Source organism: Protopterus annectens, chromosome 16.part0, assembly GCF_019279795.1.
Source record: "Protopterus annectens isolate FY-2018-M chromosome 16.part0, PAN1.0, whole genome shotgun sequence".
NCBI classification, from domain to species: Eukaryota; Metazoa; Chordata; order Ceratodontiformes; family Protopteridae; genus Protopterus; species Protopterus annectens.
Genome location: NC_056750.1, coordinates 562,042,738 through 562,114,826, shown reverse-complemented (window position 1 = coordinate 562,114,826; position 72,089 = coordinate 562,042,738).

The following is a 72,089-nucleotide window of genomic DNA, read 5'->3' as shown; positions in this document are numbered from 1 at the left end:
GGGTTGGTGAGCTAGTACAGGTGGCACTTGCATCCCCCAGGGTAGGTGACCTATTGCAGACACCACTCCCATCTCTCAGGATAAGTGAGCTAGTGCAGGCACCATTCCCATCATCCAGGGAAGGAGAGCTAGTGCAGGCATCACTTCCTTCCCCAGGCTAGGTGAGGTAGTCCAGGTGCCACCCCCATTGCCCAGGCTAGGTGAGGTAGTGCAAGTACCACTCCCATCCCTGAGGGTAGGTGAACTACTGCAGGCACTACTCCTATCCCCTAAGTAGGTGAGCAAATGCAGGTGTCACTCCCATCCTTGAGGGTTGGTGAGCTAGTGCAGGCACCACTTCCATTATCTAGGGTAGGTGAGCTAGTGCAGGCACCATTCCCATCCCCCAGGCTAGGTGAGCTAGTGCATGTGTTATTTCCATCCCTGAGGGTAGGTGAGCTAGTGCAGACACCACTCCCACCCCCCAAGATAGGTGAGCAGGTGCAGGTGCCACTTCCATCCCCAAAGGTAGGTGAGCTTGTGCAGGTGCCACTTCTATCTCCCAGGTTAAGTAAGCTAGTGCAGGCACCTCTCCTGCCCTTTGGCTAGGTCAGCTAGTGCAGGCACCTCTCCCATCTACCAGGGTAGTTGAGCTAGTGCAGGCATCACTCCCATCCCCCAGGGGAGGTAAGCTAGTGCAGGCACCACTCCCATCCCGCAAGCTAGGTGAGGTAGTGCAGGTGTCACTCCCATCCCTGAGGCTAGGTGACCTAGTGCAGGCACCACTCACATCCCCCAGGGAAGGTGAGCTAGTGCAGGCACCACCCCATCCCTCAAGGTAGGTGAGATAGTGTAGGTGCCACTTCTATCCCTCATGGTAGATGAGCTAGTACAGGTGCCACTTGCATCCCCCAGGTTAGGTGAGCAAGTGCAAGCAATATTCCAATCCCCCTTGTAGGGGGAGATATTGGAGGCACCTTTCCCATCTGCCAAGGTAGGCCAGATAATGCAGACACCACTCCCATCCTCCAGGGTAAGTGAGCTAGTGCAGGCACCACTTCTTTCCCCCAGGGTAGATAAGGCAGTGCAGGTGCCACTCCCATACCCTAGGCTAGGTGAGCTAGTGTATGTGCCACTCTCATCCCCCTGGGTAGATGTGCTAGTGCAGGTACCACCTCCAGCCCACAGGGTAGGTAACTAGTGCAGGCAAAATTACCATACTCCAGGCAAGTTAAGCTAGTGCAGGTGTCACTCCAATCAGTGAGGGTAGGTGAGCTAGTGCAGGCACCACTCCAATCCCCAAAGTAGGTGAGCTAGTGCAGACAGCATTGCTATATCCCTGGTTAGGAGCTAGTGGAGGTGTAACTACCCATCCCTGATGGTAGGTGTAACTACCCATCCCTGATGGTAGGTGAGCTATTGCAGCCTCCACTCCCATCCATAGGGTAGGTGAGCTAGTGATGATGTCACTCCCATCCTGGAGGGTTTGTGAGCTAGTGCAGATACCATTCTCATCCCTCAAGGTAGGTGAACTAGTGCAGGTGGCAATTCCATCCCCCAAGGTAGGTGAGCTATTGCAGGTCCCACTTCCATCTCTCAGATTAAATGAGCTATTGTAGGCACCTCTCTCATCTACCACATCTACCAGGGTAGGTGAGGTAGTGGATGCACCACTCTGAACCCCCAGGGTAGGTGAGCTAGTGCAGGTGCCACTTGCATCCCCAGGATAGGTGAGCAAGTGCAGGCCCCACTCCCATCCCCCTGACTAGTTGAGCTATTGCAGGTACTACTCCCATCCCCAGGCTAGGTGAGGGAGTACAGGTGCCACTCCCAACCCACAGGCTAGGTGAGCTAGTGCAGGTACCACTCCCATCCCCCAGGGTAGGTGAGCAAGTGCAGGTGTCACTCCCATCCCTGAGGGTAGGTGAACTAGTGCAGGCACGACTCCCATACCCAGGGTAGGTGTGCTAGTGCAGTGCCACTTCCACCGCTGAGGTTAGGTGAGGTAGTGCAAGTGCCACTCCCACCCCCCTTGGTAGTTGAGCTAGTGCAGGTGACACTTCCATCCCCCAGGTTAAGTGAGCAAGGGCAGGCACCACTCTCATCCCCCAGGGTAGGAAAGCCCCCATCCCCCAGGGTAGGTGAGCTAGTGCAGGCACAACTCCCATCCCCCACTCTAGGTGAGCAAGTGCAGGTGTCACTCTCATCCCCCAGGGTAGATAAGCTAGTGCAGGCACCACTCCCATCCTCCAGGCTAGGTGAGCTAGTGCAGGTGCCACTTGCATCCCCAGGATAGGTGAGCAAGTGCAGGCACCACTCCCACCCCCCTGGCTAGTTGAGCTATTGCAGGCAGCTTGCCCATCCACGAGGGTAGGTGAGCTAATACTGGCAACACTCCCATCCTCCAGGGTAGGTGAGCTAGTGCAGGCACCACTCCTGTCCCCCAGGGTAGGCAAGTTAGTGCAGGCACCACTCCCATCCTTCAGGCTAGGTGAGCTTGTGCATGTACCACTTGCATCCCCCAGGATAGGTAAGTAAGTGCAGGCACCACACCCATACCCCTAGTTAGGGGAGCTAGTGCAGACACCTCTCCCATCTACCAGGGTAGGTGAACTAGTACAGGAACAATTCCCATCCACCAGGGTAGGTGACCTACTGCAGGCACCACTCCCATCCCCCAGGCTAGGTGAACTAGTGCAGGTGCCACTTGCATCCCCCAGGGTAGGTGAGCTAGTGCAGGCACCATTCCCATCCTCCGTGCAAGATCAGATAGTGCAGATGCCACTCCCATACCCCAGGTTAAGTGGGCTAGTACAGGCACCAATCCCATCCCCCAGGATAAGTGAGCTAGTGCAGACACCACTCCCATCATCCAGGGAAGGAGAGCTAGTGCAGGCACCACTTCCTTAACTCAGGCTAGGTGAAGTAGTCCAGGTGCCACTTCCATTCCCCAGGCTAGGTGAGCTAGTGCAGGTAGCACTCCCATCCCTGAGAGTAGGTGAACTAGTGCAGGCACCACTCCCATCCCTTAGGTAGGTGAACAAATGCAGGTGTCACTCCCATCCTTGAGGGTAGGTGAGCTAGTGCAGGCACCACTCCCATTACCTAGGGTAGGTGAGCTAGTGCAGGCACCATTCCCATCCCCCAGGCTAGGTGAGCTAGTGCATGTGTCATTCCCATCCCTGAGGGTAGGTGAGCTAGTGCAGACACCATTCCAATCCCCCAAGGTAGGCGAGCTAGTGCAGGTGCTACTTCCATCCCCCAGGGTAGGTGAGCTTGTGCAGGTGCCTTTTCTGTCCCCCAGGTTAAGTGAGCTAGTGCAGGCACCTCTCCCATCCCCTTCTCTAGGTCAGCTAGTGTGGGCACCTCTCCCATCCACCAGGGTAGGTAAGCTAGTGCAGGCATCACTCCCTACATCCCCCAGGGTAGGTGAACTATTGCAGGCACCACTTAAATCCCCCAAGCTAGGTGAGATAGTGCAGGTGTCACTCCCATCCCTGAGGGTAGGCAACCTAGTTCAGGCACCACTCGCATCCCCCAGGGTAGATGAGCTAGTGTAGGTACCACTCCCATCCACCAAGGTAAGTGAGCTAGTGTAGGCACCACTCCAATCTTCCAGGATAATTGAGCTAGTGCAGGTGTCACAGCCATCCCTGATGTTAGGTGAGCTAGTGCAGGCACCACTCCATTCCCCAAGGTAGGTGAGCTAGTGCAGACAGCATTGCTACATCCCTGTCTAGGTGAGCTAGTAGATGTGTAACTACCCATCCCTGAGGGTAGGTGAGCTATTGCAGCCTCCACTCCCATCCCTGGAGTAGGTGAGCTAGTGCAGGTGTTACTCCCATCCCTGAGGGTTGGTGAGCTAGTGCAGATACCACTCCCATCTCTCAAGGTAGGTGAACTAATGCAGGTGGCACTTCCATGCCTCAAGGTAGGTGAGCTATTGCAGATACTACTTCCATCTCTCAGATTAAGTGAGCTATTGTAGGTACCCCTCTCATCTACCACATCTACCAGAGTAGGTGAGGTAGTGGAGGCACCACTCTGAACCCCCAGGGTAGGTGAGCTAGTGCAGGTTCCACTTGAATCTCCCAGGATAGATGAGTAAGTGCAGGGCCCACTCCCATCCCCTCCTGGCTAGGGGAGCTAGTGCCGGCACCTCCCCATCTGCCAGGGTAGGTGAGATAATGCAGGCACCACTCCCATCTCTCAGGGTAGATAAGCTATTGCAGGCACTAATCCCATCCCCCAGGATAAGTGAGCCAGGGCAGGCACAACTACTATCCTCCGTGGTAGGTGAGCTAGTGCTGCCACCACTTCCTTCCCTCAGGCTGGGAGAGAGTGCAGGCACCACTCCCATTCCCTTGACTAGGAGCTAGTGCTTGTGCCGCTTCCATCCCCCAGGGTAGGTGAGCTAGTGCAGGCACCACTTCCTTCCCCGAGGCTAGGTGAGATAGTACAGGTGCCACTCCAATCATTGAGGGTAGGTGAGCTAGTGCAGGCACCACTTCTATCCTGCGGGAGTTGTTGAGCTAGTGCAGGTGTCATTGCCATCCCTGAGGGTAGGTGAGCTAGTACAAGCACCACTCCAATCCCCAAAGTAGGTGAGCTAGTGCAGACAGTGTTGCTATATCCCTGGTTAGGTGAGTTAGTGGAGGTGTAACTACCCATCCCTGAGGGTAGGTGAACTATTGCAGCCTCCACTCCCATCCAACAGGGTATGTGAGCTAGTGCCGATTTCACACCATCCCGGAGGGTTGGTGAGCTAGTGCAGACACCACTCCTATCCCTCAAGGTAGGTGAACTAGTGCAGGTGGCACTTCCATCCTCCAAGGTAGGTGAGCTACTGCAGGTACCACTTTCATCTCTCAGATTAAATGAGCTATTGTAGGCACCTCTCTCATCTACCACATCTACCAGGGTAGGTGAGGTAGTGGAGGCACCACTCTGAACCCCCAGGGTAGGCGAGCTAGTGCAGGTTCCACTTGAATCCCTCAGGTTTGGTGAGCAAGTGCAGGGCCCACTCCCATCCCCCTGGCTAGGGGAGCTACTGCAGGCACCTCCCCATCTGCCAGGATAGGTAAGCTAATGCAGGCACCACTCCTATCCCCCAGGGTAGGTGAGCTAGTGCAGGCACCTGTCCCATCTCCCAGGGTAGGTAAGCTATTGCAGGCACTAATCCCATCCCGCAGGATAAGTGAGCCAGGGCAGGCAAAACTACTATCCTCCGTGGTAGGTGAGCTAGTGCTGACACCACTTCCTTCCCTCAGGCTAGGAGAGACTGCAGGCACCACTCCCATTCCTTTGACTAGGAGCTAGTGCTTGTGCCACTTCCATCCCCCAGGGTACGTGAGCTAGTGCAGGCACCATTCCAGTCCCCCAGTATAGGTGAGCTAGTGCAGTCACTAATCCCATCCCCCAGGATAAGTGAGCTATTGCAAGTACCATTCAGATCCTCCAGGGTATGTGAGCTAGTGCAGACACCACTTCTTTCCCCGAGGCTAGGTGAGACAGTGCAGGTGCCACTCCCAATCCTCAGGCTACATGAGCTAGTGCATGTGCCACTCCAATCTCCCAGGGTAGGTGAGCTAATGCAGGCACCACTCCCATCCCCAGGGTAGGTGAGCTAGTGCAGGAACTATTCCCATCCCATAGGCTAGGTCAGCTAGTGCAGTTGTCACTCCCACACCCCAGGTTAAGTGAGCTAATGCAGTCACCAATCCCATCCTTCAGGATAAGTGAGCTAGTGCAGGCACTACTCCCATCCTCCAGGGTAGGTGAGCTAGTGCAGGCACCACTTCCTCCCCTGAGGCTAGGTGAGGCAGTGCAGGTTCCACTCCCATTCCCTAGGCTAGGTGAGCTAGTGCATGTGCCACTCCCATCCCCCTGGGTAGGTGAGTTGGTGAAGGTACCACTCCCATCCCTGAGGGTAAGTAAGCTAGTGCAGGCACCACTCCCATCCTCCAGGGTAGGTGAGCTAGTGCAGGCACCACTTCCTCCCCTGAGGCTAGGTGAGGCAGTGCACGTGCCACTCCCATTCCCTAGGCTAGGTGAGCTAGTGCATGTGCCACTCCCATCCCCCTGGGTAGGTGAGTTGGTGAAGGTACCACTCCCATCCCTGAGGGTAAGTAAGCTAGTGCAGACACCACTCCCATCCTTCAGTGTAGGTGAGCAAGTCCAGGTGTCACTCCCATTCCTGAGGGTAGGTGAGCTAATGCAGGCACCACTCCCATCACCTAGGGTAGGTGATCTAGCACAGGCACCATTCCCATCTCCCAAGGTAGGTGAGCTAATGCAGGTGCCACTTCCATCCCCCAAGGTGGGTGAGCTAGTGCAGATGCCTCTCTCATCCACCAGGTTATGTGAGCTAGTGCAGGCACCACTCCCATCCTCTGGGGTAGGTGAGCTAGTGCAGGCACCACTCCCATCCCCAGGCCAGGTGAGGTAGTGCAGGTGTCACTCCCATCCCCCAGGTTAGGTGAGCTAGTGCAGGTGCCACTCCGTCCCCCATTGTAGGTGAGCCAGTGCAGGTACCACTCCCATCCCCCAAGGCAGGTGAGGTATGGCAGGTACCACTTCCATCCTCCAAAGTAAGTGAGCTAGTGCAGGTGCCACTTGCATTCCCCAGGTTAGGTGAACAAGTGCAGGCACAACTCCCATCTCACTGGCTAGGTGAGCTAGTGCTGGCACCTCTCCCATCCACCAAGATAGGTGAGCTAGTGCAGGCACCAGTTCCATTACCCAGGATAATTGAGCTAGTGCAGACACCACACTCATCCTCCAGGGTAGCTGAGCTAGTGCAGACACCACTTCCTTCCCCCAGGCTAGGTGAGGAAGTGCAGGGGCCACTTTCATTCCCCAGGATAGATGAGCTACTGCATGTGCCACTCCCAGACCCCAGGGTAGGGGAGCTAGTACAGGTACCCCTCCCATTCCCCAGGGTTGGTAAGCTAGTGCAGGCACCATTCCCATCCTCCAGACTAGGTGAGCTAGTGCAGGTGTCACTCCGATCCCTGAGGGTAGGTAAGGCAGTGCAGGCACCACTTCCATCCCCTGGGGTAGGTGCAGAAGTGGAGGTGTCATTGCCATCTCTGAGTGTAGGTGAGTCCCTATAGGCACCAAACCCATCCCCCAGGGTAGATGAGTTAGTGCAGATAGCATTGCCATCCCGCAGGCTAGGTGAGTTAGTGGAGGTGTCACTCCCATCCCTGACGATAGTTGAGCTATTGCAACCTCCACTCCCATCCGCCAGGATCAGTGAGCTAGTGCAGGTGTCACTTCCATCCCTGAGGGTAGGAGAGCTAGTGCAGGTACCACGCCCATCCCACAAGGTAGGTGAGCTAGTGCAGGTGGCACTTCTAACCCCCAAGGTAGATGAGCTATTGCAGGTGCCACTTCCATCCCCCAGGTTAAGTGAGATAGTAGAGGTACCACTCCCATCCCCAGGCTAGGTGAGCTAGTGCAGACACCACTCCCATCCCCCAAACTTGGTGAGCTAGTGCAGGTGTCATTCCCATCCCTGAGTGTAGGTGAACTAGAGCAGGTGCCACTCATATCCCTCTGGGTAGGTAAGATATTGCAGGTGCCACTTCCATCCCCAGGTTAAGGAAAGTAGTGCAGGCACCACTCCCATCTCCCAGGCTAGGTGAGCTAGTGCAGGTGTCATCCCCATCCTTAAAGGTAGTTGACCTAGTGCAGGCACTACTCCTGACCCCCAGGGTAGGTGACATAGTGCAGGTACCATGCCCATCTCAAAGGGTAGGTGAGTGAGTGCAGGTGCCACTCCTATCTCCAGGGTAGGTGAGCTAGTGTAGGTACCCCTCCCTTCCCCATGGTAGGTGAGCTACTGCAGGTGCCACTTTCATCCCACAAGTAAGGTGAGCAAGTGTAGGCAGCACTCTGATCCCTCAGGCTAGGTCTGGGAGTTCAGGCATCACTCCTTTTCCCCAGGCTAATTGAGGGAGTGCAGGTGCCATTCCCATCTCCCAAACAAGGTGAGCAAGTGCAGGAGCCACTCCCATCCCTGAGGGTAAGTGAATTAATGCAGGGACCACTCTTATCCCCAGGGTAGATGAGGTAGTGCAGGTACCACTCCCATCCCCCAGGTTAGGAGAGCTGATGCAGGCACGACTCCCATCCCCCAGGGTAGGTGAGATAGGGCAGGCACCACTCCAATCCTCCAGGCTAGGTGAGGCAGTGCTGGCCCTAGTCCCATTCCTCAGGCTAGGTGAGCTATTGCAGGTGCCACTCCCATCCCCCAAGGTAGGTAAGCTAATGCAGGTGCCATTCCCATACCCCAGGGTAGGTGAGCAAGTGCAGGCACTACTCCCATTCCCCACGTAGGTGAGCTAGGGCAGGTACCACTCCCATCCCCCAGTGTAGGTGAGCTCGTGCAGCCACCACTCCCATCCCCGGGCTAGGAGAGGGACTGCAGGTGCCATCCAATCCCCTAGGGTAGGGGAGCTACTGCAGGCACCACTCCCATCGCCCAGGATAGGTGAGGCAGTGTAGACCCCAGTCCCATTCCCAGGCTAGGTGAGATAGTGCAGGCACCACACCCATTCCCCAAGAAAACTGAGCAAGTGCAGGCACCACTCCCATCCCCCAGGGTAGGTGAACTAGTGCAGACATCACTCCCATCCCCAGGTTAGGTGAGGGAGTGCAGGTGCCACTCCCATCCCTGAGGGTAGGCAAGATAGTCCAGGCACCACTCCCATCCCCCAGGGTAGATGAGATTGTGCAGGTACCACTCCTATCCCCCAGGGTAGGTGAGCTAGTGCAGGCACCACTTCCATCCCCGCGGTAGGTGAGTTAGGACAGGCACCACCCCCACCCCCCCGGCTAGGTGAGGTAGTGCAGGCAACATCCCATCCCCAGGGTAAGTGAGCTAGTACAGGCACCACTTCAATCCCACAGGATAGGTGAGATAGTGAAGGCACCAGTCCTATCCCCCAGGGTAGGTAAGCTAATGCAGGCACCACTCCCAGTCCCCAGGAATAGTGAGCAAGTGCAGGCACCACTCCCATCCCCCAGGGTAGGTGAACTAGTGCAGGCACCACTCCCATCCCCAGGCTAGGTGAGGGAGTGCAGGTGTCACTCCCATCCCACAGGCTAGGTGAGCTAGTGAAGGTACCACGCCCATCCCTGAGGGTAGGCAAGCTAGTCCAGGCAACACTCCCATCCGCCAGGGTAGGTGAGGTTGTGTAGGTACCACTCCCACCCCCCAGGGTAGGTAAGCTAGTGCAGGCACCACTTCCATCCCCCAGGGTAGGTGAGCTAGGGCAGACACCACTCTCATCCCCCAGGCTAGGTAAGTTATTGCAGGCAACATCCCATCCCCCAGGGTAGGTGAGCTAGTGTATGTACCATTGCAATCCCCCAGGGCAGGTGGGGCAGTGTAGCCTCCAGTCTCAGTCCCCAGGCAAGGTGAGCTAGAGAAGGTGCTACTCCCATCCCCCTGGGGGTGTGACTTACATCAGGTACCACTCACATCCCCCAGACTAGGTAAGGGACAGTAAGTGTCACTCCCATCCCTGAGGGTAGGTAAGCTAGTGCAGGCAGCACTCCCACCCCTAGGATAGGTTAACTAGTGCAGGTACCACTCCCATCTACCAAAGTAAGTGAGCTAGGGCAGGCACCACTCCCATCCCCCAAGGTAGGTGAGCTAGTGAAGGCACTAATCCCATCCGCCCAGGATAAGTGAGCCAGGGCAGGCACAACTACTATCCTCTGTGGTAGGTGAGCTATGCTGGCACCACTTCCATCCCTCAGGCTAGGAGAGAGAGTGCAGGCACCACTCCCATTCCCTTGACTAGGAGCTAGTGCTTGTGCCACTTCCATCCCCCAGGGTAGGTGAGCTAGTGCAGGCACCACTCCAGTCCCCCAGTGTAGGTGAGCTAGTGCAGTCACTAATCCCATCCCACAGGATAAGTGAGCTAGTGCAGGTACCACTCCCATCCTCCAGGGTAGGTGAGCTAGTGCAGGCACCACTTCCTTCCCCGCAGCTAGGTGAAACAGTGCAGGTGCCACTCCCATTCCTCAGGCTACATGAGCAAGTGCATGTGTCACTCCAATCTCCCAGGGTAGGTGAGCTAATGCAGGCACCACTCCCATCCCCCAGGGTAGGTGAGCTAGTGCAGGAACTATTCCCATCGCACAGGCTAGGTCAGTTAGTGCAGTTGTCACTCCCACACTCCTGGTTAAGTGAGCTAATGCAGTCACCAATCCCATCCTTCAGGATAAGTGAGATAGTGCAGGCACCACTCCCATTCTCCGGGGTAGGTGAGCTAGTGCAGGCACCACTCCCATCCCTGGTGTAGGTAGGCTAGTGCAGACACCACTCCCATCCCCAGGCTAGGTGAGGTAGTGCAGGTGTCACTCCCATCCCCCAGGTTAGGTGAGCTAGTGCAGGTGCCACTGCCATCCCCCATTGTAGGTGAGCCAGTGCAGGTACCACTCCCATCCCCCAAGGCAGGTGAGGTATGGCAGGTACCACTTCCATCCTCCAAAGTAAGTGAGCTAGTGCAGGTGCCACTTGCATTCCCCAAGTTAGGTGAACAAGTGCAGGCACCACTCCCATCTCACTGGCTAGGTGAGCTAGTGCAGGCACCTCTCCCATCCACCAAGGTAGGTGAGCTAGTGCAGGCACTAGTTCCATTCCCCAGGATAATTGTGCTAGTGCAGACACCACACCCATCCTCCAGGGTAGGAGAGCTAGTGCAGACACCAATTCCTTCCCCCAGGCTAGGTGAGGAAGTGCAGGGGGCACTTCCATTCCCCAGGATAGATGAGCTACTGCATGTGCCACTCCCTGACCCCAGGGTAGGAGAGCTAGTACAGGTACCACTCCCATTCCCCAGGGTAGGTGAGCTAGTGCAGGCATGATTCCCATCCTCCAGGCTAGGTGAGCTAGTGCAGGTGTCACTCCAATCCCTGAGGGTAGGTAAGGCAGTGCAGGCACCACTCCCATCCCCTGAGGTAGGTGCACTAGTGGAGGTGAAATTGCCATCCGTGAGTGTAGGTGAGCCACTATAGGAACCAACTCCATCCCCCAGGGTAGGTGAGCTAGTGCAGATAGCATTGCCATCCTGCAAGCTAGGTGAGCTAGTGGAGGTGTCACTCCCAACCCTGAGGGTAGTTGAGCTATTGCAACCTCCACTCCCATCCCCCAGGATCAGTGAGCTAGTGCAGGTGTCACTTCCATCCCTGAGGGTAGGTGAGCTAGTCCAGGTACCATGCCCATCCCACAAGGTAGGTGAGCTAGTGCAGGTGGCACTTCCAACCCCCAAGGTAGATGAGCTATTGTAGGTACCACTTTCATCCTCCAGGTTAAGTGAACTAGTGCAGGCACCTCTCCCATCTGCCAGGGTAGGTGAGCTAGTGGAGGCACCTCTCCCATCTCCAGGCTAGGTGAGCTAGTGCAGGCACCACTCCCATCCCCCAAACTTGGTGAGCTAGTGCAGGTGTCATTCCCACCCCTGAGTGTAGGTGAACTAGAGCAGGTGTCACTCCTATCCCTCTGGGTAGGTAAGATATTGCAAGTGCCACTTCCATCCCCCAGGTTAATAAAAGTAGTGCAGGCACCACTCCCATCCCCCAGGCTAGGTGAGCTAGTGCAGGTGTCATCCCCATCCTTGAAAGTAGTTGACCTAGTGCAGGCAACACTCCTGACCACCAGGGTAGGTGACATAGTGCAGGTACCACGCCCATCTCAAAGGGTAGGTGAGTGAGTGCAGGTGCCACTCCTATCTCCAGGGTAGGTGAGCTAGTGTAGGTACCCCTCCCTTCTCCCAAGGTAGGTGAGCTACTGCAGGTGCCACTTTCATCCCCCAGGTAAGGTGAGCAAGTGTAGACAGCACTATCATCCCTCAGGCTAGGTCTGGGAGTTCAGGTATCACTCCTTTTCCCCAGGCTAGTTGAGGGAGTGCAGGTGCCATTCCCATCTCCCAAGCAAGGTGAGCAAGTGCAGGTGCCACTCCCATCCCTGAGGATATGTGAATTAATGCAGGGACCACTCTCATCCCCACAGGGTAGATGAGGTAGTGCAGGTACCACTCCCATCCCCCAGGGTAGGAGAGCTGATGCAGGCACCACTCCCATCCTCCAGGCTAGGTGAGACAGTGCAGGCCCTAGTTCCATTCCCCATGCTAGGTGAGCTACTGCAGATGCCACTCGCATCCCCCAAGGTAGGTAAGCTAGTGCAGGTGCCATTCCCATACCCCAGGGTAGGTGAGAAAGTGCAGGCACTACTCCCATTCCCCAGGTAGGTGAGCTAGGGCAGGCACCACTCCCAACCTGCAGAATAGGTGAGGCAGTGCAGGCCCCAGTCCCATTCCCCAGGCTAGATGAGCTAGTTTAGGTGCCACTCCCATCCCGCTAGGTAGGTGAGCTAGTGCAGGTACCAGTCCCATCCCCCAGTGTAGGTGAGCTCATGCAGCCACCACTCCCACCCCCGGGCTTGGAGAGGGACTGCAGGTGCCATCCCATCCCTTAGGGAAGGGGAGCTAGTGCAGGCACCACTCCCATCACCCAGGATAGGTGAGGCAATGTAGACCCCAGTCCCATTCCCAGGCTAGGTGAGATAGTGCATGCACCACTTCCATCCTCATGGTAGGTGAGCTAGGGCAGGCACCACCCCCATCCCCCTGGCTAGGTGAGGTAGTGCAGGCAACATCCCATCCCCCAGGGTAGGTGAGCTAGTACAGGCACCACTCCAATCCCCTAGGGTAGGTGAGATAGTGAAGGCACCAGTCCCATCCCCCAGGGTAGGTAAGCTAGTGCAGGCACCACTCCCATTCCCCAGGAAAAGTGAGCAAGTTCAGGCACTACTCCCATCCCCCAGGGTAGGTGAACTAGTGCAGACACCACTCCCATCCCCAGGCTAGGTGAGGGAGTACATGTGTCACTCCCATCCCACAGGCTAGGTGAGCTAGTGCAGGTACCACTCCCATTCCTGACGGTAGGCAAGCTAGTCAAGGCAACACTCCCATCCCCCAGGGTAGGTGAGGTTGTGCAGGTACCACTCCCATCCCCTAGGGTAGGTGAGCTAGTGCAGGCACCACTTCCATCCCCCATGGTAGGTGAGCTAGGACAGACACCACTCCCATTCCCCAGGCTAGGTGAGGTGGTGCAGGCAACATCCCATCCTGCAGGGTAGGTGAGCTAGTGTAGGCACCATTCCAATCCCCCAGGGAAGGTGAGGCAGTGTAGGCCCCAGTCCCAGTCCCCAGGCTAGGTGAGCTAGAGAAGGTGCCACACCCATACCCCTGGGGTGTGACTTACTGCAGGTACCACTCACATCTCCCAGGCTAGATAAGGGACAGCAAGTGTCACTTCCAACCGTGAGGGTAGGTAAGCTGGTGCAGGCAGCACTCCCACCCCCAGCATAGGTTAACTAGTGCAGGTACCACTCCCATCCACCAAAGTAGGTGAGCTTGGGCAGGCACCACTCCCATCCCCCAAGGTAGGTGAGCTAGTGAAGTTACCATTCCCCTCCCCCAGGGTAGGTAAGCTAGTGCAGACACCACTCCCATCCCCAGGAAAAGTGAGCAAGTGCAGGCACCACTTCCATCCCCTCGGGTACATAAGCTAGTGCAGGCACCACTCCCATCCCCAGGCTAGGTGAGGGAGTGCAGGAGTCACTCTCATCTCCCAGGCTAGGGGAGCTAGTGCAGGTGTCAATCCAATCCCTGTGGGTAGGTGTGCTAGTGCAGGCACCACTCTCATCCCATAGGTAGGTGAGCTAGTGCAGGTGTCACTCTCATCCCTGAGGGTAGGTGAGCTACTGCAGGCACCACTCCAATTCCCCCATGGTGGGCGAGTTAGTACAGGTTCTACTCCCATCCCCTAGGGTATGTGAGCTAGTACAGGTGCTCCTTCCATCCCCCAAGGTAAGTGAGCTAGAGCAAGTGCCACTTCCATTCCCCAGGTTAGATGGGCAAGTGCAGGTACCACACCCATCCCCCTTGGCTAGGTGAGCTAGTGCAGGCACCACTCCCATCCTGCAGGCAAGGGGAGGTTGTGCAGGTGTCACTCCCATCCCTGAAGATACGTGTGCTAGTACAGGCACCACTCCCATCCCCCAGGGTAGGTGAGCAAGCACAGGTGTCACTCCCATCACTGAGGGTAGGTGAACTAGTGCAGGTACCCCTCCCATCCCCCATGGTACGTGAGCAAGTGCAGGTCTCACTCCCATCCCTGAGGGTAGTTGAACTAGTGCAGACACCACTCCCACCCTCCAGGGTAAGTGAGCTAGTGCAGGCACTACTTCCTTCCCCGAGGCTGGGTGAGGCAGTACAGCTGCAACTCCCATTCCCAAGGCTAGATGAGCTAGTGCATGTGCCACTCCCATCCTCCTGGGTAGTTGAGTTAGTGAAGGTGCCACACCCATCCCTGAGGGTAGGTGAGCTAGTGCAGACACCACTCCCATCCCCCAGTGTAGGTGAGCAAGTCCAGGTGTCACTCCCATCCCTGAGGGTTGGTGAGCTAATGCAGGCACCACTTCCATCACCTAGGGTAGGTGATCTAGTGCAGGCACCACTCCCATCACCCAAGGTAGGTGAGCTAGTGCAGGTGCCACTTCCATCTCCCAAGGTAGGTGAGCTAGTGCAGGTGCCTTTTCCATCCCCCAGGTTACGTGAGCTAGTGCTGGCACCTCTCCCATCCACCAGGATAAGTGAGTTAGTGCAGGCACCACTCCCATCCACCAGGGTAGGTGAGCAAGTGCAGGTGTCACTCCCATCCCTGAGGGTAGGTGAACTAGTGCAGACACCACTCCCATCCCCATTGATAGGTGAGCAAGTGCAGGTGTCACTCCCATCCCTGAGGGTAGTTGAACTAGTGCAGACACCACTCCCATCCTCCAGGGTAGGTGAGCTAGTGCAAGCACTACTTCCTTCCCCGAGGATGGGTGAGGCAGTACAGTTGCCACTCCCATTCCCCAGGCTAGATGAGCTAGTGCATGTGCCACTCCCATCCCCCTCGGTAGGTGAGTTAGTGAAGGTACCACATCCATCCCTGAGGGTGGATGAGCTAGTGCAGGCACCACTCTCATCCCCCATCATATGTGAGCAAGTCCAGGTGTCACTCCCATCCCTGAGGGTAGGTGAGCTAATGCAGGCAGAACTTCCATCACCTAGGGTAGGTGATCTAGTGCAGGCACCACTCCCATCCTTCAAGGTAGGTGAGCTAGTGCAGGTGCCACTTCCATCTGCCAAGGTAGGTGAGCTAGTGCAGTTGCCTTTTCCATCCCCCAGGTTAAGTGAGCTAGTGCTGGCACCTCTCCCATCCACCAGGGTAAGTGATTTAGTGCAAGCACCACTCCCATCCACCATGGTAGGTGAGCTAGTGCAGGACCAACTCCCATCCCCCAGGGTAGGAAAGATAGTGCCGGCATCACTCCCATCCTAAGGTTACGTGAGGTAGTGCAGGTGTCACTTCCATTCCTGAGGGTAGGTGGCCTAGTGCAGGTACCACTCCAACCTCCCAGGGTAGGAAAGCTAGTGCTGGAACCACTCCCATCCCCCAGGTTAAGTGAGCTAGTGCAGGTGCCACTACTATCCCCAGAGTAGGAGAGCCAGTGCAGGTACCACTCCCATCCATAAGGCAGATGAGGTAGTGCAGGTAGCACTTCCATCCAAAAAGGTAGGTGAGTTAGTGCAGGTGTCACCTGCATTCCCCAATTTAGGTGAGCAAATGCAGGCACAACTCCCATCCCCTGGTTAGGTGAGCAAGTGCAGGCACCTCTCCCATCAGCCAAGGTAGGTGAGCTAGTGCAGCCGCCAGTCCCATTCTCCAGAATAATTAAGCTAGTGGAGGTACCACACCCATCCCCCAGGGTAGGTGAGCTAGTGCAGATAGCATTGTCATCCTGCAGGCTAGGTGAGCTAGTGGAGGTGTCACTCCCATTCCTGAGGGTAGTTGAGCTATTGCAACCTCCACTCACATCCCCCAGGATCAGTGAGCTAGTGCAGGTGTCACTTCCATCCCTGAGGGTAGGTGAGCTAGTGCAGGTACCACGCCCATCCCACAAGGTAGGTGAGCTAGTACAGGTGGCACTTCCAACCCCCCAAGGTAGATGAGCTATTGTAGGTGCCACTTCCATCCCCCGGGTTACGTAAACTAGTGCAGGCCCCTCTCCCATCAGCCAGGGTAGGTGAGCTGGTGAAGACACCACTCCCATCCCTAGGCTAGGTGAGCTAGTGCAGGCACCACTCCCATCCCCCAAACTTGGTGAGCTAGTGCAGGTGTCATTCCCATCCCTGAGTGTAGGTGAACTAGAGCAGGTATCACTCCTATCCATCTGGGTAGGTAAGATATTGCAAGTGCCACTTCCATCCCCCAGGTTAATGAAAGTAGTGCAGGCACCACTCCCATCCCCCTGGCTAGGTGAGCTAGTGCAGGTGTCATCCCCATCCTTGAAAGCAGTTGACCTAGTGCAGGCACCACTCCTGACCACCAGGGTAGGTGACATAGTGCAGGTACCACGCCCATCTCAAAGGTCAGGTGAGCGAGTGCATGTGCCATTCCTATCTCCAGGGTAGGTGAGCTAGTATAGGTACCCCTCCCTTCCCCCAAAGTAGGTGAGCTACTGCAGGTGCCACTTTCATCCCCCAGGTAAGGTGAGCAAATGCAGACAGCACTATGATCCCTCAGGCTAGGTCTGGGAGTTCAGGTATCACTCCTTTTCCCCAGGCTAGTTGAGGGAGAGCAGGTGCCATTCCCATCCCTGAGGATATGTGAATTAATGCAGGGACCACTCTCATCCCCACAGGGTAGATGAGGTAGTGCAGGTACCACTCCCATCCCCCAGAGTAGGAGAGCAGATGCAGGCACTACTCCCATCCTCCAGGCTAGGTGAGGCAGTGCAGGCCCTAGTTCCATTCCCCATGCTAGGTGAGCTACTGCAGGTGCCACTCCCATCCCCCAAGGTAGGTAAGCTAGTGCAGGTGCCATTCCCATACCCCAGGGTAGGTGAGCAAGTGCAGGCACTACTCCCATTCCCCAGGTAGGTGAGCTAGGGCAGGCTCCACTCCCAACCTGCAGAATAGGTGAGGCAGTGCAGGCCCCAGTCCGATTCCCCAGGCTAGATGAGCTAGTTTAGGTGCCACTCCCATCCCGTTAGGTAGGTGAGCTAGTGCAGGTACCAGTCCCACCCCCCAGTGTAGGTGAGCTTGTGCAGCCACCACTCCCATCCCCGGGCTAGGAGAGGGACTGCAGGTGCCATCCCATCCCCTAGGGTAGGGGAGCTAGTGCAGGCACCACTCCCATCACCCAGGATAGGTGAGGCAGTGTAGACCCCAGCCCCATTACCAGGCTAGGTGAGATAGTGCAGGCACCACTTCCATCCCCGCGGTAGGTGAGCTAGGGCAGGCACCACCCCCATCCCCCGGCTAGGTGAGGTAGTGCAGGCAACATCCCATCCCCCAGGGTAGGTGAGCTAGTACAGGCACACCCATCCTCCAGGGTAGATGAGCTAGTGCAGATAGCATTGCCATCCCACAGGCTAGGTGAGGTAGTGGAGGTGTCACTCCCATCCCTGAGGGTAGTTGAGCTATTGCAACCTCCATTCTTATCCCCCATGGTTGGTGAAATAGTGCAGGTGTCACTCCCATCCCTGAGGGTAGGTGAGGTAGTGCAGGTACCATGCTCATCCCACAAGGTAGGTGAGCTAGTGCAGGTGGCACTTCCAACCACCAAGGTAGGTGAGCTATTGCAGGTGCCACTTCCATCCCCCAAGTTAGGTGAGCAAGTGCAGGCACCTCTCCCACCCACCAGGGTAGGTGAGCTAGTGGAGGCACCACTCCCATCCCCAGGATTGGTGAGTTAGTGAGTTAGTGCAGGCACCACTCCCATCCCCCAGGCTAGGTGAGCTAGTGCAGGTCTCATTCCCATCCCAGAGTATAGGTGAGCTAGTGCAGGTGTCACTCATATCCCTCAGGCTAGGTAAGCTATTGCAGATGCCACTTCCATCCCCCAGGTTAAGTGAGCTAGTGCAGGCACCACTCCCATTCTCCAGGGTAGATGAGCAAGTGCAGGCACCACTTCCTTCCCCAAGGCTCGGTGAGGCAGTACATGTACCAATCCCATTCCTCAGGCAAGATGAGCTTGTGCATGTGCCACTGCAATACCCCTGGGTAGGTGGTTAGTGAAGGTACCAGTCTCATCCCTGAGAGTAGGTGAGAAGTGCAGGCACCATGCCTTCCCCCACGGTAGGTGTGCTAGTGCAGGCACCACTCTAATCCTCCAGGGCAGGTGAGGCAGTATAGGCCCCAGTCCCATTCCCCAGGCTAGGTGAGCTAGTGAAGGTGCCACTCCCATCTCACTGGGTATGTGACCTACTGCAGGTACAACTCACATCCTCCAAGCCAGGTGAGGGAGTGCAAGTGTCACTCCCATCCCTCAGGGTAGGTGAGCTAGTGCAGGAACCACTCCCACCCCCAGGAAAAGTGAGCTAGTACAGGCACCACTCCCATCCCCCAGGGTACGTGAGACAGTAAAGGCACCAGTCCCATCCTCCAGGGTAGGGAAGCTAGTGCAGGCACCACTCCCATTTCCCAGGAAAAGTGCACAAGTGCAGCACCACTCCCATCCCCCAGGGTAGGTGAGACAGTGCAGGTACCACTCCCATCCTTGAGAGTAGGCAAGCTAGTCCAGTCACCCCTCCCATCCCCCAGAGTAGGTGAGCTAGTGCATGCACCACTTCCATTCCCCATGGTAGGTGAGCTAGGGCAGGCACCACTCCCATCCCCCCAGCTAGCTGAGGTAGTGCAGGCAACATCCCATCCCCCAAGGTAGGTGAGCTAATTTAGGCACCATTCCAATCCCCCAGGGGAGCTAGAGAAGGTGCCACTCCCATCCCCCTGGGTATGTGACTTACTGCAGGTACCACTCACATCCCCCAGGCTAGGTGAGGGACAGCAAATGTCACTCCCATCCTTGAGGGTAGGTAAGTTGGTGCAGGAAGCACTCCCACCTCTAGGATAGGTTAACTACAGCAGGTACCACTCCAATCCACCAAGGTAGGTTAGATAGTGCAGGCACCACTCCCATCCCCCAGGGTAGGTGAGCTAGTGAAGGCACGAGTCCCATCCCCCAGGGTAGGTAAGCTAGTGCAGGCACCACTCCCATCCCCCAGGCAAAGTGAGCAAGTGCATGCTCCACTCCCATCCCCAGGCTTTGTGAGGGAGTGCAGGCATCACTCTCATCTCCCAGGCTAGAGGAACTGGTGCAGGTGTCAATCCCATCCCTGAAGGTAGGTGTGCTAGGGCAGGCACCTCTCCCATCCCATAGGTAGGTGAGCTAGTGCAGGTGTCACTCCCATCCCTGAGGGTAGGTGAACTACTGCAGGCACCACTCCAATTCTCCCATGGTGAGTGAGCTAGTACAGGTTCCACTTCCATCCCCTAGGGTATGTGAGCTAGTACAGGTGCTACTTCCATCCCCCAAAGTAGATGAACTAGTGCAAGTGCCACTTCCATCCCCAGGTTAGGTGGGCAAGTGCAGGCACCACACCCATCCCCCTGGCTAGGTGAGCTAGTGCAGGCACCACTCCCATCCCCCATGGTAGGTGAGCAAATGCAGGTGTCACTCCCATCCCTGAGGGTAGGTGAACTAGTGCAGACACCACTCCCACCCTCCAGGGTAGGTGAGCTAGTGCAGGCACTACCTCTTTCCCTGAGGCTGGATGAGGCAGTACAGCCACAACTCCCATTCCCCAGAGTAAATGAGCTAGTGCATGTGCAACTCCCATCCTCCTGGGTAGGTGAGTTAATGAAGGTACCACACCCATCCCTTAGGGTAGGTGAGCTAGTGCAGGCACCACTCCCATCCCCCAGCATAGGTGAGCAAGTCCAGGTGTCACTCCTATCCCTGAGGGTAGGTGAGCAAATGCAAGCACCACTTCCATCACCTAGGGTAGGTGATCTAGTGCAGGCACCACTCCCATCCCCCAAGGTAGGTGAGCTACTGCAGATGCCACTTCCATCTCCCAAGGTAGGTGAGCTAGTGCAGGTACCTTTTCCATCCCCCAGGTTAAGTGAGCTAGTGCCGGCACCTCACCCATCCACCAGGATAAGTGAGTTAGTGCAGGCACCACTCCCATCCACCAGGGTAGGTGAGCTAGTGCATTTACCACTCCTATCCACCTAGGTAGGTGAGCTAGTGCAGGCACCTCTCCCATCCCCAGGGTAGGTGAGCAAGTGCAGGTATCACTCCCATCCCTGAGGGTAGGTGAACTAGTGCAGACACTACTCCCATCCCCCATGGTAGGTGAGCAAGTGCAGGTGTCACTCCCATACCTGAGGGTAGGTGAACTAGTGCAGACACCACTCCCATCCTCCAGGGTAGGTGAGCTAATGCAGGCACTACTTCCTTCCCCGAGGCTGGGTGAGGCAGTACAGCTGCCATCCCATCCCTGAGGGTAGGTGAGCTAGTCCAAGTGCCACTCCCATCCCTATGGGTAGGTGAGCTAGTGCAGGTGCCACGCCCATCTCTCAAAGTAGGTGAGCTAGTGCAGGCACCACTCCCATCCTCAGGATAGGTGAGCTAGTGCAGGTGCCACTTCCATCCCCCAAGTTAGGTGAGCAAGTGCAAGCACCTCTCCCATCCATCCAGGGTAGATGAGCATGTGTAGGCACCACTTCCATCCCTAAGTGTAGGTGAGCTAGTGCAGGCACAACTCTCATCCTTGAGGGTAGGTGAGCTTGTGCAGGTACCACTCCTATCCCCCATGCTAGTTGAACTAGTGCAGGCACCAGTCTCATCCCCAGGGTAGGTGAGGTCGTACTGGTGTCACTTCCATTTGCCAGGGTAGGTGTGCAAGTGCACATACCACTCCCATCCCCCTAAGTAGTTGAGCTAGGGCAGGTGCTTCTTCCATCACCTAAGGTAGATGAGCTAGTGCAGGTGCCACTGCCATCTCCCAGGTTAGTTGAGCAAGTGCAGGCTCCACTCCCATTCTTCTGGCTAGGTAAGCTTGTGGTGCACCACTCCCATCCACCAGTGGAGGTGAGGCTGTGGAGGCACCATGCCCATCCCTCAGGGTAGATGAGCTACTGCAGGTGCCACATCCATCCCCAGGATAGGTAAGCTAGTGCAGGCACCACTCCTATCCCCAGGATAATTGAGCTAGTGCCGACACAACTCCCATCCCCCAGGGTAGATGAGGTAGTGGAGGCACCACTCCCATCATGCAGGTTAGGTGAGGGAGTGCAGGTGCCATTCCCACCACCCAGGCTAGGAGAGCTAGCGCAGGTGTCACTCCCATCCCTGAGGGTAGGTGAGCTTGTGCAGGTACCACTCCCATCCCCCAAGGTAGGTGAGCTAGTGCAGGTACCACTCCCATCCCCCATGGTAAGTGAGCCAGTGCTGGCTCCAGTCCCATCTCCAGGGGAGTTGAGCTATTGCAGGTGGCACTCCCATCCCCAGGGTAAGTAAGCTAGTGCAGGTACCACTCCCATCATCCAGTGTAGGTGAGCTAGTCCAGGCATCACTCCCATCCTTCAGGGTAGGTGAGCTAAAGCAGGCATGACTCCAATCCCCCAGGGTAGGTGAGCTAGTGCAGATGCCACTCCCATCTCCAAGGTTAGGTGAGCTAGTGTAGGTACCACTCCTATACCCATAGTAGATGACTTAGTGCAGGAGTCACTGTCATCAATTAGTGCAGGAGTCACTCTCATCGCTGAGGGTAGGTGAACTAGTTCAGGCACCACTCCTATCCCCCAGGGTAGGTGAGCTAGGGCAGGTGCCACTCCTATCCCCTAGGGTAGCTGAGCTAGTGCAGGTGCAACTCTCATCCTTTAGGGTAAGTGAGCTAGTGCAGGTACCACTCCCGTCCTCCATAAAAAGGTGAGGTAGTGCATGTGCCACTTCTATCCCCTAGGAAGGTGAGCTAGGGCAGGTGCCACTTCCATCCCCCATGTTAGGTGAGCTAATGCAGACACCATTCCCATCCCCCTGGCTAGGTGAACTAATGCAGCCACAACTCCCTACCACTAGGGTAGGTGTGCTTGTGCAGGCACAACTCCCATCCCCAGGCTAGGTGAGCTAGTGAAGTGTCACTGCCATCCCTCAAGGAAGGTGAGCTAGTGCAGGCACCACTCCCGTCCTTGAGGCAGGTGATCTAGTGCAGTCAGCACTCCCATCCCTGGGGGTAGGTAGTCCAAGTGCCACTCCCATCCCTCTGTGTAGGTGAGCTAGTGCAGGTACCACTCCCAACCCCATGGTAGGTGAGCTAGTGCAGCTGCCACTTCTATCTCCCAGGTTAGTTGAGCAAGTGCAGGCTCCACTTGCATCCAGTGTAGGTGAGCTAGTGGAGGCACCACCCCATCCCCCAGGGTAGATGAGTGAGTTCACGTGCCACTCCCATCCCCCAGGATAGGTAAGTTTGTGCAGGCACCCCTCTCACCCCAGGATAATTGAGCTAGTGCATGCATAACTCCCATCCCCCAGGGACCACTCACATCCCACAGGTTAGGTGAGTGAGTGCTAGCGCCACTCAAATCCCACAGGCTAGGAGAGCTAGTGCAGGTGTCACTCCCATCCCCCAATGTAGGTGAGCTAGCGCAGGTATCACTCCTATCCCCCAGGGTAAGTGAGGCAGTGCAAGCTACAGTCCCATCCGTAGGGTAGTTGAGCTATTGCAGGTGGCACTCATCCCCCAGGGTAGGTGAGCTAGTGCAGGTACCAGTCCCATCCTCCAGTGTAGATGAGGTAGTGCAGGCACCACTCCCATCCCCCATGGTAGGTGAGCTAGTGCAGGCATGACTCCCATCCCTCAGGGTAGGTATGAAAGTGCAGGTGCCACTCCCATCCCCGAGGGTTGGTGAGCTAGTACAGGTGCTACTCCCATTCCCTAGGGAAGGCAAGCTAGTGCAGGTACCATTCCCATCCCCAAGGGTAGGTGAGCTAGTGAAGGTACCACTCCCATATCCAGGATAGGTGAGTTAGTGCAGGAGTCACTCTCATTGCTGAGGTAGGTGAACTAGAGCAGGCACCACTCCCATCCCCCAGGGTAGGTAAGCTAGTGCAGGTGCCACTCACATCCCCCAGGGCAGGTGAGCTAGTGCAGATGGAACTCCCATCCATTACGGTAAGTGACCTAATGCAGGTACCACTCTCATCCTCCCAAGGTTGGTGAGGTAGTGCAGGTGCCACTTCCATCCCCTGGGTAGGTGAGCTAGTGCATGCGCCATTCCCATCCCCCTGGCAAGGTGAACTACAGCAGCCACAACTCCCTACCACCAGGGTAGGTGTGCTTGTGCAGGCACTACTCCCATCCCCCAGGCTAGGTGAGCTAGTGCACGTTTCACTCCTATCCCTCAGGGTAGGTGAGCTAGTGCAGGCACCACTCCAATCCTTGAGGGCAGGTGAGCTAGTGCAGGCACCACTCTCATTGCTGAGGGTAGGTGAGCTAGTCCAAGTGCCCCTCCCATTGCTGAGGGTAGGTGAGCTAGTCCAGGTGCCACTCCCATCCCCAAGGGTAGGTGAGCTAGTGTAGTTACCACTCCCATACCCAGAGAAGGTGAGTCAGTGCTGGAGTCACTCTCATCGTTTAGTGCAAGAGTCACTCTCATCGCTGAGGGTAGGTGAACTAGTTCAGGCACCACTCCCATCCCCCAGGGTAGATGAGCTAGTGCAGGTGCCAATCCATTTCCCTAGGGTAGCTGAGCTAGAGCAGGTGCAACTCTCATCCTTTAGGGTAAGTGAGCTAGTGCAGGTACCACTCCCATCCTCCAGTGTAGGTGAGCTAGTCCAGGCACTACTCCCATCCTTCAGGGTAGGTGAGCTAGAGCAGACATGACTCCAATCCCCCAGGGTAGGTGAGCTAGTGCAGATGCCACTCCCATCCCCAAGGTTAGGTGAGCTAGTGTAGGTACCACTCCCATACCCATAGTAGGTGACTTAGTGCAGGAATCACTGTCATCACTTAGTGCAGGAGTCACTCTCATCGCTGTGGGTAGGTGAACTAGTTCTGGCACCACTCCCATCCCACAGGGTAGGTGAGCTAGTGCAGGTGCCACTCCCATCCCCTAGGGTAGCTGAGCTAGTGCAGGTGCAACTCTCATCCTTTAGGGTAAGTGAGCTAGTGCAGGTACCACTCCCATCCTCCATAAAAAGGTGAGGTAGTGCAGGTGCCACTTCCATCCCTTTAGGAAGGTGAGCTAGGGCAGGTGCCACTTCCATCCCCCATGTTAGGTGAGCTAATGCAGGCACCATTCCCCATCCCCCTGGCTAGGTGAACTAATGCAGCCACAACTCCCTACCACCAGATTAGGTGTGCTTGTGCAGGCACTACTCCCATCCCCAGGCTAGGTGAGCTAGTGAGGTGTCACTGCCTTCCCTCAGGGAAAGTGAGCTAGTGCAGGCACCACTTCCGTCCTTGAGGGCAGGTGATCTAGTGCAGTCATCACTCCCATCCCTGAGGGTAGGTAGTCCAAGGGCCACTCCCATCCCTCTGTGTAGGTGAGCTAGTGCAGGTACCACTCCCATCCCCCAGGGTAGGTGAGCTAGTGCAGCTGACACTTCTATCTCCCAGGTTAGTTGAGCAAGTACAGGCTCCACTTGCATCCTTCTGGATAGGTGAGCTAGTGGTGCACCACTCCCATCCACCAGTGTAGGTGAGCTAGTGGAGGCACCACCCCATCCCCCAGGGTAGATGAGCGAGTTCAGGTGCCACTCTCATCCCCCAGGATAGGTAAGTTAGTACAGGCACCACTCCCACCCCAGGATAATTGAGCTAGTGCACGCATAACTCCCATCCCCCAGGGTAGGTGAGGTAGTGCAGGTGCCACTCCCATCCCACAGGTTAGGTGAGGGAGTGCAGGTGCCATTCCCATCCCACAGGCTAGGAGAGCTAGTGCAGGTGTCACTCCCATCTCTGAAGGTAGGTGAGCTAGTGCAGGTACCACTCCCATCCCCCAATGTAGGTGAGCTAGCAAAGGTATCACTCCTATCCTCCAGGGTAAGTGAGGCAGTGGTGGCTACAGTCCCATCCCTAGGGTAGTTGAGCTATTGCAGGTGGCACTCTTATCCTCCAGGGTAGGTGAGCTAGTGCAGGTACCACTCCCATCCTCCTGTGTAGATGAGGTAGTGCAGGCACCACTCCTATCCCCCATGGTAGGTGAGCTAGTGCAGGCATGACTCCCATCCATCAGCGTAGGTGAGAAAGTGCAGGTGCCACTCCCATCCCCGAGGGTTGGTGAGCTAGTACAGGTGCTACTCCCATTTCCTAGGGAAGGCAAGCTAGTGCAGGTACCATTCCCATCCCCAAGGGTAGGTGAGCTAGTGAAGGTACCACTCCCATACCCAGGGTAGGTGAGTTAGTGCAGGAGTCACTCTCATTGATGAGGGTATGTGAACTGGAGCAGGCACCACTCCCATCCCCCAGGGTAGGTAAGCTAGTGCAGGTGCCACTCACATTCCCCAGAGCAGGTGAGCTAGTGCAGGTGGAACTCCCATCCTTCATGGTAAGTGACCTAGTGCAGGTACCACTCCCATCCTCCCAAGGTAGGTGAGGTAGTGCAGGTGCCACTTCCCTCCCCTAGGTAGGTGAGGTAGTGCAGGCACCACACCCATCCCCCTGGCAAGGTGAACTAGAGCAGCCACAACTCCCTTCCACCAGGGTAGGTCTGCTTGTGCAGGCACTACTCCCATCCCCCAGGCTAGGTGAGCTAGTGCAAGTGACACTCCTATCCCTCAGGGTAGGTGAGCTAGTGCAGGCACCACTCCCATCCTTGAGGGTAGGTGAGCTAGTGCAGACACCACTCTCATCGCTGAGGGTAGGTGAGCTAGTCCAAGTGCCCTCCCATTGCTGAGGGTAGGTGAGCTAGTCCAGGTGCCACTCCCATCCCTAAGGGTAGGTGAGCTAGTGTAGTTACCACTCCCATACCCAGAGTAGGTGAGTTAGTGTTGGAGTCACTCTCATTGTTTAGTGCAGAAGTCACTCTCATCGCTGAGGGTAGGTGAACTAGTTCAGGCACCACTCCCATCCCCCAGGGCAGGTGAGCTAGTGCAGGTGCCACTCACATCTCCCAGGGTAGCTGAGCTAGTGCAGGTGCAACTCCCATCCTTCAGGGTAAGTGAGCTAGTGCAGGTACCACTCCCATCCTCCCAAAACAGGTAAGGTAGTGCAGGTGTCACTTCCATTCCCTAGGAAGGCGAGCTAGGGCAGGTGCCACTTCCATTCCCCGTGTTAGGTGAGCTAGTGCAGGCACCATTCCCATCCCCCTGGCTAGGTGAACTAATGTAGCCACAACTCCTTACCACCAGGGTAGATGTGCTTGTGCAGGCACTACTCCCATCCCCAGGCTAGGTGAGCTAGTGCAGGTGTCACTTCCATCCCTCAGGGGTAGGTGAGCTAGCGCAGGCACCACTCCCTTCCCAAAGGATAGGTGAGTTAGTACAAGTGCAGAAAGCAATTGGTTAGGTGCCATCTCAAGATATTTTGGAGCCTTCCACAACAAACCAGTATAAACATTCATTTGAAGCTATACAGCAAAGGAAGGAACAGGAAACTGTGGAAACTCTGATACAGTCAATGTTGAGGAGTGATAAGCCAGTGAGTTCCCATATGATAGAGCAATGGATGGTACAGGATGAAGTTGAAGAGAATGTGCCACAGGAAGATGCTATAAAATCTTCTATAGAAATGGAAAATAAAGGACGTGCCCTGAGTTTGGAAGAAAATGAGTTAAGAGAAGAGGTGCTTGATTTAATAGACATAGACAGATATATCAAGATCAATGAAAGAAATAGACTGCAGAAGGATAATAAAACCCCAAAAGTCAGAAGTTTGATAAAACAAATAAATGCAGTAATTAGGACTGTTCATAGAGATCCATGTGATGTGACAGAAGTAAACTGAATATATTACTGTGCTGCTTAATTAATAATTGATTAAGTTCTACCACAGGAACACAGGGCAGCGAGGGAAAGGAAGGGGCAAAAGCGAATACCATCATAAATATCGAATGGAGAAATCTATAAAGCAGCTGAGACAAGAAGTGTCATTGTTAGAAGATTATGGAAGAGGAAACAGATCAACAAAAATACTAAGAAAGATAGATGTGATAAAAGCAATGTGCAGTATTAGAACAGACCAGGCTCTATCATATACTATCGTAAATAACAAACTAAAAATTTCAGCACAGGCGGAAAGACTTAGAAGACACAAAGATAAATATAAAGGAAAAGTACAAAATAAGCAATTTATTGATGATCCAAAAACATTTTATAGAAAATTGGAAAATAAAGTAAAAGAAATTGAAAGACCGCCAAAAATAGAAGAAAAAGATACATTTTGGAGAAGTATCTATGAAGATCCTGTGAAACATAACAAAGATGCTAAATGGATAGAAGAAGTAAAAGAAAGAATAAGAGGGTTAAAGGTACAGGATATGAAATGGGATGAAGTAACAGCCAGAGAGATTGAAACAAAGTTAAGAAAAATCTCTAATTGGAAAACTCCAGGCCCAGATGCAGTACCTAACTTTTGGCTGAATGTATTAACTTCATTGCACAAGGATTTAGCCATGAGTAAGAACTATTTATATGCGGACCCTAAACAGACACCGCACTGGTTAACAGCAGGAAAAACAATGCTCTTACTTAAGAGTAAAGCTGCAAGCTACCCTAAAAATTACAGACCAATAACTTGTCTTCCAACGATGTATAAACTTGACACGGGAATTGACGCCGACAGAGTTTATAGTTATTTAGAAGAAAACTCAATTATGGCAGTAGAACAAAAGGGCAATAAAAGAAAGTCATGTGGAAGAAAGGATCATTTGTTGTTAAAGTTATAATGGAGAACTGTAAGAAGGGGAAGAATCTATGTATGGCATGGATTGACTATAAAAAAGCATTTGATAGTATCCCACATTCATGGACAAAAGAGTGCTTAAAAAATGTATATGATACACTCTACACTGATTGACTACATTACAGTAACCATGAAACAATGGGAGACCACTTTGCAATTAAGCCATGATAAAGGGCAGATTATTATCCCCAGGGATAAAAATTAAAAGGGTGATATTCCAGAGTGACTCTGTCACCGTTGCTATTCTGCCTTGCCATTAATCCATTAAGCTGTTTACTTAACAGCTTAAGCCATGGCTACAATTTGGCTTCTAGAAAACAACAAAGTCTAACAACTTCTCATCTTCTCTTTGTTGATGATTTAAAACTGTATAGCTCATCAGATGAGGAACTGAAAGCACAGCTGTAGGTTGTCAAAATTTAATGATATTGGAATGTCATTTGGGCTTGATAAATGTGCAAAAGCAACCTTTAAAAAAGGAATAATGCAGCACCAGGAAAACATCAGTTTGGGACAAGAACATGATATAAAAGAACTTGAGCAAGAGAGAGTGTATAAATACTTGGGAACTGATGAAGGATCAGCAATAAAACATGAACAAATGTGAGTAAAACTCAGTAAGGAGTACTTTAGAAGAATTAAATTAATTCAGAAAACAGCAGTGACATCTAGGAACAAGATCGAAGCTATAAATCAATTTGCTCTTCCTGTCCTAATTTATATTTTTGGAGTGATTGGCTGGCCCTAAAAAGTGTTGGATAAATTGGATATTAAAACAAGAAGGATGCTTCATGCTCACCAAATGATTTATAAAAATCAGTGTATACCAAGATTATGTATTCCCCATTCCGAAGGAGGGATGGGCCTCCTTGAAATTGATTACATGTATAGATCTGCAATCGTGGGACTCCACACATATCTACTGACCTCACAAGATCCAAATGTAGTGAAAGTTTTGAAACATAAGGAGAATAAATCTAAGATGACGTATCTGCTTAATTTAGCAGAAGCATGTTGGCATCAAGCAGGAATGGAAATCAAACCAGAAGTGGATAAAAAACAGGCAGCAACTGAATGTGCCAAAAAAACAAACGAAAGAATATAAGGTGAAGGACCAGATGAGAAGGCAAGAAATATGGAAAAAATATAAATATAGTTGCAAGTATAGAAAACTTCTGGAAGAGCCTCATGTTGATCAAGAACAAATGCAGGAATGGTTAAGGAGAGGCAAATTTAAACCAAGAAATGAAAGGTTAATATTGGCAGCCAAGACAGTGGGTTAAGTACACACTGGTTTACAAAGTCCATTGAACATGTGGGAGAAATAAATAAATGTAGGTTTTGTGGAACTGAACTGGAAACAGTCACACACCTTGTTGCTGGTTGTGACACATTAATGGCAGAAGGACTGTATACTGAAAGGCATAATAATGTGGTGAGACTGTTACACTGGAGATTGTGCAAACATTATGGTACTGAAGTGGCTGGAAAACACTGGAAACATGAGCCACAAAGCATCATAGAAAATGATGAGGCCTACATCACATGGGATCACCCATTATCAACAGTTCAAAAGATAGATGCTAGAAAACCAGATATAGTGGTCCAAGAAAAGAGGACAAAAGTAACGCTGATCATTGAAATCACCACACACAGTGATTACAGTGTCATGCCTACAGAGAGGTACAAAGTCATAAAATACCAGGATCTGCAGGCAGAAATGAGAGCCATGTGGAAGAAAGATACCCAGACAGTTCCAATAGTAGTAGGAGCAATGGGTCTTATAAAAAAGAATTTACAATCATATTTAGGTATGTTACCAATCCATGTAACCCCATACGAATTGCAGAAGGAGTCATTACTGGGTAGATTACTGCAAAGAACACTTTTGGCTGACATCAAAGAGTGAAACACTACTAATTTCATGAACTTTAAGCATACTCTGACTTAGGAATAGGGTCCATTCCCGTCATGGTATTAGAAACCCAAAATACTTGGAGAAATTAAAAAGAAGCAATTCTTAACTTTAGCGGCAAGCCACTAGCAACATACAACGCTATAATAATTTTCGTTCCTCTTCTAAGATGTACTGAAATTGCAGTTAAATCAGCCAACTCTGCATGATGTAAAGCTAAATAAACTTCTCTGTGAGGAATGCTTTCTGGTTTGAGGTTAAAAAGTTAGCAGGACATTCTAACCAGACTATTCAGAGCATAAATTCAAAAATCTTTATATTCAACTAAAACTATTTTACTACCTCACTACAGAATGCACACCCCTACACACCCTAATCTGATAATGTTTTAAAATGCCAGCCTCCTGAACTTACCTTTTCTCTACAAGTTCCAGTTTAAGCAGTATATGACAGTTCTGCTCAGGCACTCATTATTAAAATCCAAGGCTCAACACCTTCAGTTATTTGTAACCAAAGGGTATAACAGACACAACCTTATATATTGTAAAAATACTTACCTACATAAGCAACTTTTTCAATATGCTGGGGAATCAAGACACTTGAATACAAGGTTGAAATTATTCACCTACCCAAAGGGGCCAAACCACCAAAGTCCATTCTACACTTAACCTAAACCCACGAGTTAAAGTTGTTGAAAAACTAATATGGAAACAAATACTTGCCTTTATCAAAGTTATCTCATTAATAATACACAATATTTATTCAAACCAGGTGCCAGTACTTCCAATGCAGCTTTCCAGACCGTGGATACCATATTTCTAAATACTGACTAGATCATCCTTCAGATGTTATTTATGTTTACTAGAAGAGAGTATTGAGTCAGACTGACCATATTGTTTTTATTACTTACCTCTTCAAAGTCAACTGGTTCAAAAACTACCTTTCAAAGAAAGCTATTTGTGTACATTTTCATGAGTCACTCCATGTGAATTAACAACCTTACAGTTTTGAATGCTCCAGGGCACTTTTGGCTGACATCAAAGAGTGAAACACTACTAATTTCATGAACTTTAATCATACTCTGACTTAGGAATGGGGTCCATTCCCGTCATGGTATTAGAAACCCAAATGACTTGGAGAAATTACAAAGAAGCAATTCTTAACTTTAGTGGCAAGCCACTAGCAACATACAATGCTAGTGGGTTTAGGTTAAGTGTAGAATGGACTTTGGTGGTTTGGCCCCTTTGGGTAGGTGAATAATTTCAACCTTGTGTTCAAGTGTCTTGATTCCCCGGCATGTTGATAAAGTTGCTTATGTAGGTAAGTATTTTCTATTTTCCTTTTTTATTATCTTCTAATTACCCTCGCTGTCTCAACGCTCTGCAGTACTCTTCATGATCTCCTTGCCTTGCTGCCAACCATAGCTGTTTTTAACAAATGTATCCACTGCTTTGGCAAACATCTCCTTCAAGCTAATGCCTTGAAAACCCAAACAACTGGTTTATGGTACATTTGGAAACTATGCAAACAATATCCAGAAAGAGAAGCTGGATTACCCAAGAGCCAGCCACAAATACCAAAATAAAAACAAAAGAAGGCTGAAGGATCCGAGGCTTATATTTTCAAATCCTTTAATAAATTTGCACAAAATTCATACAGTGCAAATGTGTTTGTAATTCGCATGATGATGCATGAAGTGAAAACATGTTTACTCTGTATGGATTTTGTGGTCATTTTTTAAAGAATTTGAAAATATATGCCTTGGATCTTTCAGCCTGCTTTTGTTTTTATTTTACAGTCCAAGGTCTTCTCCTCTGGTTTCCCAGTCAATGTAATTAACCCATCAGGTTTGAATTTTTCACTTCATAAGATCACATTTAACTTGCAATTTATTTCAGTCTGCACATTGTTGGGATTGGTAAAATAGTTAAGACAGCTCATACTCTCATTTAAACTAAGACTTTTAAACCCACAAACTTGTAGAGCTATAGCTAGAAATGTATTTATTCAAATTTCACAGTATATTCTACCTGCCATCATTCTTTTCAAGCCTTAAAATTCCAGGGTTCTCTAAAGGCCATCCATAGGTTTATTAACCTAGCTAGATGCATTACCTATTAATGTGAGAGCTACATTCCTCTTTGCCATATCCATTTGCAAATCCCTTTACCTTGATTTCTATCCCCATTAGTTAACAAACTAGTTATTGGTACCTAGTACCACTCCTGCAAATCAACATGTTAAAGGATCACTTACCTCACACAAATGTCTTTTTATTTTTCCTACTTCTGAAAGGAACTTGTCACGAAATATGAAGTTTCCTTTGCTCAGAAATTAGAAATTAGAAGTCACCAAACCCTCCTGACTTTCAGAGCTGTGCAGTAAACTACCTGTAATAAAACAGTTAATGATCTGGCAGTTCAGCAAGGAGCAGAGCTACAGCAAAGCTAGGGTAGGGGGAGGGGGTATAGCATGGCTGCCCTGAGTACAAGCTTTTAGGGAGAACAAGTGGTACTATAAAAGAGATTCTGATCAGTTCCTGCAAGCAGTGTCTGCAATCATTTAAAAAGCAGCAATTATGATAAAGGCTGCATAAAGATTGTGCAGTTCACAGCATGTGAGAGTTGCCAATTTGTCCTTTATTAGCAAGTCTGTAAGCAGTATGATTTCTATCTCTATCTATCTGTCTATCTACATACACATACACACTCACACGTGTGTATGTTGGGGGGTTGTATAGTGCATGGATGGGCTTTGTTACCGCTGGACACTGACCCATGCATTGTATGATTGTGCTGCAATGCCTGTATCATGAACGCAGTTAACAGTTTTTATCTGTGTTGTCAACATCATCATCATCAACCCCCTTTTTTCCCATTTTCTACATGATGCTGGGGTGTCATGTCACTTGCCACCATCTTTCCCTGTTCAATGCCACTCTCCTACCTGCTTCAACACTCATGCCTAACTGTCACAGGTCTTCTTTCACATAATCCATCCACCTCTTTGCTGGATGCCCTCGTTTCCCCTTGCCTTCTTCCATCTGTCCCAAATCTTCTTCACCAGATTGTCTTCTGCTTTCCTGTACATGTCCAAACCACCGTATTATGTTCTCTTTGACCTTTTCTGTAATTGGAGCTACTTTGGCATTTACTGTTATGTCCTCATTTCTTCGTCTGTCCCATAGTATGTAGCCTACCACCCTTTCAGGTACTTCATCTCCGTCAGCTCTAGTTTCCTCTACTGCTCTGCCTTTACTGCCCAGATTTCTATACCATACAGTAGAATTGGTCACACCACTGTTTTGTACATTTTACTTTTTAGTTTATTTGGTATTTTTCTGTCATTGTATCATTTGGCTGCAGCCCCTCTGATTCTAGCTTTGACCTTCTCATTCAGACTTCCCTTCTTTCAACCACCCTTCCCAGATACTTGAAGCTATTAACCTGCTCCACTGTTTTCCCTTCTGTCTCAGTTTTCAGCTTCTTCTGATTTCCCCCATTTGCCGCCATTACAGCTGTCTTATCTATACTCAGTTTCATCCTATATGCCTTCAGTTTTGCATTCCATTCCCCTATCCTTTGCTGAAGTTCTTGCTCAGAGTCTGCCTGTAATGCCACATTGCCTGCATACAGCGGTTTTGTTGACCTGTCCCCTCTGACCAGTTTGCTAATGTAGTCTATCACCAGTATGAACAGCAGTCGGGTCAGAGCTGAATCCTGATGCACACCCACTCCTACTGGAAACCCCTCTGCAAGACTGAACACTGTTCGTACTTGAATCACTGCACTAATTTTACCAATGTTTCTGAGACTTAGACCCACCACAGGACTGCCAAAATCAGCTTTCTTGGGACCTTGTTATATGCTTTCTCCAAGTCTAGCAATGCCCAGTGGACTCTTTCCTGATTTCCAACTTCTTCTCAAGTATCTGTCTCACTGCAAACATCTGAATCTGAACTGCTCATTTCCCATATTGCTCACAGTTGTGAATGCCCCCTTTGTTCTAGAGCACTGGAACTAGTATGCTCATTTTACGAGTCAACTGGAATATGCCTTTCTCAACATACTGCTATGAGTGCCCTCAGGAGCTATTTCTCCTCTATCTCACCCAACATGTTGATCATATCTGCTGTGACCTTATCTGAGCCCGCTGCTTTCACTGACTTCATTTTCCTTAGTGCTGTTTTTACTTCTTCTATGGTGGGTTCCTCCTCTTCTCTCACTGTAGGCTGTGTCTGGGATGGTACAGATTCTGTGGGGTTTCTTCAATCAGACGCTGCTGGAAGTATTCCTTCCATCTGCCTTTGATATCCTGTGGACTGGTGAGCAGGTTGTTGCTGGCACCCATTATGAAGGGTATATGACTGTCTTCTTTATTTTTCTGCCTTTGCCTTGCAACCTGATGGAGTTTCTTTGTGCCATCCACTGAGTCACTTTCCAGAAGTTGGTAGAGTGCTAGTGATGCCTTGTTCTTTGCTATTGCAAATCCTCTCTTAGCCTCTTTGTTAGCCAACCAATATTCTTTCCTAACCTGGTCTGTCTGCTTTATCTCCCACTTTTTCCTGCACTCCTTCTTTCTTTTAATGACTTCCTGGACTTCTGTATTCCACCACCACCAGCTTTCCTTATGTACCTTATTTCTATACCTGGCATGGGTGAATGTCTGTTCTGTAGCCCTTACACATGCTGTTTTGAGGTACTGCCATTCTTCTTTGATTCCACCTATTTCTTCTTCTTGAGGTGCTAAAGCCCTGAGTAATTCTTTGAACTGTTGTGTTTTCTCTACAGTCAAGTTCCAGGTCTTCATCCTGGTCTCTATTGACCTTAGAGCCTTCTCTGACCACTGCTTGCAGCTGACTGTGGCAACTAGTGGTTTATGCTGTGGCTGACTGTTTCACTGGGGATAACCTTACATTCACTGATTCTATCCCAGGGCCCTTTCTTTACTAGGAGGAAGTCTACCTAAGCTGCACATTTGCCACTCTTGTATGTGATATTATGACTGTCTTTGTTTTGGAACCATGTGTTGGCTGCTATCTAGCCAGGCAGACATCTTGAATGACCTCTTCTTCTTTATTCTTGTTGCCCCACCCATGTGGAACCAGGCAGTCCTCATATCCTGTTGTGTCTGTCCTGATATGTGCATTCAGGATACCCATTATCAACACCAATTCATGTTGTCCTGCTTTATCTAGTAGGTCTAGCAACTGCTGCCTGAATGTGTTCTTTTCCTCACTATCACGACCCTGCTGTGTGACATAGGCTGAAATTATAAATACTGGCGTATCATTACACTGGAGTCTGATTGCCATGAGTCTGTCACTAATTCTGATGACACCCTTCACTGTCTTCTGAAGAGTGTTCCTCAACACAATTCGCACACCATTTGTTGTCTTTCATCTCCCTGAGTAGCCAAGTGGCTTTGCTGCACTGCCCTTCCTTCTTGTCTCCTGGATATGTAGGATGGCCTGTCTGCTCCTTACCATCATATCATCCACTTCCAAGCTGCATTGTGTCAGTGAACCTACAGTGAGTGTTAGTTCATGTTTGGCACATTGATTGATTTTATGTCCAGCTTTCACTCAACAGAGCAATCCCAGGAAACCCAAGCTGGGCAAATGGATATTGGTTGGCTAGTAGTTTATTGGCCCAGGGCTACAGGACTTTATGGTGGGCACAAACTGGCCAGTAGGGGTGCATACACCCCCTCCCACCATTAACAAGGGTCCCCGGCATAGATCAGACTAGGCCAGGTCCTACACCCACGTATCACTGGCAAATACCAATGGCCATTTTTTGCATTAGTCAACAAGACCAGATCACCTGCATCCACATTTTTACATCACTGAATGGCTTGCCCTGCTACAACATGCAGTCTGTGATCCATGTTCTCCTATCTTGATGATACTGCACATCACAGTAAATGTCTTTGTGGATTTATAATAAATAGAAATATAGAAACTTTAATAATTAAACCATGCAGTAGATGTTTAGTAATTTGCCTGTCTTGTATGACTTTCTATGATCTTATAACTTCATATAACTGCATGAATAGCACACCTTTAATATTTCTAACTTCATTGTTCTCCAACACAGTAAGAAAGCCAGGTTTGACCATGCATACAACATACTGATAATTGTAAAACTGGTTTCTGTCAACATGTGATATTTTCTTTGGAAGTTTAGTACATGAACCAAATAAAGCAAGTCTGGTTTTCATGTCTTCAGTTCTACCATTTAGAAGCTCTAGAGTGAGAAATGATAGCCTCTAGTGCATTTTATCATTTGAGATAAACTACTTTTTAGATTATATAAGCTATATAATTACCTTAAAAAGCCAGCTCTTAATGTATAACTTTTTGCGCACCATCTCTGCATCCCTGCACCTCATGTTAATTATATCTACCAACTCCAAGATCACACTACAGTCTTGAAAGTTCAAATTCCCCAAGCCTCACTGTCCCACAATCTGACGAAGAAAAAGCTGGTAATTTTCAAAAAGCTAACTTTCATTCAGCTGTACTGGCTTTCCACTTTTTGACTAAAAAAAAATCACTGAAAGGTGGGACACCCATACATGTGTGTGTGTGTGTGTGTGTGTGTGTGTGTGTGTGTGTGTGTGTGTGTGTGTGTGTGTGTGTGTGTGTGTGTGTGTGTGTGTGTGTGTGTGTGTGTGTGTGTGTGTATATATATATATATATATATATATATATATATATATATATATATATATGGGTCTACGTTTCTTGATCGAAATTTCAAAATCTCGAACAAGAAATGTAGAAACCCACTTAAGGTAAAGTGCACAACATCGAAAGTACTCTTTTGCAAAAGCCAATCGGAAAAATAAATACTTTAAACATTTTTTTGCAGGGGGGTAAGCCCCCACTGCACCCCCCATGTGGAGGGATGTGCCTCCCACACCCCCCTACTTAAATATACTAACTCCGAGATTGCACTACAGTGGGGAAAAGGATATATTTCCTTATCCCCACTTTAATGTGCTTCTGTGACACGGCTTTGCGAAAGTGCACTTTCAATGTAGTGCACTTTTGCTTAAGTGGGTTTGATCTTCTGTTTGTCGAAAAAGTATGTGTTCAACAAACAGAAGTAGACCTATATATATATATATATATATATATATATATATATATATATATATATATATATATATATATATGTATATATATATAGATATACATATATATATATATATATATATATACACATATGCACGCACACACACACACACACACACACACACACACACACATGAATTTATGCAATTTGCTTGAATATTCATTTAATTGAAAACAAACAGTGTATACAACTGACTGAAACTCATTTGACTGAATCACAATCGATAGAAAACATTCTACAAAACCAGTAGCGTAGCTAGGGTGTGGCAAGACAGGCAACAGCCCTAGGCACAAAATGTTGGGAAGCTATGAACCAGTCTCGATCCTTCTGTAATTAGGGTTACCACCTGTCCCACTTTGCGAGGGACAGTCCCTCTTTGGGCAGTTGTGTCCTGCAAAAAAATTGAAAAAATGGCAAATGTCCTGAGATTTTAGGACAAAATTATTTCCTATATTTCATGCAATGGTTGCAGAAAACAGTTATTCTGTATCTGAAACACCTAAATGTTATAAGAAAGAGAATAAACAACTAAAATGCTACAATAATAAGCTTTTATTTAGGCAACAAAGTGAAGTTATGTCCTTTGTACTGCCCGTGGGTATGTTTCACCCTGCAAAATCTGATGTTTGTACCAGAAATGTCCCACTTTGGGCATTTGAAATGGTGGCAACCCTATCTGTAATGCAATATCGACTTTTAAAAGCTGGTGTTGCATTTGTGGTCAAACCTTACTACACCATGGTCTAAACTGTAGCAACTGCATACTACATTGTAGCATGTAGTTTGCTATAGTTTAAATGATAAAAACATCTCTTTTCTTTTTTTTTAAACTGAAACCTGAATTCTGTAGTGTTCCCTGCAGGCAGGATATAAATTGCAGCAACTGTTTGCTACACTTGTAAGAAGGATTTTTTTTAATTAAAACATGAGTGCCATAGCACTTTGTGCAGACAGGGTATATGCTACAATTCATGCCCTGCCTGAATGAAGTGCTACAGCACTCAGGTTTTAGTTAAAGAAAACAGAGTTTTTTTTTTTTTTACACTCTTAAACTGTAACAAACAGCTTGCTACAATGTGGCCACATATGGAACACATATCGGAATAAATTCTTCAGAAGAGGGTCAGGGCAGGGCACAAAAAATGGGATCTGAATGACTGGGCACAACAGGGGCATATTAAGTATCTGGCTACCTGGCTTTTTGCCCTGTAATGGAAGAGCTCAGGATCAGCACAAGAAGCTGTAGTAATTGGTTGTTTGGGACCATTCCTAGCTCTTTTGTAGTTCACTGCTTAAAATCCGCCTTTGCACGGCTTTGAGCGGTCGTGCGCATAGCGCAGCGCCGGTTAAACAAGGTTAAACTTTTTCTGGCTCTGCCAAGTGTGCTCTTCAATTTTTCCCTTAGAACTGTTCTACTTGCAATCTAAACAGCCTATACTCTATCTGAAAAGCTCAGCACTTGCTCCTAAAGCATTTTTATACAGGTAAAGCACTCTTAAACAAAAGAAAGTACTTCATTCACCTAAATTCTGTTGAGTACACATCTCCCTATAGGTCCTTTCTGACTCACTTACACAGCAATCTTTTTCACTATTTCTAGCATGTCGAAGGATCAGTTGCTGGCGTCCTCTCCTGTTCAGCTGGTGAATCTGGGAATCTTGAGGCAATGTTACAATTGCCTCATGTACACAGACAACCCTCTCCTCCTCCCAACAAATACAAATATATGTGAGAGATGCAACTATATAGCCAAACTGGAGGCTGAGCTCTCTCAATTCAGTACTGGCAAGACCAGTCAGGAGGAGAAGGTAACCACGCACACCACAAACCCAGTCTCACATAGAACTATAACAACAGCAAACCAAACACATAAACACACAAAAACATACTCAGAGGCGCTGATTAAAAATCTACCAAAACAACAGAGGCCTCCAAAGCAGACACCCAAGCAACCACCACCTCAAGACATAGCACATGCAACACATAGTTCACAAAGTCAGTGTGCTAAACAGTCACAGCCCTTAAGGCCAAACAACATGCCAGACACACTTGTAATAGGTGACTCCATAGTCAGACACACTGACGTGCCGCTCACCAGACTGAACAAGGAAAAGGTCACAGTAAGCTGCCTGTCGGGAGCTAGAATCCGCCACATAACACAAGCACTCAGGTCACTCCACAGCAAGTACAAATATGACTCAGTCATTGTACATGCCGGTGTGAACGACCTGAGACGTACCTCCCTGGACTACATGAAAAGAGACATAGAGGAGCTCTCTGATTATGTAGCCCAGGCCGGTATGACCCTGACCCTGAGCAGCATCTTACCCTCACAAAGAATGATGCCACAGTACAAAGACAAAATGATCAGTTTTAACAATTGGCTTAATTACTGGTGTCATTCTAAGGGGATCCAATGTCTGTCTTCTTGGGATGACATGCTTGACAAGCCACGCTGCTTTGCAAGAGATGGCTTACACCTGTCACCCCTGGGCTTCCGGATATTGGCCAAGGCTCTTGCCACCCCCCATAGTGCCTTTTTTAGGCAAGGCTCAAATGACAAACCTACCTCCCTAGAAAACACAAGTGGAAAAAAACTAAGGGTAATGCTGCTCAATGCCAGAAGTCTAAACCTCAAGATGCACGCCCTCGAAGCCCTCCTCAGTATGGAGAACATCGATGTCTGTGCGGTGACTGAAACCTGGTTCAAGGCTCCTGAGAGCACTCCAGCACTATCAGGTTTTACCTCATATCATGCTTTCCGGCCCCAAAACTTGGACCAAACCACAAAAGGAGGGGGAGTATCCATTTTCATCAAAGATACCCACACCTCCAGGTTAGTGGCAATGCACAAAGCATCGGAGACTATCCAGGTGCAACTAACCATAGGCAAAACTGCCTTACAGTTTGTAGCATGCTACAGACCACCCTCTCAAACTCAGGAACCCCACACAGCCTTCCTGAAGACACTGGAGAGTATGAATGTCTCTCCAAATACCATCATTTTGGGAGACTTCAACTACCCAAACATAGACTGGGAACATTACTCAAGCCCCAACACCCTAGCCCAAAGGTTCCTAGAATTCATAAACTCAAATGCAATGGAACAACTAGTCACCATTCCCACAAGAGGAGACAATATACTAGACCTGATCATCACAAACATGGGGACAAAATGCTCCACACCGGAAGTATATCCCTCTTTGGTAAGATCAGACCATAAATTAATCTCACTGGAAATCCACATCCCACCCCCACCCCCTGCACAAAAGACCACAGTGAAGAACTTCTCAAAAGCAAACTTCACACTTCTTAAGACTGAAGTGGTATCCTTCAAGGCCCCTGGGCCAGTGGAAACCACAACCCACACTGCTGAATTCTTTGCAAATGCCTTCTATGGGCACCTTCAAGAATGCATGGATCTTGCAATCCCAAATAAAAGCAAGACCCATCCCCCCAAAGACAGGCGCCCAGTCTGGTGGACCCCAGCCATAAACAAACTTTACAACAGGAGGAGGAAGCTACTACATGACAGAGCAAAATCCCTAAAAGGGAAGGCGTCCCTGATCAGTACTAGCAAAAAACTACGATCACTCATAAAATCATCCAAGGCCAACTTTGAGAGAAAAATCACAAAAGACACAAAAGACAATCACAAGGCCTTCTTTAGCTATGTTAGAAACCTGGGTAGAAACTCCCAGATATGCTCAGAGTTAGTCCAAAATGACACAAAATACACCGAACCCACTGACATTGCCAACATTCTGGCAGACAGGTTCAGTGCAAATTTCTCCTCCCCCCCCAAAAGGAGAAATAACTATCCCAGCAGAGTGTAGCCTCCCTAACATCTCAGATGCCCAGGTGAGAGCAGCCCTCTCTAAAGCTAAAAACACAGCATCAATGGGACCGGATGGTGTCCCGGGCTGTGTGCTACATGAACTCCAAGAGAAATAAACCCACACATAAGGCTGCTGTTTAATCTTAGCCTTACTACAGGATACGTACCCAAAGAGTGGCGTACGGCAACAGTGGTCCCACTTCACAAAGGCGGTGCTTCTACGGACCCTGGAAATTACCGCCCCATAAGCTTGACGAGCCTGGTCTGCAAAGCTATGGAGAGGATCATTATGGAACTCATAAACAAAGACATTGGGGACCTACAGACATTGGATCCTACCCAATTTGGCTTTGTCAAGGGCAGATCCTGCCTTTTGAACTTGGTCGACTTTTTGAAACAGTCACTAAGGCCATTGGCGAGGGTAAGGCAGTTCACACAGCCTACCTTGACCTTGCAAAAGCCTTTGACACAATACCCCACTCGGGCATCATAGACAAACTCACCAGCTTAAATGTAAACCCATATGTCACAAGATGGGTTGCAAACTGGCTCAAGGACAGAACCCACAGGGTCAGAGTTGCTGGAGCTATGTCAGACTCTAAGCCAGTCACAAGCGGTGTCCCACAGGGCTCAGTCCTGGGACCCCTCTTGTTCGGCATTTATTTTTCCGAGGTACAGGCAAACATAGGAGGATTGTGGCTGACAAAGTTCGCAGATGACTGCAAACTGGGTGCCATAATTGATACTCCAGCGGACACAAATATCCTTCAGAGAGGCCTCATAGAAACGGATAATTGGTGCCAGAGCCATGGCCTTAAGCTGAACGCCAAAAAATGTATAGTCATACCCTTTGGGAAAAACAAGGTACCGACAAATTACCACATAGGCGGTAATCCATTAAGTACGGAAGAGGTAATCAGGGACCTAGGGACCCAGGTTGACAGTAACCTCTCATTTGACACTCACATTGCCAAAGTGGTTAGGAAGACCTTCTATATTGCCCACCTTATCATGAAGGGTTTCACATCTAGATCAAGAGAGGTCATTGTGCGCCTGTACTCTTCTCTTATCAGGCCAATGATTGAGTACAATGCCCCATTTGGGATGTATCTCACCCGACACCTGCAGCAGTTGGAAAGACCCCAAAAGTTCCTCACCAAGAGGATAAAGGGTCTTAAACATATGTCATATGCCGCCCGACTGAAAAAACTCCAGCTCTATTCAGTTGCATACCGCCTACTCAGAGGTGATCTGTGCCTGACGTACAAGGCCATGTCCAATCCTGAATTAATGTACATGCTCCACCTCAGAAAATCCAAATCCATCAGAGCCACGAGAACAAGTGACTTAAACCTCAACACAGAAATAAATAGGACGTGCTGGAGGGACAGATTCATAACCCAGAGGCTCCCTACACTCTGGAACAGAATCCCAGTCCATGTTAGGCAGAGCCCCTCACTGACTCTATTCAAGAGAAATCTCGACGAATGGATGGGAGATCATAGGTTTACCCCGGGGGGGTCATCTCTGTGTCACTACTAGACAGAGGCATAGTAAACTAAACCCTAAAAGGGTGTAGTATTTTCATCCTAAGGGGTGGTGTAAGCCACATACACTCTGGCTAGGCTTATAAATGCCGTAGGGCAGATAGCCTAGTACGAACCTATGAACCTATGAATGTGTAATAAGCTGATAATACAGTAACTGGCTAATACAGTAAAGTGTTTTTTTTTTTTTTTAGTTTTCAGTACTGGCTATACTTCTGTAGAAAATAAATATACTGTAAGCAACGTTTTTGCAGGGGCAAGCACATATATCTACAGATCTGGGAGTATGAAGTGACAATACCACTACCAACATACACAAAGTCTGCAATCTCACTCCCTAATAAGCCCTATAATCACAAATGGCACCATCAACTTCTACACTTTTCTATCAATTCTGATTCATTCAAACAAGGTTTTAGTCAGATGAGTTTTCAGTCAATTATGTTCGACCATTTGTGTTTCAGTCAAATGAATATTTGAGGGGGTGTTGGAAGTGAACCCTGTAAAAAAACATTTTATTTGATTTTTCATTTCTCAAATGTTGAAACCTGTAAGAATTATCACACTTGTGTGATTGTGCTAATGTTTTTTTTTTTTTACATAATTGTCGCATTTCTGTCATGAAGTCCTAAAAAAATGTTTTTGAGTGTATTGACAGTGAAAACTTTCCACATTGTCAGATATTCATATGCTGGTAGACAGATAGGTACATCAGAGCACAGATCCAGCATTATAAAAAAAATACATGTCCCAGTTAAAATAGAAACTTCATCACTTTCATAGTATATTTAATCCTCTACACAAATGCAGACACACAGGAAGGTTGTCATTCAAAGTAAGACAACTGATTCCTACTGCACACCCACCCCAACCAAAAAAAGCTTGCTGTCAGTTTTGGGGATAGACATGCAATATAAAAAAAAGGAGAGAGGAGGAATGTGAGAAGGGTGTAAAATACCACTGCAACAGTAGTTCGTAATAGGAAGTCAGTAACAAGACTCAAAGCACTATAAAATAAATGTCTAAGTCCCTAAATATTGTGAAATATCATCAACAACTTACATATCACCTTCCCTGTAGTGTGGATTTCTGCCCTCATACCCATTATTATAAAATGTACAAGCTCAGAGTTTGTAGAAACAAAACGAAAAGGGAAAACTATACAAAACAAAAACAAAATTCTCAATTTCCTTTTACTTTGAGTAGGCTGACCTTAGAGAAAGCTGTGACACATTTCTACAATCAATGCAATATAGCACTGATATTTCAAAATCTTCACTCAGATGTATATGACACTTGAAATGTTGAGAGGATAGGACAAAAATAGGTGTAGAGCTATCCTGCAAATTGGCAGAGAAAGGATTATATACTGGAAAATTAACAATTCTGACAAATTAAGGAACATAGACTTGAGACTCTAGATTTTTGTCAGCACTCACCTGGCATCTTGGGTGCAAAATACCAATTTTCTTTGTTCTCGCCTCCTTAAGGTATTGTTTTAACTTGTAAAACTGTCAGTCACGGTGCACCATTGTTAGCTCTTGTTCTAACAATGCTCACAGCTGTGAGTTACAAAGAAAGGAGTCTGAAAAACATGACACCACTGTTGAAGACTGGTGTTTATAGCTGAATAATACTTAGCATTATTGCCTGTGCTAGTTTTGATTTTGTTCTCAGCAAACCTGATTTTACATCGATTTAAGTTTCTACATGTGTGAGTGAGATACACAATTAATTTCCAATATAGTTTATGTACAAATACAGATGTGGGATTAAAAGGTCTGAAAAAGATATTTTTGACATTATTATACATAACTGATGTAAAACTATTCCCGAGCTTAATGCCGAAATGTGTTTGCCAGTTAGAAGTAGTGTGATTGCATTTGGTTTTGTAAGTACAATTCAGCTGTTCACATAAGACCTGCTATCTGAGCTTTATATTACCTTTCCACTTGCTGTGTGTATGTTTTACTCATCCCATATCCCCAACTGTAGCACCTTGAACAGGTAATGACTGCTGAACAGGGTGCCAAGTCAGTTCCATTTGTACTGCTGTAATGACTGCAAATATGTGCATGCACCCCCAAGAATATTCTGGGATGGCACTGTAGTATACATATCATGATGCTATGCAGAGTGGCTTAGAAGTAAAAAATGTGCCTCACAGGCATGAGGCTAACTCCTGACCTCTGTTCAGTGTCTCTATAAAGTTTTACATGCTCTCCTCCTGTCTGTGTAGCTGTGTGAATTTTAGTCTGGTACTCCAGTTTCATTGCACTTTTCAAAAACGTGCTGGTCAATTGGCAACACTGAAATATCCATATGCAATGTATATTGCATTTACCTTTGCCCGTGTGGCCTAGGTTGTGGCTGAAAAGGGTATGAGAAGGTCCACTTCAAATAACTTGTTAATGAATAAACAAATTAAATTCAAATGATGCTGCCATCACCTCTGAAAACAGAGCACTAGGTAAGCAGCATTGTGTAACATTCATATACTGTGGGACCAGACACATATATAGCGCTAAAAAACATTCAGGAAATGATGCCATTAGTTGGACTTATTCTGAAATCTATACTTAAAAAAAAGTTGCACTTCTATTAGCATGTGATGAATGCAGTCTAAAAAAGCCTGTAGTTATGCAATTCTTTAAAAATGTTAAGCTACTAATCTACAGTTTAACTGAAATACAGACCGTATAAATGACAACTAGCCAATAAAAGCAAACACCTCTGAGTTCAGTTCCTAAAACTGCAAAACAGCTACAAAGTTCTCTTAGCTTTGTAGCTAGTTTGCCAAGCTGCTACTATGTTTTATATGGGGACTTTGCTGGTATTCATTTTTTTTTCCATTTTTAGAAGTTACCATGGTACAAGTCAATATGTGGGACACATTTTGTAGTATGAATGCCTCATAAACAGAGCATCTACCATTTATGTTGGCTTTGACTCTGCTGAGCTGTTGTATTAATACCAGTATTACTCTTATTCAAGGAATGCAGTTTTCCTGTGTGATTGCAAATCAGTTATTTTTGCTGACTTGAACTGATAAATTGTGAGGGCTTTGTAAGAATTACTGACCCATAAATAAAGCTGATGGGGAACAAAGAAAGAGTTGATCTTGCCCAGTCAGGTAATCAGAAATAGATAAATGAGAGAGAAACAAGACATACAAAACTATATATATGTTGAAGGCGGCACAGTGAAAATAATTTTTCCACTTCATTTGACAACATTGTTAAATACATAATGCTGATCTGTAGAATAAACTGAATTTGTGTGTACAAGCATTGTAAGGATGTGCATAGCTATGCATGTGCTAGCAACTGGTTTATTTCAGAGAAACTCAGGAGACTATCACAAGTATTGGCTTCTAGGATGATGAATATGCTTCTGCATATCATACTAGGACCCATCAAGGAGAATGCGATGTTGCCAAATGCAGCTTTGTTATAATGTCATAAAATGCTATGCCAGAAAACAATGCAGACTTTCCATTCCATGTTATGCATACCATGTGAACTGTGTTCCAGAGACTGCATCATATATGTATAAAGCCAGCCGAAAAACTTGAGTATGGTCTATTTATCTGTTTGAGGGGTACCACTCAGTCAACCGCCATGTTATCTGCACTGCAGATGAGCTCATCATCAATGCATCTGTCCAGTGTCCAGATACTACATTTGGTGTCCACATCTAGCATAACAGAAAAATGTGACAGGTGTTCAGGGCAACCTAGCAGCAGGACACCTCAAACACCACCCACATCTACACAATACACACCCACTTATGCAGAGGTCCTCAACATAAACATAACCAACAAAGGAGACCTCCGAGGCAAAAACACATGCGATCTCTGCAGCCCTCCATACCACATACCACGCATAGTCCACACACCCATGTCTCACAGCCACTAAGGCTTCACCATAAACCCAACATATTAGTCATAGGAGACTCCATTGTGAGACACACAGATGTGCTTCTTATCAGGCTGGATACGAAGAAAGTCACAGTTAGTTGTCTGTCAGGTGCCAGAATCTGCCATATCACATACGCTCTGTCATAGTCCATGTTGGCATGAATGACTTGAGATGTACCTCCCTGGACTATATGAAGAGAGACATGACTGAGCTCACTGATTATGTGTCTCAGGCAGGTATGTCCCTAGCCTTAAGCAGTATTCTGCCATCACCCAGAATAATGCCTCAGTACAAACATAAAATGATTGACCTTAACAATTAGCTTAGTTTCTGGTGTCAGTCCAGGGGGATCCAGTACCTGACAGCCTGGGAAGATATACAGACCATGATGCTTTGCTAGAGATGGCCTGCACCTGTCTCACCTGGGCTTCAGGATTCTGGCAAAGGTTCTTGCCTCTCAATAGTGCCTTTTTTAGCAAAAGTGATGAGGTTAAAACTACCAACATAAAAATTTCAACAAAACACAAATTAAATGTCATGCTGCTAAATGCTAAGAGTCTAAACATGAAATTGCACTCATTGCAAGCATTCTTAACCCTGAAAAATGCTGACATCTGTGCATCCACAGAAACCTAGTTCAAAGCTGTGGAGTGTACCCTAGCCTTACCTAGTTACTCATCCCATCATACATTCAGACCCCACACTGTGGGCAGTAAAGCCAAAAGAGGTGGAGTTTCAATATATATTTGTGAAGGCTGCCAGCCCAGCTAGCTAGAATTTTGTAACTAATTCTATGTCATTGTAAATATTAATATTATTTATTTATTTATTTATTTTATTTTACATTTGTTAACTGGGTAGAGTCCAGCTGGGCAAGTAGCCTGTTTGCAGCAGAGACCCGGGGAGAAAAGCTCCACAACAATAGTAAAAAAAGATTACAACATTTTAAAAAAGATTTACAAACAATATACAAAAAAGTTTAACAGTTGCCAACAACCACAATTTACAAAATGGGAATGTAAAAACAGAAAACATTACATTTCCTAAGCCTTACTGCAGACAGTAATATGAAACTTATTAGATATATAACTAAAATAAACCATTGTGGCATTTTCATTTGGTAGAAGTAAGACAAGGGGAAGATAGCAGAAAAGAATGGCACGAGAAACTAACCAGGAGTATTACAGAAGCACAGCCATTGTTGAGTAAAGTTTTCCTGTTTGAAGCTATGAGTATCTGTGTTTTCTAGGATATTCTGGGGTAATAGGTTCCAATATTTGGCTACATTGAAGGAGAAGAGACAGTCACCAAAGTAATTATGGGACTTTATTACCTTGAGTATGAGTTAATTGGATGATCTAAGGGCCTTGGGGTTGGTATTTAGTTGTACTAGGTTGGAGAATGCAGGGCAGTTTTCAGGTTTGTGGATAATACAGTGGGCAGTGGCGAGCTGACTGAGCAATAACAGATTGGGAAATTCAAGCCAATGTAGTTTTTGAAGAGCAAGGCAATGATGGGTGTTGTTGGGTATATTAGCAGCAAATGTTGCTATTTTGTTATAGCAGGAATCAAGTAGATGTAAATCAGACTTGTGCAGGTTAGTGAACATTTGAGAACAGTAGAGGAGAGCAGACAGGAGGTGGGATCTGGCTGTGGCTAGTCTGGCATTTTGAGTAAGGCAAGGTTTGGCCCTATATAGAGCACCAAGTTTGATGTGAACTTTCTTAATTGTCAGTGATGTGTGTTTGTTGAATGTTAGGGTGTTGTCTATTGTGACACTAAGTAATTTTGTTTGGTTAACTGGTTCTATTATAGTGCCACTAGTGGAGTAGATGGAGAGAGGAGATGGTTTTGCTTTGGATTTCCTGTTGGAGAAGATCATTAATTTTGTTTTGCTTGGGTTTAAGATGAGTTGAAGCTCATTTAGGTAATTTTCAGTATCAAGAAATGACTTTTGTAGTTTGTCTTGGAGTTCTTGGGGTGTGGGAGCAGAGAAAATAAGAGCGGCATCGTCAGCATATTGAATGATAGAAGCAGATTTAGTGGCAGAGTTTAGACTATTTGTGAATATAGTAAAAAGGAGAGGGCCAAGGATGGAACCCTGAGGAACTCCAACGGAGACTGGGAGTAGTGTGGAGAGTTTATTATCCCATTTAGTTGCCTGCTGTTGATTAGTAAGGTAGCTAAAGAACCAGTTGAGAGCTGTAGAGTTGAGGTTGAAGGAGGCTAAAGTGTTGCATAATAGTTGGTGGGATACCGTATCAAAAGCTTTGGACATATCAAGGAATAAAGTAGAGACTAGTTATCCATTGTTGTTTTTGAGGAGGATGATGTAGTTAGTTAAAGTTATGAGGACTGTGGAGGTTCTGTGTTTTGGATGGAAGTCATGCTGTGAACTAGATAAGAAGTTATTTGTAGTGAGGTGGTCCAGGAATTGCTTATGGATACATTTCTCTAAGATTTTGGCTAGGGGTGAGAGAATGGCAATGGGCCAATAATTAGAGAGATATTTAGATGGGCCTCCTCTGTGGAGGGGGGTGATATGGGATATTTTCCATAGTATGGGGACATATTGTTCTGTGATGGATCAACTGATTAGGATAGATATGGGATAGGCGATGGAGCTTGCAGCAGTTTTTAAGAAGTCATTAGGGAGTTGATATGATCCATAGGCTTGTCTACAAAGTAAGTAACCTATATGTTATGTGCTGAGCTTCAGAAATGTAACCACAGTGCACCCTGCTTGAAAAGAGCAGAAATGTATATGGACTATATGCCTGTGCAAATGTATGTTTGCATAGTAGAAATTGGGACATACAGAGTTAACTTGCAAACTCTATGAAAATTAGTAAAGAGTTTTACGATTGTGTTTACCTCAGCTAGAAGACAGAATATCTACAGCTAGAGTTTCTTCCTATTGTCTTAAGACAGAAATACTTACTAGGTTTAAAATGTAAAAGTGTTAATTGTTTTACGACTTCCAGTTTCAGGCAAGCTTCTAAGAGATAAGTACTTTTCATAGAGACATGTTAAATTCTGTTGGTATCTGTTTAGCCTGGGAACTAGAGGCAAGTGTCAAATATTAATGTCATCTAGCTAACCCAGGAGTAATGTGTATTATTAGTTTAAGAACTATCTCAGAGAGCAAGTCTGTGCATTTTGTATTTGTCTCTGGACCTGCAAACATCTCACCAGCACTTGTCTTGCTCTGTAAGTAAGACTTAGATCATAGTATCTCACTTAGAGAAAGGAAAATAGTAAGATCAGTCTAGATGTTTTTCTGTATTTATGTGAGATTGTCCTGCAATGTTGTTTTAAAGTACTTCCTGTGATTCTGAACTCTGTTGTCACTATACTGGGTTACTGAGTATTGTCTTGTTCTGTTATTATTTATTATTAAATATATTTAAATATTTTAATCGTGGCTGGTTTTGTTAGAGATATTTAAGATCTTAGAGTACTTGCATATGTATTTGGGGACACTGTATAGGCCACTCTTAAAATAGCCTTAGTCTTGGACACACCATTTGGATAATAGTAACATTACACAGTAAGATTGGGCACCCTTTGGGAAGGGCCTTATAGTAGCTGATAAGTAGTGGTTGGTGGCAGTGATTTCTACCTTATAGTCTGGGCAGAAGGGGGCATAGCTAGTGAACGTGTGCCAGCCTTCCCCAGGAGTCCCTGTGTTTGTATATAGAGGATGCTGGAGGTTTTGGATTGACCAACATCCTAGCAGATAGGTTCAGTGCTAACTTTACCCCCCTCTCACCCCCTAGAGGGCCCATCTCTATACCGGAAGAATGCAAAGTTCCTATAATCACGGCTGCACAGGTAAAAAACACACTCTCCAAAGCCAAGAACACAGCATGCATGGGACCTGACAATATCCCAGGCTGCGTTCTACATGAACTACAGAATGAACTGGCACCCTACCTAAGTACCATGTTCAATCATAGCCTCACCTCAGGCTTTGCACCCACTGAATGGCGCACTGTGACGGTTATCCCACTCCACAAAGGGGGAGCCATGACGGACCCCTGGAACTACCGCCCCATTAGCCTGACGAGCCTGGTCTGCAAGGCCATGGAACGTATCATCGTGGAACTCATAAACAAAGACACTGGTAATCTCCAAACTCTGGAGCCTACCCAGTTTGGATTTGTAAAAGGCAGATCATGTCTCCTAAACCTGATTGACTTCTTTGAAGCAGTCACCAAAGCCATAGATGAGGGTAAAATGGTTCACACAGCTTATCTAGATCTCGCCAAGGCTTTCGACACCATCCCCCACTCTGGAATTATAGATAAGCTCACTAAACTAGGTATAAATCCCTATGTCACAAGATGGGTTGCCAACTGGCTCATGGACAAAACCCACACTGTGAAAGTAGCGGATTCCAAATCCGACATCAGACCAGTGACAAGTGGAGTACCACAGGGTTCAGTCCTGGGTCCTCTCCTGTTTGATATCTACTTCTCTGAAGTTCAGGCCAACACAGAAGGTCTTTGGCTAACAAAGTTTGCAGATGACTGCAATCTAGGAGCCATAATCAAAACTCCTAATGATGTGGACAAACTACAAAAGGGCCTCACTGAGACAGATACCTGGTGTCAAAGCCATGGCCTGAAGCTCAATGCCAAAAAGTGTATTGTCATCCCCTTTGGTAAAAACTCTGTACCCATGAACTACCACATAGCTGGTAGTCTACTTAATGCCAAAAATGTGATAAGAGACCTTGGGACACAGGTGGACAGTAGTCTCTCCTTTGATAATCACATCACCACAGTGGTCAGGAAATCCTTCTACGTGGTTCATCTCATCACAAAAGGATTCTCATCCAGAAAAAAAGAGGTCATTGTTCCCCTCTACTCATCACTCATTAGACCAATTATAGAGTACAACGCCCCTTTTGGTATGTACCTCACAAGACATCTACAACAACTGGAAAGACCACAGAAATACCTCACAAAGAGGATTACTGGCCTCAAACAGATGCCCTATATCACCGTCTCAAAAAACTACAGCTTTACTCCATCGCATATTACCTACTCAGGGGCGATCTCTGCCTAACATACAAAGCTATGTCAAACCCAGAGCTGTTGGACATGCTCCACTTAAAGAAATCCCAATCCCTCCGAGCTACACACTCTAGGGACCTAAACCTTGTCACCACAATAAACAGAACATGCTGGAGGGATAGATTCCTGTCCCAGAGACTTCCCATACTCTGGAACAGACTACCTATCTATGTCAAACAGAGCTCCTCATTAGCACTCTTCAAGAAAAATCTTGATGATTGGATGGGAAATGGGAAATTCACCTCGGGGATCACTTCTGTGGCTCTGCTCGACAGGGGCACAGGAAAATAATTTTCTTGGGTGGCGAAAGCCAGGGTACATTTTTTGGCTAGGCTTGTATGGGCCCTAGAGCCGATAGCCTAGTACCTACCTATGAACCTATGAACCTATGACCACTCACCTGAGATCTTAACCCTATAGCTGTGCTAGTGAGGAGTCTTATTGGAGATCTGGAGAAAGAGAAAGCAACCAGCCCCGGACTGACTGTGATCTCTGTGTGTTCTTAAGGGAAATTGTACTTTACTGTGTGTGTACTTGTCATCCTTCCAATGTGTACATTTCTCACCGATGTTAGTGGTGAGGATTGAGGCTCCTTGATTACAGGGCCAGTGCAGGGGCATGACAATATAAAAGACATACACACCTTTAGGCTGGTCAAACAGTATGATGCACAGGAGACACTCCAGATGTAGTTAACCATTGACAAGACCCTATTCAAATTATAGCTAGCTACCGACCCCCAAATCTGACTCAAGATGCCCATTCTGCCTATCTCAACCTGTTCAAATCTATGAAGATTCAACCCTGTACCCTGATCCTGGGTGACTTTAACTACCCAAACATAGACTGGAAGAACTACTCATGCCAGAACACAAATGCCCAGAGATTTCTCAATTTTGTCAATGCAAACACCTTGGAACATCTAGTTGATACCCCCGCAAGAGGTGAAAATATCTTGGACTTGATATTAACCAACATGAGTAACCACTGTAGCATCCCTACAGTATCATCCTCCCTGGTAAGATCCGACTATAAAGCAGTCACTTTCGAAGTCACCATCTCCCCCAATCCCCATCTAGCTAGGGTCAGACATAAAAACTTCTCCAAAGCTGATTACAGGCTCCTGAGGGATGGTATAAACAGCTTCACAGTCCCATCCCCCTCTGTAGGAATTGGCACCAGTATTGAAAACTACACCAAAGCACTATACGAGCATTTATATAGATGCATGGAATCAGGAATACCCGACAGGACTAAATCATCCCCCGCAAGGAAATGTAAACCTGTCTGGTGGACAACTGCAATAAATAAACTCTATAACAAAAGGAAAAAATTGCTGTCCAGGACCAAGAAGGAGCAGGTGCCTACTTGGAAGCAATCTCTCCTTAGCCTGAACAAGAAAATAAGAGCATTAGTGAAATCCTCCAAAGAAAACCTCGAGTCCAAATTGGCCACATCTACTAGACACAATCACAAGGCCTTCTTCACATATGTCTGCAACCTCAAAGGAAGCACCCAGATCGGTTCAGAACTGGTGGTCAAGGACACCACATATACAAATTCTGAAGATATAGCAAACTTGCTGGCTGACAGATTCAGCAAAAACTTCACCCCTCTGCCCCCCTCCCCCATCAGTAAATCAGGACATCCCCAGTATCTGCCCCTTCCCCTTATATCTAGGGAACAGGTCATCACTGCTTTCTCAAAGGCAAAAAATACAGGCTCCATGGGAGCCAATAACATTCCAGGCTGCATCCTATATAAACTAAGGCAGGAATTTGCAGCACCATTAGGCGCCCTATTCAACCAAAGCCTGAGTATTGGCTTTGTCCCAGCTGAGTGCAGGACAGCCATTGTTATCCCTTTGCACAAATTTGGAGCGTCCACCAATCCAGGAAATTATAGACCCATCAACCTAACTAGCCGGATCTGCAAGGCCATGGAATGAATTATCATGGACCTCAATAACAAGGACATTGGCAACCTCCAAACACTCGATCCCACACAGTGTGGCTTCATCAAGGGGAGATCATGCCTGTTAAATTTGGCCGACTTCTTTGAGACAGTCACCAAAGCCATGGATGAGGGGAAGACAATGCTCACCACTTACCTTGACCTGGCCAAAGCCTTTGACACTATTTCCCACTCGGGTATAATAGATAAACTCTCTCAACTAGGCATCAATCCGTATGTTACCAGATGGGTAGCAAACTGCTCACTGATACAAAACACCTAGTCAAAATAGGGGAAGCCACCTCAGGCAGTAGACCCATAACAAGCGGCGTACCCCAGGGTTTGGTCTTGGGGCCTCTGTTATTTGGGATACACTTTTCTGAGGTACAGGCCAAAACCAGTGGGCTATGGCTGACCATGTTTGCAGATGACTGCAAGCTGGGTGCTGTCATCAGTTCCCCTAGTGATGTGGACATCCTCCGAGAGGGTCTCACTCAGACAAATGACTGGTGCCAGAACCATGGCCTCAAGCTGTATACCAAAAAATGCATCATCATCATCCCCTTTGGGGAGAGTGACATCCTCGCAAATTATCACATTAATAACAACATCCTAAGCATGCAATCAGTCATGAGGGATTTGGGCACCCAGGTTGATAGCAACCTGACTTTTGACCACCATGTTGCTTCCCTTGTACAGAAAGCCTTCTACATGGCCAACCTCATAAGTAAGGGTATCTCATCCAGGGATAAGGAGGTCATAACATCCCTGTATTCTTCCCTTATAAGGCCCGTTATTGAGTACAACACCCCTTTTAGCATGTACCTCGCAAAGCACATGCAGCAGCTGGAGAGACCACAGAGGTTCCTCACCAGGAGAATCCAGGGCCTCAAACATCTACCATACATAGATAGGTTATATCCCTCTATTCAGTTTCATACAGACTCCTCAGAGGTGACCTCTGTCTGGCATACAAGGTGATCACAGACCCCTCCTTGATGGGACTGCTGCATATCCACAAGTCAAGCTCCACTCAAGTAACTTGCACACAGCCTTAACCTGGTCTGTGACATCAACAGGACGTTGTCAGGACAGATTTGTGTCCCAGAGACTCATCCATCTGTGGAATAGACTCCTTTGCCACATCAAGCAGAATACCTCTTTACCCCTTTTTAAGCACAACCTGGATAACTGGATGGGAAACAAAAAATACACCCCTGGGATTCCACCCGTGTCCCTGCTGGACAGGGACATTGGGTACTGACTTGTCTAAACATGGGCTAAACTGTTGGCTAGACCTATCAGGGCCTCAGAGCCAAAAGCCTAGTAACCTCTTCTGATCCTATAACCCTATGACACATCATAGGTGTGCACATTAAGCATGTTCAAGTACAGAAGTTGTAAATGCTGCGAGCTATCATTATACAGATTCACAAGAGAATGCACAAGGATAGTCTGCACTGTACTATCACAGACATGCAACAGAACCCACAAGAAGAGAGGGGGCAGATGAGGTTCCTGCAGATGATGCAGAAAAGCTGCCATCTACAGGACTGGAAGCCACCAAGGCATAATATAGTCATACTAACCTGTGGTAGGCAGTGGTTCACACTAAGTTATTTGTGTAACTGCAGGCTATGCAGATTTTAAAGCCACACATTCCTGGTTACCTCTGGCTATTAGTTAAGTATTGTTTATCTTCTATTCTTTAGCAAGGGGACTGGCACCCCACCTTAACCCCCCCCGTTTCTGTTTAGTTTTCAGGGTGAAACATGGGGACTCTAAAAATTAAATAATGTTGGTAACAAGGAACTTTTATATTTTTGCTCATTCTTCCAGCTTTTATTGCATGAGTTTGTAAGACTTACTGAATGAATGATGTGTAGAAAGAACAGTTTAGTAAATTAATAAAACTCATGGTCACATACTTCACAACTGCTATGATTTAAGCATACTAGATTTGCTTTGTTATTAAAGAAAACTGGCTTATGAAACTAAGAATGAGAACATATTTATGAGTCATGTCGCTCTGTCTGCAATACTTCAAACAAATGCAGATTTAATGGGAAAACAAAATGCTGAAACAGGTTTCTGTGAACCTTGGATGCAATTTTTTTTCCATGGGACAAGACCTTCTGTACACTTCATGTAGATAAACATCCACATCCCCCATACTTATATAAATTAACTCTGATGTCACACAATGGTGGGGAAAGGAGAAATCTCCAGTGTTGGTAAAAATAATTGGTTGCTTTTATTCAGTCTATTGGCATTTGCTAGAATTATTGTAGATAAACTGTTGACAGTCATCAGACATCCTTCATAAGGGATGCCAGGAACAAGCTGCTTACCAGTCCACAGGAAATCAAAGTCAGACTGAAGGAGTAATTCAGCAGCTTTTGAATGAGGAAAACCCCACACGAGCTGTACTACCCCAGGCACAGCCTATAATGAAAGATGAAGAGGAGCCCACCCTAGAAGAAGTAAGAGCAGCACTAAGGAAAATGAAGTCAGGGAAAGCAATAGGCTCAGATGAGGTCAAAGCAGATATGATAAAGATGTTGGGTAAGATGGGGATTAATAGCTTCTCTGGGTACTCATAGCAGTATGGAATGAAAGGCACATCCCAGATGACCGGAGAATAAGCATACTAGGTGCCAGTGTACAAGCACAGAGTAGAAGAAAGTAATATGAGAGATGAACAGTTAGTATTCAAATCAGGATGCAGCACAACTAACACAATGTTTGCAGTGAGACAGGTAGCAGAGAAGAAGTTAGAGATAATAAACAGTCCAACTGGCATTCCTAGACTTAAACATATAAGAAGTTCCTAAGAAAGCTGATTTGGACAGTCTTACAATGGTAAAAAGCCCCAGAAACATTTGTGGAATTTGTCCAGGCTATGTACAAGGACCCAATGACACAAGTAGGAACAGTGTTCGGACTCACAGAGGGTTTCCCAGTGGGAGTTGATATACATCAGCATTCAGCTCTGATCCCACTGCTGAACATACTGGTGATGGACTACATAAGCAAACAGATCAGAGGAGACAGATCAGAAAAGCCTCTGTATCCATATGATATGTTATTACAATCAGACTCTGAACAATAACTTCAGCAAATGATAGGGGCATGGAATGAAAAACTGAAGACACTGAGGGTGAAACTCAATATATCCAAGACAGTTGTTATGGCAGCAAATGGAGGAAATCAGAAGCAGCTGAAAACTGATATAGTAGGGAAAAAAGTGGAACAAGTTAGCATCTTTAAATATCTGGGAGGGATGGTTGAGGAGACGGGAAGTCTTAATGAAGAGGTCTAAGCTGGAATCAGAGGGGCTGCAGCTGACTGGCACAGAGTGTCAGGAGTAGTGCGTGACAGAAAAATGGCAAAGAAGCTGAAAAGTAAGGTGTTTGAAACAGTGCTGTAACCCATACTTCTGTATGGTATAGAAACCTGGGCAGTGAAGGCACAACAAATGAGGAAGCTAGAGGTGATGGAGATGAAGTGCCTGAGATGGACGGTAGGATGCACACTGTGGGACAGGCAAAGTAATAATGTCACCAGACCAAAAGCCAGAATAGCTCCAGTTTCAGAGAAAGTTAAAGAGAACAGATTATGGAGGTTCGGGCGTATGTGCAGGAAAGCAGAAGATGATCTGGTAAAGAATATTTGGGAGAGATGGGAAGAAGGCAAGAGAAAACAAGGGTGTCCAGCAAAGAGTTGGATGGATTGAGTGAAAGAAGATATATGAAAGTCAGGCATGATTATCAAAGAAGCTAGAAGAGTGTGATTGAATCAAGAGAGATGGCGGCAGTTGACACGACACCCTAACCCCAAGTAGAAAATAGAGAAAAGGAGGTTGATGGTAATGAGGTAATATGGCAGTTGGTAGTGCCCAGAGTCTACCATCTGCACCTCTAGCCATAGCCCATCACATTCCTTGTCATCATGATGTTGATGATGATGAAACTGATGCACTCCCCATATATAATGAGCATGCAGATAAGCTTTCACACAGATGTGCTTTTTCAAGGGTTAATGCATTCTGGATTTTCAATAAGATTGCTGCTGCATTTCCAATAATGTTTAAATAGATTGGTGTTTTGTAGGTTTATATAAAAATACCAAAAACTGTTGAGGTGAAATAGTGTAAGTTTAACAGTAATAAACATTTTTTTTTTTATCAGGAGTGTTCAACATACTCATTCGTCAGTACTACCTGGTAAACTATAACACTGTCACGGCACCATTCCATCAAAGGAGTCATTTCACATTGTTGTATGGATATTCAGGTAAGGTGGGAGCCACCTTTTATGAAAGACTGTTGGAATGACAGTGCAACATTTGTTTATTACCCAAATATTTAAAATTAACATAGTTACAAAGAAGCAGCTACCAAATTTAAGCTAGGTCTGGAAGTAAAACAAAACATGTTAATGTAATAAACTAGTTGTAAGTTGCATGTTATACTCTTGGAAACGAGTCTTTGACTCTCCACTTGTATACTATCAGAAGTCATTTCACTTGACAGTGTTCAAGGTTGCTCCTAAAAAGAGGCACTTGTTCCTTGTGGATGTTATGTAATCAATCTAAATAAAAAAAAAAATAAATGCAGGATATTAGCTTTGGGTATAAGCATTAATTATATACAAAGTTTTTAAGTCATCCTATGGATGTAAAGTCATATTCTTCCAGACGTAAAAATATAGTTTTAGGGTAGCAAAATGAATTGAAATCCCCAGTATCCTTATTAACTGTATTTTATCCTTAAGTAATAATCCATGACTGTGGAAGGTAATGTGGGATTTACCTATGGTTGGTATAGCTTGATCACAAGGGTAAAGATCAAGTGATCAGACAAAGCCCTCTCAGGGTAAATCCAGCATGACATACATACAGGGATGGATTATGCTATTAGATTGTGCCATTGTTAAAAAAAAGTACTGACTTTAAAAAAAAATAGTGTCATTGTATGAATGGACTTTAATCTTCCTATACCCCTTCTTTTGGGTAGCATGCATGTGATTAATGTAAAGAACATGGGTGGGGCATGTACATGTTAATGTTTGTACTCTGCATTGCTGAAATGCAGCTTTAATTTTTTTATTGCATTTTTAAGCTATCTGTGTATCTGACACGGCAGATACTTGCATTCATTTCAAAATCACAGATATCATGAAAACCAACTTGGACAATGACAGATATTTACTGTGCTCCCAGTGTAAAAAATTGAAGGTTTCCATCAGACATGAAATAAATCTGCAGAAATTTTTTTTTCACATACCACACCCAGAATGGAAGATCACCTGGCACCCTGTGCAGTTTCCAGAACATGAGCCCCTTCCCCAAATTTAACTTGATTGGAGCAAAAACAAAGAAGCTTTTCTGCTTGAAATTGTAGCAAGTTGCTAAGCTGCTTGTTTGCAATTTGCCTACAGTTAAATTACTGTATTTGGAGTGCTTTAGCACTTCAGCCATAACCACAAATGCAGTACTGGTGTTGATTTTTAAAACCACAATGTCCTTACAACTTCAGAAATCAGTCCTGGAACTGTACTTCCTGACCACAGGCTCCTTGTCATTCATGCCCTGCTGGACAGTTTGTGCTTGGGGTAGCCATCCTAGTTATGGTTCTGCAAACATCTACCCGGTGTAGATAAGATAAGCAGCTTACATATCAAGAACTGCTATTTTATTTATTACTTTTGGAAAGCCTTTTTCTAATACAGAGACCTGCATTTTGTTTGGCATGTCTTTTTTACTAGAGTTATTCTTCTGGGTAATGTGGGGATTGTAATGAGTGTGCTCATTGTTCTATACAATCAATATGCACTTTTTTAAATTATGAGTTTTTATTTTATAATTCAGATAATTCCAAAATTGCGTCTTAATGGATGTGTATTAAAAACTGTAAAATTCTTAAGTTCTGTATTTGATGATAACACACTTCAGCTGACACTCTCACAGAGTTAAAATATATATATAATTTTATAAACGTCTGAAATATATTTAGTTTGTAGCTTATTTCCCCCGATTAACTCAGTTTTCCCATCTTTTATTATTATTGTAAAGGAGCATTGTATTTGTCTTACATTTTTCTCTTTCACTGAAACCATGACATCTTGATACTAGAATGTTTTTATTGAATCAGCACTTGTGACTTAGAAAGACTTACATTTATATTAAAAGAAATCAAACCATATTAATAAGTTCACATTTACAAATGTTATACATCACATATATTTGTATATATCCTATAATCATTTCATTGCATAAATTAATCAATTCCTGCCTTCTTTTAAACCTCATTTGTCCTCCAAAGCATTTTTCTGCATGTATTGTTTCCTACAATTTCCATTTTTTTCTATGTTAATAGTCGTACCCTTTCCAAAGATCCCGCTTCCTGTTCTATTATCTCTGTTACAATATTCACTATTTCAGTTATAGCTGGTTTAGATTTTGATTTCCATGTTCTAGTAATTGCTTTTTTTTTGGCAGCCAACAGGATTAAACTTAACAAGCTCTTACTATGTCTATGCAATTCAGATCCTGTATCCCAACTAAAAAAAAAAAAAATCCTTAGTTAAACTCATTTGCTCTCCCAGTATTCCTGACAGAGTACTCTGAAGGGAAATTTTAATGTCTGCCAACTCATTACAGTCCCAAAATGTATGTTGCCAGTTATCTCTCTTCCCCATCGCACTTTCAACATTTTGCCATCTACCTAAGGAAACATACTTTGAGTCTGCTTGGGGTATGAGACTAGAAATGTTTGATATGGAACACAATTAATTGTTAAGATTTCTGTTAATTGTTCAGACTGCATAAAACATCTCAAAATCAATGGCTCACTACAGATTTAAAATCCCTTTTCAAGTTAAGAAATGAAGTGTGGCAATGAAGCCTCCCCTTCTGAATACCTGCTTCAGTTCACTCAGCTTTGAGTGAGAGACCTGGTCAAAGAAAGCTACCAGAAAACATTAAAGTCAATTTTCTCAAACAAGCCAAAATTACTCTCCAACTAAGTCTGAAAAAAATCTAGAATCTAGTCAATGAAGTCCTGGCTGAGCATAACTTAACTCATTACAAAAATGAACTATTTCCACAGGCATTAGGATCAATCTCCCTTCATGACTTTTCAAAAGGAATTTGCATCTCTCTCTCTCTCTCTCTCTCTCTCTCTCATTCTATCTCTACAAAATCCTCTACATTATACCTAACCCTGACACCCCCTCCCCCCATTCTATTTCAAAAAAATTAAATCTAAAGATATATGTGTTTTTACGGGGGAAAAAAGCATCTGACACACATCGGCTGGTGTTGAAGAGCTGGATGTCTGGTTCCACTCTCTGAGTAGGGAATTTATGTCACACCAACTCACGTTTCCTTTTAGTACCTGCCTGACCAAGTATTTCATGCCTTAACAAAGGCAAATAACCATTGTGTAGCCCTTCACCAAGGCACCCAAACTATGTCACACCAATGATTTCCACCCTGCCTCCATTCTTCTCACTAATAGCAAAATATTTGAAAAAATGTATCTTCAACCAACTTTTGGAATACCTTTGGGTCCACAAAACCCTCGCCTCTTACCAACATGGCTTCTGGACAGGAAGAAGTAGAATGACTGCACTCTGCACCTTCACTGATGACAGTCTCATTAATCTGGACAAAAATCAACTAACAATCACTCTGCTCATCAATCTGACCAAAGCGTTTGAATCACTTCACCACAATATTCGTTTAACTCACTTCTCTCAGGTGATATCAGCTCAAGAGCAGCACAATGCTTTAAATCATTTGTCATTAACAGATAATTTAAAGTACAGCTATGATCTTCATCCTCTTCTCCTCAGCTCTTCTTCCCATGGAGTACTGCAAGGATCCATCCTCTCCCCCATGTTGTCCTGACTATTTATAAATAATCTGCCCACTGACCTCCCCCACAGCTCTAGTACCCTTTTTGCCAGTAATATACTTATTGTCAAGTCCAGACCTTGAAATGCAATTATTAAAAAACAGCTTGAAACAGGCCAGAGAAACCTTTCAGCCTATCTTCTTGCCTAGAAACTATTACTCAACACAAAGAAAACCAAATCCAGTGTTTTCACAACTTCTCAACACTGACAAAAGCCACAGCCAATTTGTCTGTTACATCTTCACCCCTAGACTATTTGAAAGTGTGCAACATTACAAGTACTTTGGCATAACTCCAACCTCAGTCTAGAAAAGCTTGTCCAATATACTAAGGCCAAAGTAAACAGTCTTCTCTTCTCGTCCAAGGAAATTTCCCACCTCCTTTCTCCAGAAGGTAGCACAGCGAAAGAGAAAGTCTTTCTATAGTTGCAACAGCATCGCAAAAGAACCTCAAATTACTGCAAAGTACTAGTAATCACATCTGCCAGTTCATAACCCTTGCCCCTAAAAGAGAACACAAGGTTAATATTCAAGCAAAAGCCAAATGTCTCCTTCTACATTTGATAAGCACACTATTAATAGCATGTCTAGCTTTTAAGCTTACTAACCAAAACTCATTTCCCTTCCAAGGAAACAGACTATATTAGAAATCTACCCCTTAAACCCTAAGGTCTCTACTAGCACATACCCCAACCTACCATCCCCTCACGTAAGGCTGCAGTCAACCAAACACTGCTCCTCAGTACTCACCCTAAAGTATAGTCATCTATTCCATCTCATTTAAAAGCTATTCATACCTTTCACTCCACATTAAAAGTTTTTTTATTCAAAAAAGCACAATGTAAATGATTGAAAATAATGTAGCCACCTACACACATTCCTAAAAAAACACTTCCTCATCTCTCCTTTTTCATCTGCACCCATCTATTCTATTTTTAGTAACCTAAGTTCTCTCTTCTCCCCTTGTATCTGCATTTACTGTAGATAGTGCACATTTTGCACTGTGAACATTAAATTATTCTGCAAACTGCTTTGTCAGCATCTTATAACATTTATTGCTACTTAATAGTCATTGTATTACCGTCTTTGTAACTCCAGGCTGAGCCTGAAAATTGTGCATTGGGATCAGTGCTGCAACCTAGTAAACAAATAAAAATAAAAATATTCCTACTAACAACTTGCATGTTTGAGAATGCTGCAATCACAGAGAATCAGAAGATGTTATTCCAGCTTGGGATTCATACTTGCATAACTCCCTGAAAAAACAAGAGGTCTGTCCTTACAGGCAGAAAATTTATATGTAAGCTTTTCCACTGTCAGCTATAACCCAAACTATGAACATTGCCTAATATTACTGAAATCCTTTAATTTTGTATGTATTATTTGGTTCAGTTTCAGTTTTAAGACCCATTTCAAGTTTTTTTTCTGAGACTAAAGTCACAAAGGCCTATTTGTGAATGGGTGACAATTTTGTATCTGCTCAGTAATCTTTTCATGATATTTCCTGCTCTGGGTGGAGTGTCATTTTTACCCATGCATAGAATAAATTTGATGCACATGTAATCAGAAAGATGAGTGACCAGTTTTTCTTGCAAATTTTATAACTGGTATATATAGATATTCTGATATCCTGACTTGATGTTGTATGATAGAGACCATAAATGGATTCTTAATGATGCGATGTCCAGCATAATACATACATGCAGACACATAGGTGCTCAAGGATGCTTTCAGTCACACACAAGTGCAAATATATGTCCATTGCATTTGCAGTTATAGGATGATGACATCTACACACACACACACACACACACACACACACACACACACACACACACACACACACACACACACACACACACACACGCTATATTTTGCGCTGAAAGTTTTGTTGCCTTATCACTTCAAATTTTAACAACACCTTGATAACATTCAGCAAATCTTCTGTTAAAAATTGTGTTATAGATGGACAAATCAAGCTCTTCATTTGATATTCAAAAGTGAGGACTCCAAGGACCACCACATTCTCTAGAGCTAAAAATCCTTTATTTCGCCATAAAATATGATAACACACATAAACGCTTCTACATAAAACAACATTTTCGTCATAAAAGACTTCATCAGATGTATCCATACATATCCCTTGTGCCCTTTTTATATATTATAACTCATGACCAACCACCAATCAAAATCCATGTTCAACAAATTAAATCTATCATAACATTATGAGCGTATTAATACATTCTCAATTAATAAAACAGTGAATATAAATCTTTTGATAGTGTTTAATTTGTTTAACATGGATTTTGATTGGCTCTAATATATAAAAAGGGCACAATGGATATGTATGGATGGTTTCACTTTACAATCCTGAAATATCGAAATTCAGTATCCCGGGGACTGTAAAGCCAAAAAGTGAAAAGCCTGAAACCTCAAAAGTGCGAAATTCAAATTCATGACTACCCACATACAAACTCCACATACAAACAAGCACATATACATCTTCCTCCCTACACTATAAACCAACAAAACACACACAAACACAACAAAACAAACACAAAAACTAACCCTACATATCAGCAGGGGGGCAAGCCCCCCTGCACCCCACCCCCCTAATATACTAACTCTTTGGTTAGGTTGCAACAGAGGTTGCACTAAAAACACAAAGACACAAAAAAAACAATTTCACACTCTGCACTCCCCTTGCACAAACACATATCACATACATACAAATACCACCACTCACAACATTTACACACTCAGAATCTTACCTACCTACCCCAACCTACACCGCAAAACTCCAAACACACTCAAACACACTAAAATCCCTACCCAAAACCCCTAGTAAAACATCACTTACCTGAAATTCCAGCTACATCCACACTGCAGATTCGACATTTCCGCATTCATTTCCTCACTTGGTATTCTGCACTTTCATGCAAATGCAGTTTCGACACTTTGGTCTTGAGCTACTGAAGTTCAATATTTCAATAGCTCGAGATTCTGAAGTGAAACTGTATGGATACATCTGATGAAGTCTTTTATCTTTTATGATGAAAACATGGTTTTATGTGGAAGCGTTTATGTGTGTTATCGTGTTTTATGGTGAAATAAAGGATTTTTAGCTCTAGAGAACGTGGTGATCCTTGGATGCTCACTTTTGAATTTTTAACTATGTTGTTTCAAGCACTTTATATCTCTTGGTTTTTGGTCTTCACCTGATATATTATATCCGTGTTACAAGATTTACATATTTTTAGTAGCCTACGTTCTACCAAAGTCACAGCTTTTGATACAGGCTGAATTATGTCTACCACACAAGAGGTATAAATTGGTTGCATGTCATACCAATTAATACAGTAAACCACATTTTCCGGAATCAGCAATACCAACATTTTGACTGAAATAAAATGCAAAAACATTTTTTTTTGTAGGGAGGCAAGCTCCCATATATCACTCTAAATACATTAACTTTAAGATCATTGTCTCATAGTTAAGAGAATACTATTCAGTGATATTAAACTTAGGGCATCTCCTTTAGGAGATGGGACTACAGTTGATGCCCTACTCATAGTAAAATGTCACCTGATAACAGCACTAGTATCAAAATTACATGTTCCCTATAGGTGTTTTTTTCTACTTTTACTGCACAGTGTAAAATACAAATCATAAGGTTCTGTGTTCATCTTAATCTAGGTATGATGCTTAGTGTAATATATATGGGATGTAAGTGCTACAAAGCTAGTTATGTAAACTGCATACTATGTGCTCCAGCTAAAGATTTCAGTGTGATTAAAGACCTCATGGAGGCCCAAAGCCCATTATCAGTGTATGAGATGTTAGCTCATAATCCTAAAAAGCACACAGATGCCACATGGTTATGGAAGTGAAGAAATAAAACTGCAGAAGTAAAGAAATATATTTGCTTTTGAGACTTTATATGTTTGGAAGGTGAGCAGTTTATTTCACATTGTAAGAAAATGTCCATATATAACAATTGCAAAATGTAAATTTAGCAGTAAACTCAAAGTTTTGGATAAAAAAAAGAGTATCCTCACTATGAGAGGGAGTAGTTGAAAAGTCTCCAGATATACACTATGTCACATTCTTGCATTTACTGATGAAGAAGCCTTTAAGGTACTTAACTCCTCGAAGAGGAGAAAGAAAAAAATAGCAGCAAATAGAGAGATGCCCAGGAATTGTAAAACTATGAACAACTCACTGTTTCTTCACTATTTGTTCTTTATGAGGGTATAGAGATGATGGATGCATAAGCCACTGAGCTGAATGACAGAGATAAAAAAAAGTATAAATTTGGCAAGCTGCATCACTCTTTAGTAAGAAAAAGAATAATTTGTGGTATAAGAAATATTAAAACAAGGGACAGACTATTAAGAGAAACAAACCTGACTCTATCAAAAACAGTAGATGTATGAAGATTGCGTGGAAATTCAAATACACAGTTAAAGGATATAAATAAGTAAATGCAGGTATACAAAACAAATAATGAGTTAAATAAAAATGTAGAAATTAAAACTAAAATGAGAATGTTGCAACAGTAATGAATATGGAAAGACAGCACTGTAACAGTAACTGAGAGAAGAAGGGCAGCCAAGGAGTGCAAAGAAAATATTATGCAATTGGAATTCAAGTCTCATATCACAGTGTGACATTAAGAATGAGAAGAAGCATTGCCCTGCACCTAATAAATTTTGTATAATCTGTGCTAGATAGAACCATTTTGCAAAGTTGTATAAAAGGAGAAAACCATTGTCTCAAAAAGAATCAAAATAAGCTGTTTTTGGTTCAAATAAAATGAAAAGAATTGATAGACTTGAAGTGTGATAACATACCAGAAACACTGAGACAATACCGTTAACAGAAAGTGCTGAGAGAGGTTAAGTCAGATGTTGAATTTGGACTGCACACATGTACAGTATGTAGCTAACTTTAAAATACTTTTGCAGCATTGGGTTCAGAAGTACTTAACAAAAAGCACTGCTAACTGACAATCTTCAGTTTTCAATCATATCTCATTGTCTTGCTGGATAACAATGTCCTCAGCTACAGTTTTATAGCATGGTGGATTAGAATTTGGATCAAACTCCATCTCAGAGGGAATAGAATGTCTTGAGATGAAGCAATACACGGGCCCAATTTTAATGAATAGTCCAACCTTGTTGACCTGGGTAACCACAGCATCAACTACTTCCCCTCTGAAAGGGCAAAATACAACTGCCTTGTACTTCACAGTGTACAATATGAATCCTCTGCCTGTCTGAATCATTCCAGTACCAACGTTATCAATGGTTATCACAGCAATCACAAAACCATAGTTGCCCATGCAGGTTTCCTCTATTTCTGTGAAAAGCTTTTGCTTTACTGTGTTCAAAAGTTTGGGGCCAAAATAGCAAGGATGAAACAGTATTTCATGTTCAATAGATATGTGGTAAAACATTGCAGCAAAATCCAATGGAAAAACAGGTTCAGTAGAAGTATCACAAACCACACCAGAAACAACAAATACTGCAACTCAATTGAAACAAGTAAAAATCAACCTACTAAAACCCCTAAATTGTTAACATATTTAGGGCATCAGGTATTGCCACTGGATCAAAGATTGCTTCTATTTTAGTATAAAATGAGAAAGATGTGTTCCTGCTTCAAATCAACCCCTACTGATAATGTGATTTCTCATGATATTTGGGGTCATTTGGCTTGTGAGATGCTTTAAATAGTAGAGTGACTTCACAGTGTTTAAGTAAAAGGTGTATGCAGAGACACGTTGAATACTGAGCAGAGTTATTCCAATGATATTCTGCATGACTTTGCTGATTTATTCATAGACACTGGACATTTGTTGGGAGAATATCCCATAAAAATATACCCGACGCTGTGCCAGTGATACATGGTGTGTGGTAGGCAGCAGATCTCATGAGTGGAAGTGAAAAGGAATCGAGACATATGGTAAACATAACTGTAATTAGGAAGCAACTGCAGCCAGCAGAAGGTGTAAATAGTATAGTTAATATTGTAAAGCAAGACGAGATTCACATTTCTATTCATCTGCAAGATCTGAATAAAGTGACTCAAATAGATCATTACCCATTGGTTATAGTTGTAGTTTCTCCACAATGTGAAATGCTAAGTTTTTCACAGTTCTAAATGCATAGCAGCAACTCTGACAGATAAATCTATGTGTAGATTATTTTCCAAGTTCTCTGAAATAATCATACTAGCAGACACAAATGCAAGTTTGATTATTGCATTGAAGTCTACATTCTTGAGACAGTGATCCCTGATATTTTTATATGTAAAAATGATCCATAAAACAGAAGTCAAGAATTCAGAAGATTTGTATGCGAGCTGGAACTCAGACATACAGCATACAGTCCACAATATCTGTAGTAAAATTTAAGAGCAGAGAACTATTTCCTCGATAAAAAAAAATCCCATGACAAGGAACAATAGCTAAAAGGATTGCCATCTTGCAGTTATGAAATATAGGAAAACTGCACTCAAGGAATACAGTGTCTGATCAGCTGAATTATTAATGAAAAGGAGGCAGAAAACCAAATTATCTACTTCAGTTATGTTACAGATGCCTATAAAATCAAAACAAAGTAAAGGAAATGCTGGAAAGACTGAAATACTATTCTGATAGCAGCTCCATGTGTCTACCAGATTTACAAGTTGGAAACAGAGTTTGTTTGTTTGTGTCTTTCGGCTTTTCCCGGTTAGGGGTTGCCACAGCGGAACTCCGGTCCGCTAATGATTGGCAGTTGATTTTTACGTACCGGCTTGCCAGGCCTGACGCACAACCTTCAACGAAGGTACGCCCATTCACGCATGTCTCTACGCAGAGGAAGCTCTAGCTGAGAATCGAACCGGACAGCGTCTTACTGTGAGGCGACAACGTTACCGCAGCATCACCAATAAAAAAAATAGGAAAATTTGAAATTGGAAGTGGTAGTAGCTGGGCAAGCAGATTAATTAGGATCATGTGATGTTCATGGAGAAAATGGGAAGCTGAATAGGAGAAAATGCAGACGTGTACAAGGCACATTTGTCAAAGTCAAAGAGAGAGGAGCTACCTGATCTGTCACAGACAGTACTGTTCCAAAAAACAGAGACTATTAGAACTGTGGTAGTCATTTGCAGAGAGAGTATCCATGTGTCTTGTTCCAGAGAATGTTTGTAGTATGACAAAAATATCTGAAAAGGAAAATCAGATGTTCAGAGAGAGAACAGAGCTAACAGCTAATGCAGATCTCCAAGACCATTGAAGAAACCAGGCAGCATGGGAACAGTATAAGAGCTGATCATGATACCAAAGAGTGAAAATATGCATTTATTAAAATATTTTCAGAAGGAGAATGAAAATATTGCTTTGATTTCAAAAACCCATTACATGATTCGCATAGCATCAAGGATACATTAAAATCAAGTTACTGAAACAAACCAAGCAACAGTCCCACAGTGAAAGAGAAATCTGAAGAAGTATGGATGTATTGCAGAAGACGGTACTCACGGGCATATCTTTGGGATTGCTTCTTGGTTTGTTTAAATTTCTTGGACTTCTTGATTTTACAAACTGCAGCAGAAGATGTTATAGGATGCACATGTTTGGATTGTTAAATTAAAATTGTCAGTTTAACATAAATTCATGTTATGCAATTTAAGTATGAAAAATAGGAGCTGATTATTTGAGGTGTAGCTTTAAATGCTATTGACCTAGCTATGGGAAGCTGCTTGTCATATGGTACATTTTGTAGTTCAATTAAAGATCTCATGGAGGCTAGAAGTTCATTCATTGGGCCTGTATTATTTACATGCAATCCTGAGAAACAGATGTCACACTTGCATTTGTCTACAAGTGTACTGAGTATACCATTATTTAGTATTTTATCTGGTACTTTCATTAGCTTAAGATTTCTGTAATCTGTTTCCATGGTCTCGATAACTACCTGTTTTAATCACACCTATCATTTTTTCCTTGAACATTCAGAGACTTCCCTCCTACTAAACATATGCCATTTTCTCACCATATCACCTACGATGGTCGTCCTACTTTGACTAGTTTTGTCTCTTGTACATTTGTGTGGTTATTTTCTTTTCTAAAGTACAATTTAGACTGTCCTGAGATAGGATTACACATATTATTCCATCCTAACACCACCTGCCTCTCTCATATGTCAGTGCTTTCTGAGGTACTCCAAGACATGCTTCTAACTGGGATAACTCTCCACCAGGGAAAAGTAAACAAAGTGCACCATTCTTGAAATGCTTGCAGGACATGGTGACGCACAGCCTTGCTGTAACAATATTGGGCACCCTGAGCTGCACTAAATCATGTGGTCAGCATCTAGTCCTTCTCTCTGTTTTGTTTCTGAAGCAAAGACACATAACACTATATCAGCATTTTCTGCAGACCACAGCCATAAAGATGCTGGAGCAGCTAAGTTCTCATATTCTGTGTCAGGGATAAGCATTTGCTTATTTAAAATTTTCACTGTCATTAAAAATGAAAACAAACTGTCTTATTGATGCTCAAACTTCTCATATCTCTGAACTTGCATTGCCCAAGTCTATTCCTAATTCTGAACCTAGGTCTTTGATAAGTCTGACTGACTGCATGCATGTGGACTTATCTTGGTAGCTTTGTTTTAAAGATTTGCTTAGTTGGCCCATCCTGTTATGTGCCCTTGCCCCACTAACATATCCAACACACCAAAGGAATTGTACCAGTCACAGATTATGAGTACACTGACTTTTTGTTTAACTGTGCTTCATCTCTCTCTCTCTCTCTCCCTTTCTCTCTCTCTCTCTCTCTCTCTCTCTCTCTCAGTCTCACTTTCTATGGGAAATTAATTTAGCTAGCTAACCAGCATGTTTTGGGAAGCGGGAAGAAACTGGAGTCCTCAAATAAGACCCAAGTAGTCATAGCTAGAACATGTAAACTTCCTACAAAGACTGGAAGTCAGTATTGAACATGCCTTTCCAGAAGGCACATCCTGAAACCAGATGACCTATGCCCAGTGTTCATGTATGTGACTGAAACATTCTTAATTGCCCATACTGTTAAGTCACTGCTGTGTAGGTGACTGTTCCACATCTATAATGTGCTTTCATTATGTATAGTGTTCTCTTTCTCCTCCTTGTCAAATGTTGATTGCTGGTTACTAATCTTGGTCTGTCTATTGTTTAAAGTTCAGCTTATATTTTTGTTGTAGTGCTGAGTTTTTCCACTTTTATTCGTGTCCTGAAACATGTGATAGGCTGGACCACCTAGTGGTATACTATAATGAGAGTAGGATAGTCAGTCGGTGGTAACTTCTTCAATAAGGGCATTAGTGCCAAAATGGACAGGATCAGATGGTAGACAATGCTGGGGGAATGCCCCTTCTCTTAGGTGCAGTGACCTCTGAGATCATCATGTTAAGTAAGGAGGAGCAAAGATCCATGTATGGATAGTGTGAGTGAGTGGCTTTATTCACTCAAACCCCCCCAACAAAAGAAAGTTTGAATTCTATTTAGAATTCAGATATAAAGATGTTAGCTAGACATCTTGCATCCCATTGTAAGTTAATGGTAACTAATGGCACATTCTCTCTCTTTCTCTCTCTCTTTTTCTCTCTTTCTCTTGCGTTGAACATTTAGGAGAATAAACTTTTGTACCACCATGCAACCCCCCCCCCCCCCACCACACACACACACACACGCATACACCTTAAATTGACTATGTCTCCTGCAGCTGCTCTTAAACAGTTTTATTATGCAGGAAATTCTAAATTTTATGTCACTGATTAAATAAGAAAACACTGTTTTTAAACAACTGGTTGATGAAACAATGGCCAACAGATGAATGGCCCAAACACAGGTGGGTGGCATCAATGGCTTTCACCACATTTTAGTAGAAGACAGAACCTGAAAGTGATCATATTAAGGTGGACAATACTGTTCCCTGCATGATGACCCAGGTGTTGGAGCTCTTTGCAAAAATATGTGAATAGTATTTTTTTATTTCTCATCAATGCTTTAGCTAGTTGGTTGTTCTTTTGTAAGCTATTAGAAATATAACCCTGCTGTTAAAACATAGACATTTCAGATAGGCTGCTGTGCAATTTCATCATCAGCCATCTCTCATCAAGTGTTTTGTACATTCATACATTCTCTAATATCCACTTTATCCTGTTCAGTGTTGTAGAGAATTTTAGATTAGCTTGTCAAGCAGTGAGCTGAATGTGGAGAACCATTTCTAACCATTTCTGGATTGAATGGTGGTCCATTGCAATGGTTTTAATCATTTTATAATATTTTGAACAGTGCATGGCAAAACATTTACACAATAGCAGAAACTGAAACAACCAGCAGATAATACAGTACCATTATAACTTGGTTATGCAATAAAACTGCCGAATAACACCATAAAGTACACTGAACAATGATGCTAACCTTCCACCGTATCAGCTTCTTTGACAAAATAAACTGATTTATGATTAGTTTGTTCAGTATATCTTAAATTACCTTGAATCAGTGTTTCAGCTGATGAGATTCCTGGCCATTTCAGTAGAAAATACAATTTTTAAATCAGTGACGTATATTACACCATAACAGCATCCTTAACAGGAATGCAGCTGGGGGAAATTACACAACTGATAGATTATCAGCAAAGGCATGTTTTAGTTTCCTTTTCTCTGATGTGCTCATTGGTATCTATCTTTGATGACATTTCTACCAAGTATCAATAACACAAATTAAACTTTGAATAAGCAGACCATAAATGGGAGTGCCCTAATTGTACCGTATCTGTTCTAATGGTAAATCTATCCTGCATCTCAAGTCCCACAGGTTTTGCAGTGGATTCACTGATTGACAGGAATACCCATCCTGATTGGCAAACAAGTCTAGTTGTTGATACACACTGGGAAACTGCAACCTCTTGGAAGAATTTTTGTTAATGAAGCTTTGGAC